A 72,089-nucleotide genomic window follows, 5' to 3' on the forward strand; every position below is an offset into this window, starting at 1 on the left:
ACTAACCTGGATGTCAAGCTTCTTTATTTCATCCTCAAACCTCATCAGTCTACTGTCCATATCGCCGAAGTTATCCTTGTGCCACTGTCTCAAAGGCACCGTCAAAGCCTTCAGTTTACCAATAAATGGAGCATCTCCCAGGTTCCTCCATTCGTCTCTTACCATCCTCAGGAAGCCCTCATGGGTAAACCAGACATCTAAACTCCGGAAAGGTCGCGGGCCCCCTCGTACCCTAGCATCCTCCACAATTAACGGGCAGTGATCTGACAGTCCCCGCGGACCACCTTTTACCCGAATGTCAGGAAACTCCTCAACCCACTCAACAGAAACCAGCACCCTATCAATTCGACTACATGATTGACCCCTAAACCATGTGAACTTCCCATCAGAGAGAGGTAGATCCACCAACTGCATGTCTTGAACCCAACTCTTAAACTCCTCCGCTGATGCCGGCAGAGTCGTCCCCCCTTTCCTTTCCTCCACTTGCAGTATCTCATTGAAATCCCCTAGCAAGCAGAGAGGGACTCAGCACAGTCCCGCAATATAGCTCAATTCTTCCCAAACCACCCGCTTTTCTTCCCTCCCGTGCGCCCCATACACCAAACCGAACGCACAGTGAAAGTTATTCTTTGTTAACACTCCTTCAATGCACAACCACCTTTCTCCTTTATAGCAATGACTAGTCTGAAACATCATGTCATCCCACATCAATAAAAGCCCTCCAGCTGTCCCATCAGATTCCACAAACTCCCAACCTACCGGATTATCTCCCCAAAGTCTTGCAACATCATATTTTGAAATCACCTCCCTTTTCGTTTCAATTAACCCCAGCATATGCAAATTATATTTTTTCTTCAATGATTTCACCATAATTATTTTCCCATCCCCCCTCAACTCCCTAATATTCCAGCAACTCACAATCATTTAATTAAAGTACTGTTCACCTTATTTTTGTTCTTCGGACGACTCCTTCTTGCCTTTTCTTTTTGTTTTGCCAATCTTCTTTTTGCTGCTATTTCGTCATTTTGAGCTTTCAAAATACTCATGATATCCACATCATCATCATACAGCACAGCACCAGATTCAACAGCCAGAGACCAAGTAACTTCATTTTCATGCATCTGATCCTCTTGTGAATTCCTAGCCATATCTTCCTGGTTGGGGTCGCTGTTTCTCCTTATGCCTAATCCTGCGCTACGCCCCTTCACAGGCTCTCCTCCACCGTTCGCCCAACCTTGCTCACAACCCAAAGCTGTTCGGTTAGCCCCCAAAATCGCTTCCTTCCCTCGCCCTTGGTCCACCAGCCCCGGTAAGCACCCTTGATCTCGGCCATCGCCCAAGGTCCCTGCCCAGGCCACCGGAACCGGAACCAGACCCTCATCGACCGCGCCCCACTCTTCCCGGAACCCCTCCTCGACACCAAGCCCTGCAGGAACACCCTTCCCCGCCGATTCCATCGCATCTCCCTGCATATCATCCGGCGCCACCGTACCAGCCACCATCGACGGGATCTCTACCCAGACCACCTGCACCGGCAACAAACCCTCATCGCTTGCGCGCACCCCTTCATGCATCCCCTCCTCGACACCGAGCCCTGACTGACCACCCGTCACTGCCGAGGCCATAGCAGCTCCCTGCAAGCCATCCGGCGTTACAGGCCCCGCACTCGTCGACAGGTCCTCCCCCATCTGCTTTAGACTTCCGCTTCTGCCACCTCCCACTAGGGTTGTCGCCGCCTCAGACCCTTCACCACCCTGCGCTTCGGACCAGCAAGACTGAGAACCTGGTATGACCCCTCTGTCCGAGACCCGACCCGCCTCACCAACACTTGGATCTTCAGATACCCCCTTATCCACCTGCCCGCCCACCTGAGGCCCACCCACCTGAGGCCCACTCTTCCTACCCCTCCCCAACCGCGTTTCAGTCAATTCCTGTGGCCCAGACTCACACTGAATTGGAATTGGACTTCTTGGATCCAATTCCCTACTTACACCCCCCAAGATGTTATCCCCTCGCTGGCCCAATTGATCAGGCCCACCTAGTATTGTACCCCCATCTAATTCAATTCCATCAGGAACCCCTCCACCACCATTACCATACCCCAGTGTACCCGTTTTGTCAGGCACCCCTTCGTCACTCCCCCCAAATCCCTGAGAAATCGCTTCGCCATGATTCTCGGTACAACTCCCTAAAGCAGTTACCAGCCTAGGCGTTTGAACTTTCAAAATCTCAACGATAATGTCATTTAACAGCACTTCCGAATTTACAAATCTGCCCTCCCCCATGTTAACCTGGTTGACCTCACCGGAAATTAGCTCCGCCACCGGATCCGCCTGTACAGCCACCTGCTTCAGCCGATTATCATCATGCCCTTCATCCCCATTCACCGCATAGCCCACATGGCTTTCCAGTAATCTTGTCATTCCCGCTTCCTCCACCCGCACCTCGTTCACAAGGATTGTAAATCCCTCATTCACCACCGCCAGGTGAACCCTTTCCCTAATGACGTCAAACTCCTCGGTATCAACTTGAACTCTTCCAACCCGAAAAGATAGCCCTCCTCCCGTTTGGCCTCCACACTGTATCACATCGCCCCACTGGCCTCCAATTGCCTTGAAGGTTTCCGGAGTCCAGACATGAAGAGGTACACCATAGCACTCCAACCACACCCTACGAGATATACAACGCTCGGAAGCGTCCCATTTCCGAATCCTATGAAAGAATTGGAGCAAAGTATCCAGTTGGAAAGTGAATGCCCCTTCCACATGCTGCACCGTATCAAAAGTAATCAATACTTTAGTCCCACTGAGCTCCCTAATATCCACCACATGCTGCACATTCGTTGGTATAATTCTTTTCAACGACTTTACGTCCACTGGGTTCAACGTAGTCCCTACTAGACTCCTCTCCAACCAAGCCATATTCTCTGCCCCTATCGCTACTTCAACCCTCTTCATACCCTCGTGGCACTGCTGTTCTAGTGGTGACACGCTTAGCGGCAATTCAGGCACCACAAGAGTATTCCTAACCTCTGCATTGTTAATAATTCTCTCGGGGCTCCTATTCATCTGTGCACTACCATCTCCACGCCTCCGTTGGTACTCCGCTTGATATGACCTTCGGAACTTTGCTTCCCCGACCGACATAACTTTTCCCCGCAGTCGGAATTGGTTCATTTCTGCTATAGCCTTCAGAGTACCCCCTTTCGTCGTGTATCGAACAAATGCGAATAAGTAAACCATATCATGTTTCATTTTCCGGCATAGATAAATATCATTAATCCAACCCGTCCAACCAAACAGTTGATACAACTCCTTCCTGGAACTATCCTCCGGCAAGTTGGCCACGAACACTGTAAATGAATCCCTTTCCAAGCGATGATATGCTTCACGATTCCATATCCGGGGATCTTTTCTTTGGATCCGGCAGTCCCGATGTCCACCCCCACTAGTGCTTCCCCTCATGCTTCCCCAGTTATAAGAACCACTATATTAGCAGGGTTAATAGTTTAGCATATATATCTTCCACCTTCCTAATATTAATTCTAAGCATATGCTTCTTGGCTCCGAAAATCTCTACAATTAGCATATTAAAAAACCAATATGGTTTGATTTCAATATATAAGTAAAATTGATCTACTAAGAATCACCAATATAAATTTTTTTTTTAATTTTAGACCGTTGATGATTGATTATTAGGATTTGGGATCTTTCTTTTTTAACAAGAAGGAAATTGAGACGAGAAAGTGTTATAAGAAAGTTTTGGTTATGTTTCTCTAACACACTAAAAAAAATATAATTTAATAATAACGTTATTAACATTAACATCATTTACTCTATTAACTATTTGCGTCAAATTTAATGATAGAATTACATTGAATCCGTTTAAAATTTTTTAAGACAAAAATAAAATATTAAAAATCAAATTAAAATTTAAATCAAACATTATAAATTATCTTTTATTAATAATTCCTTGTTAATGGTCCCTTAGTAATTTCTCAAATTGGCTATCAATAAGTTTTTGTTTGAATAAAATTAATATTTTACCAAAAAATGTTCAATTAGCTCCTAGTTTTATATAATATTTAGTTAGTTCTTATTAAAATAAATAAATTAATTATTCATTTATCTTTTAAATTCGAGACAACTTAATTCAAAGATCATATAAATTTTAGAATGATAAAAAACTAATTATTTAATATTCTAAAATGTTAAAGACATATTTGTAAAAAAATCAAAGTAATTTATCAGTGAAAAAATTTGAAAAATTAATTTGGTGTATCATTCTATTATCCAATACTTATATTCAAGATTTAAGAAATTGGATAAATTTGTATATAATTTAATCAAAATAATATTTATATTTTATTTAGAATATTTAATTTAATATTATCTAAAACTTTTATTATTCACTTTTTAAGTGTCACTTTAGATGTTAAGATTTATATTGTGTCTATATACTAAGTAATAACAGTCTGATATAAAAATTTTTTTCTCTTTCTCTTTCTCTGCTTTCTGCTCTTTACTCTCCTTCTTCTCTTTTCCTCTTCTCTTTCTTATCTTTTTTACCAATTATCATTTTCTTTATTTTTACTGTTATAATTTTGAAAAATTTTCACATGTTCCAACTACTTTATTGGAATACTGCTGTACCAAGTACGGATCAGTTATAAATTAAATTTTTGTCCATTAGTATGTATTACAATGTCAGAAAAATCCCTGAAATAAAAACTAAATAGAAGAAAAAAATAGTGATCTAGCGGCTATATTAGGATGGATACTTTGAATAGAAGTTTTCGAAATTGATTGCGCCATGAAATGGTTAAAAAAATCAAATAAAAAATTAAATAATTTTTTTTATACATAAAAAATTCGAGTCAAATAATTTTTTTAATAATAATAATTTTTAAATTTAATTAAAAATCAATGTCAACATAATTCTTTCTTTTATTTAAAAATAATTTTTATTTTATTCGAGTACTAGAATAAAATTATTTTCTAAAGAATTATATAATTATCAAATAAAATAAGTAAATTTATATAAAATTTGTGAAATTGAAATGAACATTTCTGATAATTTTAATTTACTCGCTATTAGTTTAAATTGCATAAACACAATAAAATAATGTTAGATAAAAATTCAGAATATATATGTTATACCTTATAATTCATCTATAAATTTTTTTTTTAATTATCATATACTATATGCCATGTATTATATATGCACATGACTATTATTATATGATTAAAAAAACATTAATTTAATTTTATAGTATTAGTGATAATAAATTTGGGTAATATTAATTTAGGTATAAAATAGAAAAGAAGGCAATTTAAGATGATTAAATAAAATTTTATTAATTGAGGTGTGACAATAGTCTTTTTCTCTATATAATAATAGATAAATAGTCAAATAAAAATTATACTTGTAGAAGCATAAAAAAAATTACACTTATAAAAAAGATAATTAATCCTTTTATTTTGAATATATTTCATTGCGATTAGTTTTATAAATTATTAATTCTAAATTTTAATACAATCATATCATTTAATTCTATTATTAATGGGTAAATACTATTGTTTAGATAAATACTTATTAAAATTATTTTATTGAAAACTTATATATTTGACTATCAATAAAACATAGTAAACACGATATACCTAGCAACTTCTATTTTTTTTTTTTAAGAACAAAAGAATACCTACATATTTTAATTTTTTAAGGAGAAAAAACAAATATACAAATATAAGAAATAATAGTATTGTGTGTGTTATTTCAGTAATTATTAAAAAAGTTTTTAATCCTAATTGTTTTTAATTTTAAAAATACTAATATAAATTTATTTAACTTTCTAATTTTTATAACATTTTAGAAAAATAATACAGACATAATGCATGAGTAGCTTTGATTTTAGTTAATTCTCAAATTTTTGAATTATTTATTATTTTTAATGTTTATATATTTTTCTCTCTTAGTAAATTGAAATGGCTAAAACTGATTTACATAAATTCTCATATTTTAATAAATTGGCTTCAACTGAACTATATATAATTGTATTATCTATTAAATCGTACTTAGTTAAAATAATTTATCTATATCTATATCTATATCTCTTATTATAGTCTAAGACTATTTATTAATATCTACTACTAAATCGTTCTAGCTCAAAAATATTTGTATAAAACATATTAATAACAAAAAATTAAAAATAAATGGATAATATTAAATGAGATTCATTTAGATAGGTGATTTATTCTTAAATTTATAAAGACTTAAAATCTAATATTGCACACATGACAATAGTATATTACTACAATTCACTTTTTTACTGTTTAAACAAAATTATTTAATTTAAATTATTTTATTTTTTATTATTTTGATAAAAAAAATTAAAAACTCTTTGTTTTTATTTCTAATGTTTCAAAAGTAAAGTATGGTTGGTTTAAAAAAAATTAATTTTTAATAAAAATATTTTTTTACAAGATTTATTTAAACGTGTTTAAATTTAATAAAAGTCCGTACTTTATAATTTTAAAGAAAATATATATTTTTTTAAAATCAATCCAACCAAACACTTATTTTTTTTGTTAGTTATTCAATGTATTAACTGCTAAAAAATATCTTTTCAAACGAAGAGAATTGTAAAATAACAAAAGCAAAAAATTAATCACCATTAAATATATAATTTTTATCACATGTGAATCTCACTATTTTTATTCAAAAATAATTAGACTCTCAAATTTTATTATTAATTTTTTATTTTAAATAATTTTTTATCCTTAATGTTAATATTATTTTTTTATAGTTATAAATAAACTAAAAAAAATCCTACTTATACTATATTTGATCTGATTTAATTTCTTTCTTATATTATAGGACTTAAATATAGTATAATATATCACATTTAAAATATTTTTATAATCTATTATTGAAATTTGTCTCTCTCTAAATTATTTTAAATATGAAAAAGCAAACAGAAATAAAAAAAAAAAAGAAAATAGTCATGAGTGTTAAATAGATCTAATCTTTTTTTTACCTTTTTCTCATTTTTTTAATTTTATCTCTTTTTTAAATAATTTAATAAAAATAGATTAATATTTAAAATAATTAATATTTCAAATTTTGGAAAATAATATGCATTTAGTAAAATAATATGTTTTTAATATAGTGAAAAAAATTGAATTAATAAATAAGTACTATATATGTACTGTTAGGAAATTATTTTAATTTCCTAATTTGTTTGTGGGCAATACATATATTAATTGTAATCACAAATTATGCTATTTCACTATAAATGACTTATATAATGATGATCTCATTTATTGTTTTAAATGCTAATTGAATAAGTCATTATTACTTTTGATTTGGAATTAAATGAGAATAAAACCGGATATTATCTTTTATTCCATAGATAATTATCTTTTTTGGATTTTAGATATATTATCTTTTGGGCTTTAGATACTATTTTATTTGGGTTTAAGGGTTTAATGGGTGCCATGCTCAAATATAAATAGACCTTCAGGGTTTCGGTCCCCAATATACCAAAAGCCGTCTTTGTTGCTCTTTCCCCATCAAAAGAGTTACAGTACAGCCACCTAGGAATACAGAAGGCTTTGGTTGAGGAAGATCGAAAGAACCACAAGATCCAAACTCTTCCAATCCTATGATTCATGTTTATGAATTCAGGTACGCATTCGAGTATGATATATATTTTTGATGATTTAATATGGATGATCTGGGATATTGAAAATTAATTTATTCCAACAAGTGGTATCAGAGCCATCCATAATTTAATCATCAAAATATTCAGTTTTATTTTACTGGATTAATATATATATGTACGTTCCCTATTACAGTATGATATTATAGGAATATACATATATATGTATCGTATACATGCGATTGTGTGCGTTAGTATATATACCTTTTAAGTATCGTTCCACATATATATAATGTGTCGTTGTTTTGGTTGCCTTTGGTATATATATACTATTTGGTTATACATAAAGACGCATGTATATATTCTATATGAGACGGTATGTTATTTTATTTAGTTTGGCAGAATTTTTTTTTAAAATTGATTTATTTTAAAATATTGATAAAGCATTGTTACACTTTGATCTTTTCGAATCTAATTCTATATGCTATTAATTTAATACAAAATTAATAGATTATCCTTTTGGGATATAAGGATTATTATATCCATCTATTTAATAAAGATTTGGTTTTAGAATAAATTGATTGAATATTATGCTGCCAAAGTAGCCCCTTTTGTAAAAATCAATTTATTCAAAACATTAGGAATATGGTGATATGTAATTCATGCGAATATTGGTCGGCCCAAAGGAAGGTCTGTATTTGGCCGAATTACATACACATATTAATGGTAAATACATATTTGGGTAACTAACTAAGAATAAAGTAATACTTATTATTTATGCGAACAATAATCGGCCCAAAGAAAGTTTATTGTTTGGCCAAATAATAAGCATTGCACACTTTTGTTTATTTCCTATTAATTATGCGATCAATAACCGGCCCAAAGGAAGGTTATTGTTTGGCCAATTAATAGAAAATATATGCGGTAATAAATAGGTTGCGAAGTTTAAGTCTCCATGTGTGCATTAAGTCGGTCCAAAGAAAGGCTTGATGTGTGACAGGAATTTTGACAATATTTGATTACTGCAATGAGAGTATCACTTACAGTTAATTTTTCTATCCAAAGATTGAAAATTAATGTTGTACTGGATATCTCAATATGGATTTTTTTTTACCCATTAATTAACTACTATTTACTGCATGTTATTTTGTTCTAATCCAGAAACTATGGCTTTAGCTACCAATGTTTCTACGCAAATTAGCAGTATTCCTATGCTGAATGGTTCAAACTTTAAAGTTTTGAAGGATACCGTGGAGATTGTCCTCGGTTGTATGGATCTAGATATAGCTCTTCGAGAGGAGAAACCCACTTCCACTCTGGAAAACCTCAATGAGGTTAAAATAGAGAAGTGGGAGAGATCCAATCGAATAAGCATTATGATCATGAAACGCTCAATTCCTGAGGCATTTCGGGGCTCAATTACTGAGGATAAAGATGCCAAACAGTTCCTGAAAGATGTTGAAAAATTCTTTACTAAGAATAAAAAGGCGGAGGCAAGTAGCCTTTTGAGCAAACTTGTCTCCATGAGGTATAAAGGTAAAGGGAACATAAGGGAGTACATTATGGAAATGTCTCATCTTGCTTCAAAATTGAAAGTACTAAAGTTAGAGTTGTCTGAAGATTTACTCGTGCATTTCATTTTGATTTCCCTTCCTGCACACTTTGGGCAATTCAAAGTGAGTTATAACACTCTGAAGGACACTTGGTCCTTAAATGAGCTTATATCTCACTGTGTGCAAGAAGAAGAGATGCTGCAGCAAGATAAGACTAAAAGTGCTCACATGACTTCATCTTCTCAGTATAAAAGAAAGCGTGATACTACTGCGGATGTGCCTTCTCAGCAGAAAAAGGTTAAGAAACAAGATCAAGTTTCAACTTGTTTCTTCTGTAAGAAGGTGGGACACATGAAGAAGGATTGTACCAAATATGCCACTTGGCGTGTAAAGAAGGGTATAATTCTTACTTTTGTTTGTTCTGAGGCTAGTTTAAGTTATGCACCTGTTGATACTTGGTGGGTAGATTCTGCTGCTACTACTCATGTAAGTGTCACTATGCAGGGTTGCCTGTGGAGCCGACCGCCAAGTGATGCTGAAAGATACATCTACGTGGCAGACGGCAATATAGTTGCAGTCGAAGCTATAGGAACCTTTAGATTATGTTCCACGAGTGGATTTTACTTGGATTTATTAGAGACATTTTATGTACCGTCATTTAGACGAAATTTGATTTCTGTTTCTCGTTTGGACAAATCAGGTTATTTTTGTTCATTCGGAGACAATAAAGTCAGTCTCTTTTACAATTCGAATAATATTTGCTCTGGTCATTTGGTGGATAATCTATATAGGCTTAACTTAAATTCCTATAATAATGAAATACTGCAAACGGGTACAAAACAAAAACTGAATGAGAATTCGGCATCATTATGGCACAAACGCCTAGGCCACATCTCTAAACAGAGAATTCAGAGGCTCGTGTCGGATGAAATTCTCGGACCCCTAAATTTGGCGGACTTTGAAGTCTGCATTGAGTGCATAAAGGGGAAAAGGACAAACGAAAGGAAATTAGGTGCCGAGAGAGCTAAAGATGTCTTAGAACTAATACATACCGATATATGTGGCCCATTCCCTACTGTCTCTTGGAATGGACAACGGTACTTTATTACGTTCATAGATGATTACTCTCGTTACGGGTATCTATATTTAATTCATGAAAAGTCCCAAGCCTTAGATGTTTTCAAGTCTTTCAAAGCTGAAGTTGAACTTCAACTTGGAAAGAAAATTAAAGCTGTCAAATCTGATCGTGGTGGTGAATACTACGGAAGATATGACGGTTCAGGTGAGCAACGTCCTGGGCCTTTTGCTCTTTTCCTAGAGGAGTGTGGTATTATTCCGCAATACACTATGCCAGGCAAACCTAGCATGAATGGTGTTGCAGAGCGAAGGAACCGAACTCTTAAGGACATGGTGAGAAGTATGATTAGTCATTCTTCCTTGCCTGAATCACTCTGGAGAGAAGCCTTAAAGACCGCAGTATACATCCTTAATAGGGTGCCAAACAAAGCAATTAACAAAACCCCATATGAAATTTGGATTGGGAAAAGGCCTAGTATAAAGCATATGCATATTTGGGGATGTCCAGCTGAGGCGCGACCTTATAGGCCGCATGAAAGAAAATTGGACTCAAGGATAATTAGTTGCTACTTTGTTGGTTACGCTGAGCGTTCACGGGGATACAAGTTTTACAATCTTGCATCAAGGTCTATTTTGAGACGGGAAATGCGAGATTTCTTAAGGATGTTGAGTTTGGGGGGAAGGAAATATTAGGAATGTTGCTTTTGATGAGGATTCTATAACTGACAATGATCAGGACCTTGTGCCTATTATTGTTCAAGATACAGTTATAGTACAAAAGCACAATGAGAATCCTGTTGTAAATCCAGCTACATTACAAGAGAACAATGAGAATATTGTTGTTGCTCAAGATACTGCTACAGTACAGGAAAATAATGAGAATCCTCCTCAAACCCAACCCATACAGCAAGCTCAACAACCTCAAGAAGTGTCATTAAGGAGATCCAATAGAGAAAGGAGAAAATCCATCTATGGTCTCAAGCAAGCTTTCCGTCAATGGTATCACAAGTTCATCAAGTCATTACCTCATGGTTTTGAGGTAAATATCATAGATGAGTGTGTATACCGCAAGTTCAGTGGGAGTAAATACATCCTTTTGGTCTTACATGTTGATGACATTCTACTTGCCAGTAACGATATAGGCTTGTTGCATGAAACTAAGAAATTTCTATCGAACAAATTCGAAATGAAAGATCTTGGTGATGCCTCTTTTGTATTAGGAATCGAGATACTAAGAGATTACTCTCAAGGTATTCTTGGATTGTCACAAAAGAACTATATCGAAAAAATTTTAAGTAGATATGCCATAGAAAGTTATAGACCAATGGACACACCCGTAGTTAAAGGAGACAAATTTAGTCTCAAGCAATGCCCCAAAATGATCTAAGAAGACAACAATGCATGATAAACTTTATGCATCAGCACTAGAGAATTTAATGTATGCTCAAGTCTACATACATCCCGATATATCATTTATAGTGGGAGTGTTGAGTAGATACTTGAGCAATCCGGATATGGATCATTGGATAGCTGTTAAACGCGTAATGCGTTGTTTAAAGAGAACAAAGGATTACATGCTTATTTATCGGAGATCAGAAAATTTGGAGATCATTAGGTACTCTGATTCCGATTTCATGGCATATGGTTGCGAAACTTTGTCACTAAGCTTCATATAGTAGATGACATTGAAAGGCCATGAAAGATATTTTGTGACAATAAGTCAGCAGTACTATACTCCAATAACAATAAGAGCTTGACAAAATCGAAGCATATAGACATTAAACTCTTAGTTGTCAAGGAGAAAGGTTAAGAAAAACAGATTTCCATAGAACATATAGAAACATAGTATATGCTAGCAGACTCACTAACCAAGGGATTGATCCCTAAAGTATTTCATGAGCACACTGCTCGGATGGGTATCAATATTTGTGATGCTTTGGTTTAGTGGGAGTTTATTTATACTATATGTTCTATGACAGATAATTGAATTATTTTTTCTGCAGAATTAAGTTGATGGTTTATTTCATGTTATGTGAAATGTTCATTTTGCAATATTTGTATTGTGTTTGATCTCAATAAAGTTGGACCAGCTGGAAATAGACATGCATGAGATCATTTGGCATGTAATTTTCATATTACTCAGATTATCCATATTGAATCACCAAAAATATATATATCATAATGCGGAAGCGTACCTGAATTCATAAACATGAATCATACGATTGGAAGAGTTTGGATCTTGTGGTTCTTTCAATCTTCCTCAACCAAAGCCTTCTGTATTCCTAGGTGGCTGTACTGTAACTCTTTTGATGGGGAAAGAGCAACAAAGACGGCTTTTGGTATATTGGGGACCGAAACCCTGAAGGTCTATTTATATTTGAGCATGGCACCCATTAAACCCTTAAACCCAAATAAAATAGTATCTAAAGCCCAAAAGATAATATATCTAAAATCCAAAAAGATAATTATCTATGGAATAAAAGATAATATCCGGTTTTATTCTCATTTAATTCCAAATCAAAAGTAATAATGACTTATTCAATAGCATTTAAAATAATAAATGAGATCACCATTATATAAGTCATTTAATTTGAAATAGCATAATTTGTGATTATAATTAATATATGTATTGCCCACAAATAAGTTAGGAAATCAAATAATTTCCTAACAATCTCCCACTTGGGCTATACATATATTATTTCTTGACATAATCACATCTTTATAAACTTTATGCGCGCATCTGAATGCTATTTCTCTCATTACTTTAACAATCTGGTCCGTCTCATACATTAGATATGGAACTACCGCAGCTTTTATCACATTAAATGCCGTGACTAAACCACGCCAATCACCATCCTAATATACTCAACGACATAGATCAAATTTGGATGAGTAATATGGAAATTACATGCCAAGTGATCTCATGCATGTCTATTTCCAGCTGGTCCAACTTTATTGAGATCAAACACAATACAAAATATTGCAAAATGAACATTTCACATAATATGAAATAAACCATCAACTTAATTCTGTAGAAAAATAATTCAATTATCTGTCATAGGACATATAGCATAAACTCCCACTAAACCAAGGCATCACAAATATTGACACCCATCCGAGCAGTGTGCTCATGAAAAACTTTAGAGGTCAATCCTTGGTAATGAGTCTGCTAGCATATACTCTGTTCCTATATGTCCTATGGAAATCTGTTTTTCTTAAACTTTCTCCTTGACAACTAAGAACTTGATGTCTGTATGCTTCGATTTTGTCAAGCTCTTATTGTTATTGGAGTATAGTACTGCTGACTTATTGTCACAAAATATCTTTAATGGCCTTTCAATGTCATCTACTATATGAAGCTTAGTGACAAAGTTTCGCAACCATATGCCATGAAATCGGAAACAGAGTACCCAATGATCTCCAAATTTTTCTGATCTCCGATAAATAAGCATGTAATCCTTTGTTCTCTTTAAACAACGCATTACGCGTTTAACAGCTATCCAATGATCCATATCCGGATTGCTCAAGTATCTACCCAATACTCCCACTATAAATGATATATCGGGATGTATGTAGACTTGAGCATACATTAAATTCCCTAGTGCTTATGCATAAGGCTTATCATGCATTGATGTCCTCTCAAGATCATTTTTAGGGCATTGCTTGAGACTGAACTTGTCTCCTTTAACTACGGGTGTGTCCATTGGTCTACAACCTTCTATGACATATCTACTTAAAATCTTTTCGATATAGTTCTTTTGTGACAATCCAAGAATACCTTGAGAGTAATCTCTTAGTATCTCGATTCCTAATACAAAAGAGGCATCACCAAGATCTTTCATTTCGAATTTGTCCGATAGAAATTTCTTAGTTTCATGCAACAAGCCTATATTGTTGCTGGCAAATAGAATGTATACAAGACCAAAAAAAAGTATTTACTCCCACTGAACTTACGGTATACACATTCATCTATAATATTTACCTCAAAACTGTATGAGGTAATGACTTGATGAAACTTGTGATACCATTGACGAGAAGCTTGTTTGAGACCATAGATGGATTTTCTCCTTTTTCTGTTGGATCTCCTTAATGACACTTCTTGAGGTTGTTGAGCTTGCTGTATGGGTTGGGTTTGATGAGGATTCTCATCATTTTCTTGTACTGTAGCAGTATCTCGAGCAACAACAATATTCTCATTGTTCTCTTATACTGTAACTGGATCTACAGTAGGATTCTCATTTTGCTCTTGTACTATAACTGTATCTTGAACAACAATAGGCACAAGGACTTGATCATTGTCAGTTACAGAATCCTCATCAAAAGCAACATTCCTAATATTTTCTTCCCCCCCAAACTCAACATCCTCAAGAAATCTCGCATTTTCCGTCTCAAAAATAGACCTTGATGCAGGATTGTAAAACTTGTACCCCCGTGAACACTCAGCGTAGCCAACAAAGTAGCAACTAATTGTCCTTGAGTCCAATTTTCTTTCATGCGGCCTATAAGGTCGCGCCTCAGCTGGACATCCCCAAATATGCAAATGCTTTATACTAGGCCTTTTCCCAGTCCAAATTTCATATGGGGTTTTGTTAATTGCTTTGCTTGGCACCCTATTAAGGATGTACACTGCGGTCTTTAAGGCTTCTCCCCAGAGTGATTTAGGCAAGGAAGAATGACTAATCATACTTCTCACCATGTCCTTAAGAGTTCGGTTCCTTCGCTCTGCAACACAATTCATGCTAGGTTTGCCTGGCATAGTGTATTGCGGAACAATACCACACTCCTCTAGGAAAAGAGCAAAAGGCCCAGGACGTTGCTCACCTGAACCGTCATATCTTCCGTAGTATTCACCACCACGATCAGATTTGACAGCTTTAATTTTCTTTCCAAGTTGAAGTTCAACTTCAGCTTTGAAAGACTTGAAAACATCCAAGGCTTGGGACTTTTCATGAATTAAATATAGATACCTGTAACGAGAGTAATCATCTATGAATGTAATAAAGTACCGTTGTCCATTCCAAGAGACAGTAGGGAATTGGCCACATATATCGGTATGTATTAGTTCTAAGACATCTTTAGCTCTCTCGGCATCTAATTTCCTTTCGTTTGTCCTTTTCCCCTTTATGCACTCAATGCAGACTTCAAAGTCTGCCAAATTTAGGGGTCCGAGAATTCCATCCGACACGAGCCTCTGAATTCTCTGTTTAGAGATGTGACCTAGGCGTTTGTGCCATAATGATGCCGAATTCTCATTTAGTTTTCGTTTTGTACCTATTTGCAGTATTTTATTATTATAGGAATTTAAGTCAAGCCTATATAGATTATCCACCAAATGACCAGAGCAAATATTATTCGAATTATAGAAGAGATTGACTTTATTTTCTCCGAACGAACAAAAATAACCTGATTTGTCCAAACGAGAAACAAAAACCAAATTCCGTCTAAATGACGGTACATAAAATGTCTCTAATAAATCCAAGTAAAATCCACTCGTGGAACATAATCTAAAGATTCCTATAGCTTCGACTGCAACTATATTGCCGTCTGCCACATAGATGTATCTTTCAGCATCACTTGGCGGTCGGCTCCACAGGCAATCCCTTCTTTTCACGCCATGTGGCATATTTGGTACAATCTTTCTTCATGTGTCCCACCTTCTTACAAAAGAAACAAGTTGAAACTTGATCTTGTTTCTTAGCCTTTTTCTGCTGAGAAGGCACATCCGCAGTAGTATCACGCTTTCTTTTACACTGAGAAGATGAAGCCATGTGAGCACTTTCAATCTTATCTTGCTGCAGCCTCTCTTCTTCTTGCACACAGTGAGATATAAGCTCCTTTAAGGACCAAGTGTCCTTCAGAGTGTTATAACTCACTTTGAATTGCCCAAAGTGTGCAGGAAGGGAAATCAAAATGAAATGCACGAGTAAATCTTCAGACAACTCTAACTTTAGTGCTTTCAATTTTGAAGCAAGATGAGACATTTCCATAATGTACTCCCTTATGTTCCCTTTACCTTTATACCTCATGGAGACAAGTTTGCTCAAAAGGCTACTTGCCTCCGCCTTTTCATTCTTAGTAAAGAATTTTTCAACATCCTTTAGGAACTGTTTGGCATCTTTATCCTCAGTAATTGAGCCCCGAAACGCCTCAGGAATTGAGCGTTTCATGATCATAATGCTCATTCGATTGGATCTCTCCCACTTCTCTATTTTAACCTCATTGAGGTTTTCCGGAGTGGAAGTGGGTTTCTCCTCTCGAAGAGCTATATCTAGGTCCATACAACCGAGGACAATCTCCACGGTATCCTTCCAAACTTTAAAGTTTGAACCATTCAGCATAGGAATACTGCTAATTTGTGCAGAAACATTGGTAGCTAAAGCCATAGTTTCTGGATTAGAATAAAAGAACATGCAGTAAATATTAGTTAATTAATGGGTAAAAAATCCATATTGAGATATCTAGCACAACATTAATTTTCAATCTTTGGATAGAAAAATTAACTGTAAGTGATACTCTCATTGCAGTAATCAAATATTGTCAAAATTCCTGTCACACATTAAGCCTTTCTTTGGACCGACTTAATGCGCACATGAAAACTTAAACTTCGCAACCTATTTATTACCGCATATATTTTCTATTAATTGGCCAAACAATAAACTTCCTTTGGGCCGATTATTGACCGCATAATTAATAGAAAATAAACAAAAGTGTGCAATGCTTATTATTTGGCCAAACAATAAACTTCCTTTGGGCCGGTTATTGTTTGCATAAATAATAAGTATTACTTTATTCTTATTTACCCAAATATTTATTTACCATTAATATGTGTATGTAATTCGGCCAAATATAGGCCTTCCTTTGGGCCGACCAATATTCGCATGAATTACATGTCACCATATTCCTTATGTTTTGAATAAATCAATTTTCACAAAAGAGGCTACTTTGGCAGCATAATGTTCAATCAATTTATTCCAAAACCAAATCTTTATAAAATAGATGGGTATACTAATCCAAATTGTTACCAATTTCCTTTATGTAACAACAAAAAAAATACTTAAATCTCAAAAGAAAGTAAATCTTAATGATGTCTTTTGAGATCTTAAAGAAAAAATATGATTATAATTCATATGCCAAGAATTCTTGATCTGTTAAAATTAGAATCAACCTTTATAAAATTAGTAGATATAATAATTCTTATATCTCAAAAGGATAATCCATTAATTTTATACTAAATTAATGGCACACATAAAAAAAAACCCAAGACCATTATAATAATATTTTTGTGCTAATGTTTCAGAATAAATCAATTACTATATCAAATAAAAAAAAATTCGATACGGTAAATATATATATATAAGCACCTGAAAGTATATATATTTACCGTATCGAATTTTTTTTTCATGTACAAGAAAAATAAAACTAAATTACAAAATAGTTTTATTTTATATAATAATAGATTAATAATAAATTATTAATAATATCCCTATAAAATAAATAGACAAATAAAGTACTACATCGTGTCAAAGGATGTCATCTATTTTGGTGAAACGAAAAGAAAGGAAAAAAACAATAACAAAAAGAGATAAAATGATCAATGAAAATTGGTTAATATTAAGAAAAAAAAAAAGAAGTAAAAGTGTAACAAATAAAACAACACAACACAGAAGTATAAGATTGTAATTTCCTTTCATTTTTCCTGTGGGCTAAGGGAACAACTTGTTTTTTTTACGGTGTAAAACCACTCAATATATTTCTATTCAATTTTATCCTTCTAATTATTTTATTATATATTTTAATGGCAAAAAAGAATGAAATATTACGTAGTGTTTGGTTGATGTCTATGGACACGGTGACACATGTCTACTGTTTAATTTGGTGAAATACAAATTTTTGATGGACACGGGAGGACACGGATAGATACGGAGACATTAAATTTGTGTACTTTCAATTTGATGAGACACTGAGACACAACTTGTGAGACACTAATTTTTTACTCTTTTACCCTTATTCAATTTTCAAAATTTATCATCTTATCTCTTCAAATATTTTTTTTTTTACTTTCTCTTTTAGATTTTACAACCAAATTTGTTCTCCCATTTTTTTCAAAAAAAAAATTATACATTTAACTTTTATTTATTTAAATTTTAATTAATCTTTGATAAATTTTAGGCTTTGGTTTTCTATTTTTTTTAAAGAAAAAACTGTATATTTAATATTTGAATGATAATTTGAGATGATATTAGAAAGAAAAAAATACGAAAAGAAATAAAAATTTAATTGTAATGACATATGTAGCGTTTGAGGTGATGGGTGTGTAGTGGTGTTGATAAAATTGTGGTTAAATGAAGAGTAATTCAGTCTTTTTCAAATATTTATGTCTTGTTCATTATTTTTACCAAACACAATACATAGACACAAATATTTTATGTCTATGTCTTTAATGTCTGTGTCTTTGTGTCTATGTCTCATCCTATCCATCAACCAAAAAAATACTGTGATACATGTAAAAACCTTCCTATAGTTTTACTTTCACTATTTTCTTATAAGTCTGTAACATTATCCACCACGTCACTCTCACCTTCGCCGCCGCCCCTTCCTTCCCTTCTCTCGCGTATCTCCTTTCTCTGGTTGTGATTTTTTTTTTTTCATCTTTTCTTTTAAAGATCTAAATTTATAATAGCCCATCTTATAGTTGTTCTTTTTATTTTATGGTATATTAATTCTCTTTATAAACGTTTGAAAATGATATTAAAGGTATCGAATGAAGATACAATGAAAAAAATTTTTTGTTCACAAAAATATTTTTAGATTTAGAAAGCTTTTGGATCTACTCAGAAAAAAAAATAATATTTTTCTATGTTGTAGCACTTCTTATATAGTTTTAGAATTAATAAAAATTGTAATATACTTCTGTTTCTCTCTAATAAAATTTTTTATAATCAAATTTTGTGTCTCCTCTTATATCATAGTTTAATAAAAGGCTTATCAATTTTCTTTCTTAATTTTAGATCTTATGTATTTTTTGCGATTTGTTAATTGTTGACTATTTCTTCGAATAAAATTTTTTTTTTCAGTAAAAAAAAAGATCACTTTGATATAGCTAGAAAGTTTTTCCTTGCTTTTTTTTTTCCCCTTCAAAATAAGAATTACTCCAAATTTTACAATAGAAACTTACCAAAAAATACGGTAGATAAAACGTTCTTTCCTGTGATATATATATATATATATATATAGGAGATCACTTTAATAAAGATACTAAAAATATTCTTTTTTAAAAAAGTTTATATGTGTCATGTTATTATTGGACATCTTTATTAAATCGGTTAATAATTTATTTTTTAATAAACCACAACAAAATCGATTTATTATAGTAACAATAATAAACCCAATTGTTTGTATTATAATTATTAGACCCGATTTGATCTTATCGAATTATACCATCTAAATCGAATATCTTTAAATTTTTCATAAAAAGACAAATATATTCCTAGCTTTTTGTTTTCGAACATTTAAATCCCTAAAATTTTAAAAATACAATTAAATTTTAAAAAAATAGATTTATTGTTATTGTTATAAAAAAATCGATTTTATTCTAATTTGTTAAGAAATTAAAAAATAATTGATTTATTAATACGTCCAATAATAATATAAGAAATAAATATCTTTACAAAAAGACGTTTTACATATCTTTACGAGAATATCCCATATATATATATATCTATATATTCGAATGTGCATAAACAGAATTAAATTTAAGATTTGATGCAGATTATTACATTCCTTTTACCACTAAAATATTCATAATACCTAACTGTATTTACTGGGAAAAAAAATGAGGGAGCTAATTAAAAGTCATAAAAATAATGTTCCGGTAAAAAAAAACATAAAAACTCTTTTGTTTTAGAATTGATTATTATTATTGGATAAATAGTCAAATTAATTATTGAAAGATTATTTGTTTTTTAAATTAGTTATTAATTTTTTTTTTAATTAAATTCGTCACTCACAGATTTTAAATTAGTCATATTAGTCTTTACATTACTTCTATTACTAATAACATCATAACATATACACACCTAATAATCTTAATTAATGGCTAACATGATAAGTTTATGAAATCAGATCAAATTAACTTTAAATTGTGGGATTCTAATGTCTTAAGTTTTCCTGTCAATTAAATTTTAATTTGATCTAATTTCAAAAATTTATTATGTTAATAGTCAATTAATATTTTTAGATGTGTATTGTGGTGTCATTTAATATGATACATTAGTAAATTTTGACACTATCAATAAAAAAAGTGACGAAAGGAGTAATGTGATTAACTTAAAATTTTTGAAGGATAAATTTAACTAAAAAAATATTTCGATGATTAATTTAAAAAATGAGTAATCTTTTAGAGACAAATTTAACTATTTATCTATTATTATTATTTTAAAACAAAAAGAAAATGAAATTGAAATTGAAATGGTTGCTTATTTATTCTGAAAAGAATTTTGAAAAGGGAAGGTAGTGGTAGAGTACGCATGGTTGGTAGTGCGCAGGGTCGAAGGGAAGAAGCTGACCTGATAGCTACATTTGAACTGACGTACAAGTTGTGCCTCAAGTTCTAAGTTCTAACTATAAAGTGAAAGTGCAACCAGTTAAAGGGTTAAAAAGGTAAAATTTTACCAGTAAAAGTATATTTTTTTGTCTTTAATATTTATAATTTTTTAATTTTATTTAATTTTATTTATAATATTTTTAATTTATTTAATTTTATCTAATATTTTTTATTTATATCAAAATTATTATCAAACGTTTTTAATTTTATCTCTAAATTTTAGATGAAATTAATATTTAGGAATAATCTTAAAAACATCATAGATAAAATTGAGTAAAATCAAAAGTTACAGATACTTTTAAAAGAAATCATAAACGTTCAAAACAACAAATATAAAAAGGTTAAATAATGAACTAACAAGTTAAGTACGTGAATCAAATAATCTATAAGAACAATAATGGGTAGTTCTAAGTTATTCTCTTAATTATTTTCTTAATATTTAAAGAAGTAAATATTCAAATAAATATGTTACTTATTAAAAATTTAAAAAATTCATCAAATTTTTATTTAGAAGTTAGGAAAATAATTAGAAAGATGAATTAGAATTTTCAATTATTTTTCATTTTATAAATCCAACAATTTTCTGTTTTTAGTTTGAGTAAAGTAGGATTTTTATCTTTAATGATTCGGATAAATTTTAAAGTTGTTCCTAATATTTAAATCGTGCAATTTAAATTTCTAATATTTTAAAATTATCTTAATGTTATCCTGTCATTAATGATCTGTTAACAGAGTTGACAGTAGAAAAATAGTGAGACAATATTAAAACATTAGGGACTTAAATAGGACAAAAATATTAAGGATAAAAATAATACACTACTCTTAAAAGAATTACCAAATCAAGTAAAATAAAAATAAATTTTAATGCAAATAAAAAAAGTAGGGGAGGAGAAATTACATGATTCAACCAAAGCCAAAAATGTAACATGGATCAACTAGAAGCATGTTTCTATGTAATTTGAATCAAGCAAATTCGAACTACAAACCAGAAGTAATTCGAAGTTGATCAATTTGAAATATGCAAAAACAAAATTCGTAGGTAATTCGAACCTAACTAATTCGAATTATGCATGCAACTTGACCCAAGGTAGTTCGAGTGCAATTCAAATGTAGTTCAAATGGAACTGATTCGAATTATGTATATATAATTCGAAACTGGTTGCTTCGAATTATGAAGCCCCAGACGTGTATAAATATGGTGTGAACGTGAATTCTTCTCATTAGAGTGACAAAATGGCTAGTGAGGAGAGTTTTGTAGTGTTGGTGCATTATAGAGGGTCCATTAAGAGAAAAATACGCTCTGGTGTGTGATGAATGGGATTCTTGACGGTTTAGAATTCACAAATGAATTCTCGTTGCAAGTATAGTTTCTAAACCAATCAATAATCCTTTCATACAAAAGATTGTTTGTCACAAGTAACAAACCCCTAAATTTATAAACCGAAGTATTGAACCTCGGGTCGTTCTCCCTAGGAATTACAATAAAGTGTTCTTGTTATTGGTTATGAGTTGTATTTTGAGATTTTGGGGATAATAGGCAAGAAATATAAATGGCAAAGGAAATAAACTAACAACTAACAAAGCTATTGGCAAGATATCAGAACTAGAAGTCCTATCCTAGTTATCCTCCTCAATTGTGACCAAAATTGTCCATTGCTACTACTTAGTTAACCTCTAATCATGGAGGAAAGTCAAGTGGATGAATTAACTTGATTCCACAAGTTCTAGCCAACTCCCAAGGGAAAGACTAGCTTTAGTGGTATCCAAATCAATTAGCAACTTCTAGTTATCAATCAACAAAGGAATTAGATAACTCAAACGTTACTAATCACTCCACCTAGGCCAAGAGAAACAAAATCTACACTAAAATCCAACCAAACATTTTATCAAACACTTGGAAGGCATAAAAAAAAAGCAAAGTAAATTGATAACAAAAATAGAATCTAACAACAATTATTGCAAGGAATTAATAACAACAATCAAAAGAAACACAATTATTATGAATTACCTCAAATTGAATTGGAAGAAAATAGAAGAAGAAAGAATGCATCAACAACAAAGTAAGCAATTACAAGAATGAAATACAAAATTAGAGAGAGGAAGAGTAGAGGAACAAAGAATTGTAAAGGAAAAGTAAATCAAAGCATGAATTAAACCTAGATCTAAGAAATTCTAATCTAGATCTAAAACCTAATCCTAATCCTAGAGAGAAGTGAGAGCTTCTCTCTCTAAAAACTAACTCTAACTACTTCCAAAACTTAAACTATGACTAATGATCAAAAGTATATAAAGTATGTTAATTCCTCTTCAATCCTTGGCTTAAATAGCATCAGAAATGAGTTGGATTGGGCCCACAAGGCTTCTAAAATCGTTGGCCACGAGTTGTATTTAAGTGAGTCATGTGCACCCATCGGTGCGTACGCGTACCGTGCGCGTGCGTGCCCCTATGCGCAGTGCAAATATGGCAAATCTTATATCATTTCGAAGCCCCAGATGTTAGCTTTCCAACGCAACTGGAACCGCATCATTTAGATCTCTGTAGCTTAAGTTATGGTCGATTAAGTGCGAAGAGATCGGCTTGACAACTTTTGCGATTCCTTCATTTCTTCATGAGTTCTCCATTTTTACATGCTTTTCCTTCATTCCCTTGATCCAATCTTTGCTTCCTAAATCTGAAATTACTTAAAAAACATATCAAGGCATCTAATGGAATCAAGGTGAATTAGATTTAGCTATTTTAAGACCTAAAAAGCATGTTTTCACTTTTAAGCACAATTAAAGGAGAATTTACAAAACCATGCTATTTCGTTGAATAACTGTAGGAAAAGATGATAAAACCCTCTAAATTCAATACAAGATAAACCCTACAAATGAGGTTTATCAGTGTGAAGTTCACTGATAAAGATCCTCTCAGTATTTTTATGAGACCTACGACGAGGTTCGATGACTTCTTGAATTCTATACTACAGAAACTTGGGCTGCAAGGCATGAAATAGGTTCAGAAGTTATTCTATCGTATTCCTATCTCAGTGCTGCGAAATGATGTGAAGTACGATTGTTTCATCATAGGGAGTGACGAGGATTTTCAGGTCCTGTTCCATTGTCATCGGCAGTTTCCCGAGGTCAGAACACTTGAGCTGTTGGCAAAGTTGGTTGATGTGGTATCTAGTTCGGGAGGTTCGAACCGGAATACCCAAACTTTAGGTTCGAACTGTAGTCGAACCGGTTTCGTTAAATATAAAATAAAATTATTAAAAATATAATATAAATCTTTTTAAAATTTAAGTTCAATCATTCATATAATAATAAGATTTAAATTTTCATAACCCACCCACTAACTAAACTATATCTCATCTCATCATTAAAATTCTACATTCAAATTCAAACATCAAAATTTAGAACAGAAAAAATCATGGCATAAAATACTATATCCAGTTATCCACATTCAATAAAAAATTATCAACAATGTCAATAATTACTTAACTAGACAAAATTCGCTCAATTAATGTCAAATTACTAATTAAAAATAGCTATGAACCAATCTCAGCAGCAATATTTTTTCAAGATGTGCAAAACAAACCATCCTCTGCCCCTGAAAATCCTAAAAGAAAAGAGATTTACCAATAATTGACTAACTTCTATTTTAACATTCAACCCTTCCAAACAGTTCTCCTAAAAAATTGGTACAACCTCAAAAAAGAAAATTCTAAAACCCAACTTCATGCTTCAGTTGTAGTTACAACTTACAATATAGCATACCTTCAACGAGCAACAAAGGGACAAAACAGAAACGCAATATTTGAAATAAAATCATCCTTCACTCGCTCCAGAAACGCAATAGAAACCTGCCTTCCAACAAATTCATCCGCAACAACACAGTAAGCTGAAAACGACAATGTAGCATTTCAAATCACTCAAACACAATGAGAATTTCACCCTAACAATCATCTAAGCAAAAATACATACATATATACACAAAATTGAATTAGAGAAAAACAGATCTAGAGAGAAAAAGAGAGGAATCGACTAAGCCATTATTGACGAGGAAATTGAAGGTGTGGTTGTCGCAGTTGTAGGTGAACTTGTTGTTGGAGGAAGGAAGCAACATAATTAAATTCAGCAATTCATTATATTGCTCTGTTAACTAGATGAATTCTCCAGCAATCCAGAATCCAGACCAGTATATCAATTCATAGTTCATACAATTCATATGGCATTCAACATAATGAAATTCAGCAATTCATCTAGTTAATTCAATAAAGCAGAATTAAAAAAATAAAAAATTGAACCTATATCAACAGAGCAGAATTCTAAAATTGAACGTACATCAAATTTATTCAATATTACAGAATAATTAATCATATAATAAAAAAATAAAAAAAATTAAAAAACAGAACAAGAGAGCAGAAGAACTCTGCATCTGAAGAACATGAACCTACTTTAAATCTTCCCTAAATTCTTCACTGAATAAAAATTTAATTGAAAAAAAGTCAAAAACCACAGTACTCAAAACAAAAACTCAAAAAGATTGAAAAAATGAAGGAACTTTCTATTCCTCTGTTAGCACTACTGATACATCTTTGCATACTACAGGTGAAAACCACATGGCAGAGCCACGTAGGATTACCTTGCATGAACAAGGAGCACCGGATCTCATTCTTCAACCGTTGCAAGCTAGGTATCCGAATCTTGATCCTAATTTTGAGCTGAAGAATAGTCTAATTAACTTGCTTCCTAAGTACCATGGACTACCGGGCCAAGACCCCGTTAGGCATTTGAGAGACTTTAAAGTAGCGTGTTCTACGGCTCGAAGGCATGGTGCCGATGAGATTTCTATCATGGTTTTTGCTTTCCCCTTCTCTCTTGAGGGGCAAGCAAAAGAATGGTTCTACTCCCAACCTGATGAAGTGGTGACTGAATGGGACCTATTGAGAAGAGAGTTCTTAGATAAGTTCTTTCCTCTGGAGAAGACCGACTACATCTGGAAGGAAATTTCTGGTATAATGCAAAGAGACCAAGAGACACTCTATGAATATTGGACTCAATTTAAGAGGTTGTTAGAATCTTGTCCACATCATGGGTTAGACACTCATTGCTTATTAGCTATTTCACTGGAGGTCTTTGTGCACCAGATAAGAGATTGTTCACCGCCTCTAGTGGTGGTTCCCTTTCTAAGAACAAGACGGCGGCGGAAGCAAGGAGTTTGATTAATGATGTCGCCGAAGCTACCCAACATGTGAAAGTAAGGAACAATCCTTCCAAGAGTGTGGTGGAAGCACCTTCTTCTGACTTGGCTTTGACTAAAGTGCTTGGAGAAATGACCACTCTCCTCAAGGAGATTCACCAAAGACAAAAGGCATCTCACTCAATCCAAACCATCCAAGCTCCACCACAAATTCTCCAACTTGAAGGACCTCCAAGAGTGTGTGGGGTATGCTCTTGTACCTCACACTATACCGACCAATGCCCTCAAGTCTAAGAGGATTACACTCTTGCGTTAGCCAACAACTACAACAACCGTCCACCCTATCAAGTTCAAGGTCAAAGAAATTACTCCCATGGTAATAGCTCTAATCAAGGGTGGAGGGACAATGCTCAAGGAAACAACCACAATCAAAGATGGAACCAAGGCAACTCACCTTCTCAACACCACAACAATACCTACCAAGCCAACCAAAACCACCATAACCAACCATACCAACACTCACAATAAAACCAAGCCAACAACCATAGATACTAAATGCCTCACCAAAGACAACAAACCAATCAACCTTCTTCTTCTTCTTCCACAAACCAAGGTGATGACTCTCACCGTACACTCTGCCAAGAACAAGAGAGACTTAGGGCTATGATAGAGAAAAATGAAGAGAACACTAGGAATCTCAATGCACAAGTTGGCACTATAAGTGCTCAAATGTCTTTCATAGCCGAGATTCTCTCAAAGTTGGCCCTACCTCCTACCAAAAATACCAACACCAACCAAGCCTCTAGCTCATCTAGCCTTCCTTCTCAGCCTATCCCAAAACCCAAGGGATAGCATCAATACAATTACCTTGAGGAGTGGTATAACGCTTGAGGAAGTTGAACAAAAGCCTATCAAGTTGGCGGAGGATGTTCCTAATGTAGAAGTTGGTGAAACAATGGAGACAGATGAAGATGAAAAGGAGGGAGAAGTTACAAAGGAAGAAGAAGAACAATTGAGGGCCAAGGAATCGAAGAGGAAGAATAACTTAGAGGAACAAATTCCTATACCTTTTCCTACGATAGCTAAGAAGCCCAAGAAGCATGAGGAGCTTGATCCCAACATAGTACAAATCTTCAAGAATGTGGAGGTAACTATTCCACTTTTTGATGCCATACATCAAGTCCCAAAATATTCGAAGTTCCTTAAGGATGTGTGCACTCACAAAGAGAAGATTGATGGATTAGGGATGAATCCATTATGTAATTCTTTTTCTTCTGTGATGGATGATTTTCCTGAAAAATATAGTGATCCCGGTCCTTGTTTGGTATCTTGTATGATTGGTGAGATTCAACTTAAGGATTGCATGTGCGACCTAGGGTCGTGTGTGAGCATTATGCCACTCTCGATTTATGAGAAATCGAACCTTGCACAGCTGAGGCGATCCGGGGCTAGGTTTGTGCTTGTGGACAACAGTATAATTTTAGTTGTGGGTATTGCCGAGAATGTGTTGGTGAGAATTCAGAACTTAATCTTTTCGGTGGATTTCCATATTCTAGAGACACCTCCCATTGATTTGGATAGACCATCCTCCATCTTACTTGGGAGGCCATTCTTGAAAACATCCCAGTTTAAACTAGATACATTTTCGGGGAATTACTTATTTGAAGCCAAAGGGAAGGTGGTGAAGTTTAAATTGGAGAAAATCATGAGGTAACCTCTAGAGGTCCACTCAATTTTTGGTTGTGACATTGTTGAAGATAATGTAATTGAAGAACACTTTGGGAGTGATAGTGAGATAAGTGTCAATAGAGACTTCGAGCTAAGAGGACTTAGCAAGGAAAACAGAAAGGATCCACAACTTCCACATTCTCAAGTAAGCAAGGCACCCAATCATGGTTCAATTGACAAGTGGAAGCATCTCCCCTTGAAGAACACTCTTACCAAGGCTAACAAGAAGGACAAGATGGATGTCCTTGAGGATGTTCCAAAGAGGTGATAGCAAGCTCATGACCATCCAACTTAAGGACGTTAAAGAAAAGTGCTAGGTGGGAAACACCCCACCATGGTATGATCCTCCTTGTACATAATTTCTTGCATGTAGTTTTAGAGTCTTTGTTTAATTTTGTGATTGTTTAATTTTGTGAGTTGGTCTAAGTGTGCTTGATTTTGTTTGATTTTGTTGAGCTTGTTAGAGTCTTCATGAGGATTTCATTGATCTTGGTTTGGTTAAATTGGCAATTTTGAAGAAAAATGCTTGATTTTGAGTATTGCCTGAAATTTTAAGTGTTTTTGAAGTATCTAGCTTGAATGAATGCCAAGATTGGTCTATAATTGTCTTCCCTCATGTTTTTGTTTTAAAAAAAAAAATCGTTCTACGCGTATGTGTGGACGACGCGTACGCGCCGATTTCAATGCCACCACCCCTAGTACAAAAACCAGAGAGTTGCGATGGAATTGTGCAGGAGGGGCGCCAGAAGCACAAACCCCCTCCACGCGTGCACGTCAGCTGATGCCTACGCGTCCCTGTGTTTTTCGCGCATCCACGGATGAGCGTGGACGATGCACACGCGTCGCTGGATGATCTTGGAACTCCTGGTACAAAAATCAGAGAGTTGCACCGGTACTGTGCAAATTTCATGCGTGGAGCACAATTGCTCCCCACGCGTAAGCGTGGACGACGCGCACGCGTCAGTCGTTCTTTTCACCATCCACGCGTGAGCATGGGCGACGCGCACGCGTCACATTGATGACGTAGCTAAAGTGCAGCGCGCCCTGTTTTCTTTCTTTCTTCATTTTCTTTCTTCTATTTCTTCTTCCTTTCTTTTTCCTCCTCCTTACCACATCTTCTCTCTCCTCTTTTCTTCTCCTTCTTTTTCTCCTTTTCTCACTTACACTCAACCTAACTTTCTCCCTCTTTCAAGGTGGCATTTCCCTTCTTCCTCTTTTGTTTCTTTTTCAAATTTTTCTTTACTATTGCATTTAATTACTCTACTCTCTCTGTTCTTGGTTGCATTTTAACTTTGTTGTTTATTTTTTTGTGTGCTCACTCTTGTTTCTTTTCTTCCCTTTTATTTTCTTGTATGGGTGTTGAATCTTATTTACTTTTTGAATTGGTGGATTCTTTCATACCTCTTGGATTGTTTGTGCTATGGTAGATGACACTCTATTTTGGGGCATATTCCCCTTAGACTCATCAAATTTGCTTGTTATTTACACTTTGTACACCAAGTGTTTGTGAAAAAGAGCCAATGATATCTTTATTCATTGTTGACCTTTATCTTTCAACTTAGTGTCTCTCTCTCACAACACTTGCGCTACATGAGCATCAAGCGTCATTTTCATGATTTTTCGTCATCAAATGCTCATTATTTGTGGTTTGCTGTGCTTGTAGCGTCATGAAAGAATGAGTGGTTCAATGCTCTCTAACCCCACATTTTTCAATTTCTAGACCTCATTGTCTTGGAGTTAGTTGAGCCAACAGTTTTTCTATGACTTCTACCATTCTTGCATGTGTTACCATTGCTATTATTGATACTTGAGTTTATTCTTCTCATGCTTTATACTTGCATGCTTCTTTCACTCTTGCATCTCATGCTAGTGATATGCCTCATTGCTCATTTTGTCGTCTTACTTGCATGTAGTAGCTACCATGTTTTTAAGACGCTTCACTCCTTTGCGGCATTAATTTTCACTTGCACTTTAATAATTCCAGTCTTTGTCTCTCTAAGCTTAATGCTTCTTCTTTTTCTTCCTTTTCAGGATGGCCACCAAGAATGGGAAGGAAAGGGTTCTAAAGAGACACATACAAAAAGGCCAACTCAAAGAGCGACCACTTAGGCGCCAACTTCCTCAAAGGCCAAGCCACTTGCTAAGCGGTTGAAGAACTCTAGCCGCACTGATGAGGTAGAAAAGAAAGTTCCTGCAAGATTCACCAACCCACCTACGGTGGAAACCGACAATCCGGAGTCCACCTCGGATCATGGCAAAGAAGTAATCAAGAGGTGAACAAGGAGACGTCCTTGTTTCACCATCCTATGGCCATTGCGAGTGACACTCCCAGACCCACTCTGTTCATCATTGATAGCACAGAGGACCGTACAAATTTCTAAGTGTGGGAAAGTCGTTTACCGACTTCCGTAGGTAACAACCATTCTTTTCAACACCCAAATTTAAATTTTCTTTTGTTAATTAGGATAATTTGCAATGCATGGCTAATTTTTGCATTTAAACATTTTTTTACATGGTAGTTGTTTGTACATATATCTAGAGTTATGCTTGTTAAGTGATTGCTTGGTTGTGCTTGAACTAGATGAATTACTTTTTCCATCCAATCACTTCTTGTTAGGACTACTTAGTTAGAATGATGATTTCTTTTCAAAGTAACTGTTTTTAGGGCACCCTACCAATTCGAAAAAAATTTGTGTTAAACTTGCTTGAAGGAATTAATTTTGGAGAAAGGTTTTTGAGCTAAGAACACACAAGCATGTGAGTTTTGAGCTTAATTGCACGGTTACATCATATAACCACTTATTTCCATTCTTGTGTGCATTGTTCTCTTTCTATGATTGCAATCCTTGATTTGTTTGATTCTATATGTCCATTATTTTGTGTATAAATGCATTTATATGATTGAAGTCGTTTGATGAGCGGATAATTTATACGCTTTTTGGCATTGTTTTTAGTATATTTTCAGTATGATTTAGTTAGTTTTTAGTAAATTTTTATTAGTTTTTAATTAAAAATTATATTTCTGGACTTTACTATGAGTTTGTGTGTTTTTCTGTGATTTCAGGTATTTTCTAGCTGAAATTGAGGGACCTGAGCAAAAATCAGATTCAGAGGTTGAAAAAGGACTGCAGATGCTGTTGGATTCTGACCTCCTTGCACTCAAAGTGGATTTTCTGGAGCTACAAAACTTCAAATGGCGCGCTTCCAATTGCGTTAGAAAGTAGATATCCAGGGCTTTCCAGCAATATATAATAGTCCATACTTTGAATAAGGATTGATGACGTAAACTGGCGTTCAACGCCAGTTCCATGCTGCATTCTGGAGTCAAACGCCAGAAATAAGTTGCAAAGTGGAGTTCAACGCCAGAAACACGTTACAAACTGGCGTTCAACTCCAAGAATGACCTCTCCACGTGTAAACTTCAAGCTCAGCCCAAGCACACACCAAGTGGGCCCCGGAAGTGGATTTCTACATCATTTACTCAATTCTGTAAACCCTAGTAACTAGTTTAGTATAAATAGGACTTTTTACTATTGTATTAGACATCTTGGGACGTTTAGTTCTTAGATCATGGGGCTGGCCATTCGGCCATGCCTGAACCTTTCACTTATGTATTTTTCAACGGTAGAGTTTCTACACACCATAGATTAAGGTGTGGAGCTCTGCTGTTCCTCAAAGATTAATGCAAAGTACTACTGTTTTTCTATTCAATTCAACTTATTCCGCTTCTAAGATATTCATTCGCACTTCAACATGGATGTGATGATCGTGACAAAGTCATCATCATTCCCCTATGAACGCGTGCCTGACAACCACTTCCGTTCTACCTTCAATTGAATGGATATCTCTTGGATATTTAATACAGGGGACCGAGTCCGAGTTATTAGCGTCTTCGTGGTATAAATTAGAACCCATGGATGGCCATTCCTGAGATCTGGAAAGTCTAAACCTTGTCTGTGGTATTCCGAGTAGGATCTGGGAAGGGATGGCTGTGACGAGCTTCAAACTCGCGAGTGCTGGGCGTAGTGACAGACGCAAAAGGATAGTAAATCCTATTCCAGTATGATCGAGAACCGACAGATGATTAGCCATGCAGTGACAGTGCATTGGACCATTTTCACAGGAGGATGGGATGTAGCCATTGACAATGGTGATGCTCTACATAAAGCTTGCCATGGAAAGGAGTAGGATTGATTGGATGAAGATAGCAGGAAAGCAGAGATCAGAGGAACGAAAGCATCTCTATACGTTTATCTGAAATTCTCACCAATGAATTACATAAGTACCACTATCCTATTTTATATTTTATTTATTTTCATCCACTATAATTTCTTAATACTATTTAATCCACCTGACTGAGATTTACAAGGTGACCATAGCTTGCTTCAAGCCGACAATCTCCGTGGGATCGACCCTTACTCACGTAAGGTTTATTACTTGGACAACCCAGTGCACTTGCTGGTTAGTTGTACGAAGTTGTGAAACAGATATAAGATCATGAACGTGCGTATTGAGTTTTTAGCGCCATTACCATGGAATGGAATGATCACGATTTCGCACACCAAGTTTTTGGCGCCGTTGCCGGAGATTGTTCGAGTTTGGACAACTGACGGTTTATCTTGTTGCTCAAATTAGGTAACTTTATTTTAATTTTAACCTTTTTGTTTTTATTATTCTTATTTTCGAAAAAAATAAAAAAAAATTTCTTTTTTCGTTTTTCCCAATTAATTTTCGAAAAATACAAAAAATTTACAAATTCATAAAATCAAAAATATTTTTGTGTTTCTTGTTTGAGTCTAGAGTCAATTTCTTTTAGTTTGGTGTCTTGCATGTGTTTTTTTTTTCTCAAGAATTTTCAAAAATTCATCATATGTTCTTCATGATCTTCAAGTTGTTTCTGGCCAGTCTTCTTATTTGATCTTCATATTTCCTTGTTTTGTGTCTTTTCTTGTTTTTCATATGCATTTTTAATTTGTTAGTTTCTAAAGTTTGAAAATTTCTAAGTTTAGTGTCTTGCATATTTTTCTTTTCTTAAAAATTTTCAAAAATAAAGTCTTGATGTTCATCTTGATCTTCAAAGTGTTCTTGGTGTTCATCTTGACATTCATAGTGTTCTTGCATGCATTGTGTGTTTTGATTCATAATTTTTATGTTATGAGTCTTTTTCATGTTTTTCTCTTTCTTCATTAAAAATTCAAAAATAAAAAATATCTTTTCCTTATTTCACTCAAAACTTTCGAAAATATGATTTGATTTAGTCAAAAAGTTTTTAAATTTAATTGTTTCTTATGAATCAAATCAAATTTTCATTTTAAAAATCCTATCTTTTCAAAATCTTTTTCAAAAATCAAATCTTTTTCATTTTTCCTTCATATTTTCGAAAACTTTTTAAATTTGATTTTCAAAATCTTTCTCTTACTTTATTTCTTAATTTTCAAAGATTTTATTAGCATTTAATGTGATTGATTGAAAAATTTCAAGTTGTTACTTGCTTATTAAGAAAGATTCAATCTTTAAACTCTAGAATCATATCTTTTTAGTTTCTTGTTAGTCAAGTAATCAACTTTAGTTTTCAAAATCAAATCTTTTTAATTTTCTTTTCAAATCTTTTTCAAATTAAAATTTCAATCATATCTTTTTCAAATTCAATTTCAAAATCTTTTCTAACTTCTTATCTTTTTAAAATTGATTTTCAAATCTTATCTTTTTTTTCAATCATATCTTTTTAAATTTCAATCATATCTTTTTCAAAAACAAATTTCAAAACTTTTTCAATCAATCTTATCTTTTTGTTTCAATCATATCTTTTTCAAAACTACCTAACTAATCCTCTCTCTCTTACTTTCGAAAATTCCCTCTCTCCTTTTTCAAAATTCTTTTTTTTAATTAACTAATTGTTTTAATTTTAATTTAATTTCAACTTTAATTTTCGAAATCTAACTTTCAATTTTAATTTTTATTTTAATTAAATTTCGAAATTCTCTCTCTCATCTCCTTCTATTTATTTATTCATCTACTAATACTTCTCTTTCACCCAAAAATTCGAACACCACCTCCCTCTCTGTGTTCGAGTTTTTCCTCTTCTCTTCTTTACATTACATTCTTTTCTTCTTCTACTCACACAAATGAATCTCTATACTGTGACATAGAGGATTCCATATTTTCTTTGTTATTCCCTTCTTTGTCATATGAGCAGGAGCAAGGACAAGAACATTCTTGTTGAAGCAGATCCTGAAACCGAAAGGACTCTAAAAAGGAAACTAAGAGAAGCTAAAATACAACAATCCAGAGACAACCTTACAGGAATTTTCGAACAGGAAGAGGAGATGGCAGTCAAAAATAATAATAATGCAAGGAGGATGCTTGGTGACTTTACTGCATCTAATTCTAATTTACATGGAAGAAGCATCTCCATCCCTGCCATTGAAGCAAACAACTTTGAGCTGAAACCTCAATTAGTTTCTCTGATGCAGCAGAACTGCAAGTTTCATGGACTTCCATCTGAAGATCCTTTTCAGTTCTTAACTTAATTTTTGCAGATCTGTGATACTGTTAAGACCAATGGGGTTGATCTCGAGGTCTACAGGCTTATGATTTTCCCGTTTGCTGTAAGAGACAGAGCTAGAGTGTGGTTGGACTCTAAACCCAAAGATAGCCTGAACTCTTGGGATAAGCTGGTCACGGCTTTCTTAGCCAAGTTCTTTCCTCCTTAAAAGCTCAGTAAGCTTAGAGTGGATGTTCAAACCTTCAGACAGAAAGAAGGTAAATAGGTTATGAAGCTTGGGAGAGATATAAGTAACTGACCAAAAAGTGTCCTTCTGACATGCTTTCAGAATGGACCATCCTGGATATATTCTATAATGGTCTGTCTGAATTAGATAAGATGTCATTGGATACTTCTGCAGGTGGATCCATTCACCTAAATAAAATGCCTGCAGAAGTTCAAGAACTCATTGACATGGTTGCTAACAACCAGTTCATGTACACTTCTGAAAGGAATCCTGTGAATAATGGGACGCCTATGAAGAAGGGAGTTCTTGAAATTGATACTCTGAATGCCATACTGGCTCAGAACAAAATATTGACTCAGCAAGTCTCAGAGTCTGAATGGAATGCAAGCTGCATCCAACAGTACTCAAGAGGCATCTTCTGAGGAAGAAGCGTATGATCCTGAGAACCCTGCAATAGCAGAGGTGAATTACATGGGTGAACCCTATGGAAACACATATAACCCCTCATGGAGAAATCACCCAAATCTCTCATGGAAGGATCAACAAAAACCTCAACAAGGCTTTAATAATGGTGGAAGAAACAGGTTTAGCAATAGCAAGCCTTTTCCATCATCCACTCAGCAAAAGACAGAGAGTTCTGAGCAGAATCCATCTAGCTTGGCAAATATAGTCTCTGATCTATCTAAGCCCACTCTAAGTTTCATGAATGAAACAAGGTCATCCATTAGAAATTTAGAAGCACAAGTGGGTCAGCTGAGTAAAAGGGTCACTGAAATCCCTCCTAGTACTCTCCCAAGCAATATAGAAGAAAATCCAAAAGGAGAGTGCAAGGCCATTGAATTGACCATCATGGCCGAAACCACAAAAGAGGAGGAGGACGTGAATCCCAGTGAGGAAGACCTCCTGGGACGTCTAGTGATCAATAAGGAGTTTCCCTCTGAGGAACCAAAGGACTCTGAGGCTCATCTAGAGGCCATAGAGATTCCATTAAACCTCCTTATGCCATTCATGAGCTCTGATGAGTATTCTTCTTCTGAAGAGAATGAAGATGTTACTGAAGAGCAAGTTGTCAAGTACCTTGGTGCTATCATGAAGCTGAATTCCAAATTATTTGGTAATGAGACTTGGGAAGATGAACCTCCCTTGCTCACCAATGAACTGAGTGATCTGGATCAACTGACATTGCCTCAGAAGAGACAGGACCCTGGAAAGTTCTTAATACCTTGTACCATAGGCACCATGACTTTTGAGAAGGCTCTATGTGACCTTGGGTCAGGGATAAACCTCATGTCACTCTCTATAATGGAGAAACTGGGAATCTTTGAGGTACAAGCTGCCAGAATCTCACTAGAGATGGCAGACAACTCAAGAAAGCAGGCTTATGGACTAGTAGAGGACATGTTAGTAAAGGTTGAAGACCTTTACATCCCTGCTGATTTCATAATCCTAGACACTGGGAAGGAAGAGGATGAATCTATCATCCTTGGAAGACCCTTCCTAGCCACAGCAAGAGCTGTGATTGATGTGGACAGAGGAGAATTGATCCTTCAACTGAATGAGGACTCCCTTGTGTTTAAAACTCAAGGATCTCCTTCTGTAACCATGGAGAGGAAGCATGAAAAGCTTCTCTCACTGCAGAGTCAACCAAAGCCCTCACAGTCAAACTCTAAGTTTGATGTTGGGAGGCCTCAACCAAACTCTAAGTTTGGTGTTGAACTCCCATATCCAAACTCTAAGTTTGGTGTTGGGAGTCTATAAAATTGACCTGATCACCTGTGTGGCTCTATGAGAGCCCACTGTCAAGCTATTGACATTAAAGAAGCGCTTGTTGGGAGGCAACCCAATGTTATTTAATCATTTTTATTTTATTTTCTCTTTGTTATTTCATGTTTTATTAGGTTGATGATCATGTGGTGTCACAAAAACTACTGAAAAATAAAAAACAGAATGAAAAACAGCATTGAAAACAGAACACCCTGGAGGAAGGGCTTACTGGCGTTTAAACACCAGTAAGGAGCATCTGGCTGGCGTTTAACGCCAGAACAGAGCATGAAACTGGCGTTAAACACCAGAAACAAGCAGCAATCTGGCGTTTAAGCGCCAGGATTGCACTCAGAGGAAAGCTGGCGTTAAACGCCAGAAACAAGCATCAGACTGGCGTTTAACGCCAGAAACATGCACCATACTGGCGTTCAATGCCAGAAATATGCTGTAGACTGGCGTTGAACGCCCAAAGCAAGCATGGAAGTGGCATTTAACGCCAGAAACATGCTGCAGTCTGGCGTTAAACGCCAGGATTGCATATATAGGGCGTTTCACACGCCTCAAAGGTGAAGGGATGAGAAATCCTCAAACACCTCAAGATCTGTAGACCCCACAGGATCCCCACTTACCTTTCTTTTCTCCTCTTCACACCTTTTCATATCACTTTTCCCCAAATACCCCTCACCAATCAACTCAATCACTCTTTCCCATCCTCTCTTCCCCAAAAACCCCACCTACCTTTAAATTCAAAATAATTTCCCTCCCAAACCCAACCCCAAATGGCCGAACCCTAACCCTTCCCCACTCCTATATAAACCCCTCATTCCTTCTTCATTTTCACACAACACAACCCTCTCTTCTTCCCCTTGGCCGAATCCACCTTCTCCCTCCATCTCCTCCATTTTTCTTCTTCTTCTACTTCTTTCTCTTTTCTTTTGCTCGAGGACGAGCAACCATTTTAAGTTTGGTGTGGTAAAAGCATTGCTTTTTATTTTTCCATAACCATTTATGGCACCTAAGGCCAGAGAAACCTCTAGGAAGAGGAAAGGGAAGGCAATCGCTTCCACCTCTGAGTCATGGGAGATGGAGAGATTCATCTCTAAGGTTCATCAAGACCACTTCTATGAAGTTGTGGCCAAGAAGAAAGTGATCCCTGAGGTTCCTTTCAAACTAAAAAAGAATGAGTATCCAGAGATCCGACTTGAAATCCAAAGAAGAGGTTGGGAAGTTCTAACCAACCCCATTCAACAAGTCAGGATCTTAATAGTTCAAGAGTTCTATGCAAACGCATGGGTTACCAGAAACCATGATCAAAGTGTGAACCTGAACCCAAAGAATTGGCTCACCATGGTTCGGGGGAAATACTTAGATTTCAGTCCGGAGAATGTGAGGCTGGCATTCAACTTGCCAATGATGGAAGAGAACGCACGCCCCTACACTAGAAGAGTCAACTTTGATCAAAGGTTGGACCAAGTCCTCATGGACATATGTGTGGAAGGAGCTCAATGGAAAATTGACTCAAAAGGCAAGCCGGTTCAACTAAGAAGGCTTGACCTCAAACCAGTAGCTAGAGGATGGTTGGAATTCATTCAACGCTCAATCATTTCTACTAGCAACCGGTCTGAAGTTACTATAGACCGGGCCATCATGATCCATAGCATCATGATTGGGGAGGAAGTGGATGTTCATGAGATTATACCTCAAGAACTCTACAAGGTGGCTAACAAGTCCTCCAACTTGGAAAGGTTAGCCTTTCCTCACCTCATTTGCCACCTCTGCAATTCGGCTGGGATTGACATAGAGGGAGACATCCTCATTGAAGAGGACAAGCCCATCACTAAGAAAAGGATGAAGCAAACAAGAGAGCATGGACCTCAACATTAGCATGAGGAAATTCCTCACCATGAAATTCCTGAGATGCCTCAAGGGATGCACTTTCCTCCACAAAACTATTGGGAACAAATCAACACTTCCCTAGGTGAATTAAGTTCCAACATGGGATAATTAAGGGTGGAACATCAAGAGCACTCCATCATCCTCCATGAAATTAGAGAAGATCAAAGAGCTATGAGGGAGGAGCAAGAAAGACAAGGAAGAGACATAGAGGAGCTCAAAAGCACCATTGGTTCTTCAAGAAGAGGAAGACGCCACCCTCACTAAGGTGGACTCATTCCTTAATCTCCTTGTTTATTTATTTTCCTGTTTTTCGATTTTTATGCTTTATGTTTGTTTATGTTTTTGTCTTCATGATCACTAGTATTTAAGTGTCTATGCCTTAAAGTTATGAATGTCCTATGAATCCATCACCTCTCTTGAATGAAAAAAATATTTTAATTACAAAAGAACAAGGAGTACATGGTTTCGAATTCATCCTTGAAACTAGTTTAATTATTTTGATGTGGTGACAATACTTTTTATTTTCTGAATGAATGCTTGAACAGTGCATATGTCTTTTGAAGTTGTTGTTTAAGAATGTTAAATATGTTGGCTCTTGAAAGAATGATGATAAGGAGAAATGTTATTTGATAATCTAAAAAATCATAAAAATGATTCTTGAAGCAAGAAAAAGCAGTGAATACAAAGCTTGCAGAAAAAAAATAGCGAAAAAAAAAATAATAGAAAGAAAAAGGAAAAAGCAAGCAGAAAAAGCCAAAAGCTCTTAAAACCAAAAGGCAAGAGCAAAAAGCCAATAACCCTTAAAACCAAAAGGCAAGGGTAAATAAAAAGGATCCCAAGGCTTTAAGCATCAGTGGATAGGAGGGCCTAAAGGAATAAAATCCTGGCCTAAGCGACTAAACCAAGCTGTCCCTAACCATGTGCTTGTGGCGTGAAGGTGTCAAGTGAAAACTTGATACTGAGCGGTTAAAGTCAAGGTCCAAAGCAAAAGAAGAGTGTGCTTAAGAACCCTGGACACCTCTAATTGGGGACTTTAGCAAAGCTGAGTCACAATCTGAAAAGGTTCACCCAATTATGTGTCTATGGTATTTATGTATCCGGTGGTAATACTGGAAAACAAAGTGCTTAGGGCCACGGCCAAGACTCATAAAGTAGCTGTGTTCAAGAATCAACATACTGAACTAGGAGACTCAATAACACTATCTGAACTCTGAGTTCCTATAGATGCCAATCATTCTGAACTTCAATGGATAAAGTGAGATGCCAAAACTATTCAAGAGGCAAAAAGCTATAAGTCCCGCTCATCTGATTGGAGCTATGTTTCATTGATATTTTGGAATTTATAGAATATTCTCTTCTTTTTATCCTATTTGATTTTCAGTTTCTTGGGGACAAGCAACAATTTAAGTTTGGTGTTGTGATGAGCGGATAATTTATACGCTTTTTTGCATTGTTTTTAGTATGTTTTCAGTATGATGTAGTTAGTTTTTAGTATATTTTTATTAGTTTTTAATTAAAAATCACATTTATGGACTTTACTATGAGTTTGTGTGTTTTTCTATGATTTCAGGTATTTTCTGGCTGAAATTGAGGCACCTGAGCAAAAATCAGATTCAGAGGTTGAAGAAGGACTGCAGATGCTGTTGGATTCTGACCTCCCTGCACTCAAAGTAGATTTTCTGGAGCTAAAGAACTCTAAATGGCTCGCTTCCAATTACGTTGGAAAGTAGACATCTAGGGCTTTCCAGCAATATATAATAGTCCATACTTTGAATAAGGATTGACGACGTAAACTGGCGTTCAACGCCAGTTCCATGCTGCATTCTGGAGTCAAATGCCAGAAACAAGTTGCAAAGTGGAGTTCAACGCCAGAAACACGTTACAAACTTGCGTTCAACTCCAAGAATGACCTCTCCACGTGTAAACTTCAAGCTCAGCCCAAGCACACACCAAGTGGGCCCCAGAAGTGGATTTCTACATCATTTACTCAATTCTGTAAACCCTAGTAACTAGTTTAGTATAAATAGGACTTTTTACTATTGTATTAGACATCTTGGGACATTTAGTTCTTAGATCATGGGGGCTGGCCATTCGGCCATGCCTGAACCTTTCACTTATGTATTTTTTAACGGTAGAGTTTCTACACACCATAGATTAAGGTGTGGAGCTCTATTGTTCCTCAAAGATTAATGCAAAGTACTATTGTTTTTCTATTCAATTCAACTTATTCCGCTTCTAAGATATTCATTCGCACTTCAACATGGATGTGATGATCGTGACAAAGTCATCATCATTCCCCTATGAACGCGTGCCTGACAACCACTTCCGTTCTACCTTCGATTGAATGGATATCTCTTGGATATCTAATACAGGGGACTGAGTCCGAGTTATTAGCGTCTTCGTGGTATAAATTAGAACCCATGGATGGCCATTCCTGAGATACGGAAAGTCTAAACCTTGTCTGTGGTATTTCGAGTAGGATCTGGGAAGGGATGGCTGTGACGAGCTTCAAACTCGTGAGTGCTGGGCATAGTGACAGACGCAAAAGGATAGTAAATCCTATTCCAGTATGATCGAGAACCGATAGATGATTAGCCATGCAGTGATAACGCATTGGACCATTTTCACAGGAGGATGGGATGTAGCCATTGACAACGGTGATGGCCTACATAAAGCTTGCCATGGAAAGGAGTAGGATTGATTGGATGAAGACAGCAGGAAAGCAGAGATCAGAGGAACGAAAGCATCTTTATGCGCTTATTTGAAATTCTCACCAATGAATTACATAAGTACCACTATCCTATTTTATATTTTATTTATTTTCATCCACTATAATTTCTTAATACTATTTAATCCGCCTGACTGAGATTTACAAGGTGACCATAGCTTGCTTCAAGCCAACAATCTCCGTGGGATCGACCCTTACTCACGTAAGGTTTATTACTTGGACGACCCAGTGCACTTGCTGGTTAGTTGTACGAAGTTGTGAAACAGATATAAGATCATGAACGTGCGTATTGAGTTTTTCACGCCGTTACCAAGGAATGGAATGATCACGATTTCGCACACCATCGTTATTTCAATAGCTCACTTACCCAAATAGCCTTAACCCTCTTATCCACCTTTGTTAACCAATTTTGAGCCTATGATAAACTCCCTTTGTTCTTTAATTTAGCACATCAATACCCCTAAGTGAAAAACAATAAATGTCCTCTGATTTAGATCTTTGATTAGCTTAGGCGAGTGAGGGTGTGTATCATTTAAGCGGGAGGGAAGCTTGGGAAAATTGGTAGAGATAAAAGTGTGTTTTTTGTATTTTTATTGAAAACATTGGAAATTGGGTATACACTTATGTATTGAAGTTTAGACCATATGCATTAATACCATTGTATATAATTCATCAAAAGAAAAAAAAAGAAAAAAATATGTAGAAAAAGAAATAGAAAAATAAAAGAAAGAAAAATATATAGAAAAAGAAAGCAATAAAAAAAGGGGGACAAAATGCCCCAAGGCGAAGCCAATAATAACTAATGCATATGTGTTGTGAATTGAAAAAGAATGCATGAGTGTGTGAAAAGTGAATAAATGGGTAGTTAGGTTGTGTATTAGAATTGTATAGGTTGTTATTTGTGTTAGGTGAGAGCTTAGGTTAATCAAGGATTCAAATTTTAAGCTCACTCGGCCATATATGCATCCTTACCTTTACCCTAGCCCCATTACAACCTAAATATAAGCCCTCATGATAAATGTATGCATGCACCGAATAACTGTTGATTGTTAGATGAAAAATAAATCTTGGAAAGCATGATTAGAAGAGAATTGAGCGAATTAACCTTATACACTTGAGCGAATAGACCGGATACACTTCCGGTGAGGGTTCGATGCTCAACTCCTTGTTCCCTGCTTTCACAAGATTTCTTCTTGCAAGTTGTTTGCACTCCATTTTGATATTTGAATTGGTAGAGTTCATGAATCATCTTATTACCTTGGCCCTATGCATTCATATATGTTCTTGGAAGTTGATTCACTTTTGACCAAGTAGATAGAAGCATTTGCATTAGTTGCATCCATGTAGGTAAATTGTATTTCATAAACCTCGTTCTCCTATGTTCTTTGGTCTTTTAATTTTTAGCATGAGGACATGCTTGGTTTAAGTATGGGGAGGTTTGATAAACCCCAATTTTAGGGTTTATCTTGTGTAGAATTTAGGGAGTTTTATCAATATTTTTCGCATTTATTCATATAAATTGCATGGTTTTCTATTTCCTTCCTAATTTTGCTTCATGGTTTAAAACATGCTTCTTTAACCCTAAAAATGCCAACTTTTAATTCTCTTCTATTACCATTCGATGTCGTGATGTGTTTGTTAAGTGGATTCAGGATCTATAGGGCAAGAATGGCCTAGAAGATGGAAAGGAAGCATGCACAAGTGGAAGGGCATGAAGAATGAAGCTTTGGAGAATTGGCGGCGACGCGCACGCGTGGCTGACGCGCATAAGCGGGCACATTCGCGTGGTGATGCGAAATCCCACCGACGCGTACACATGACCGATGCGTACATGTGGCTTGAGGAGTTCATATGACGCGCACGTGTGGCCGACGCACACGCGTGATGCCCAGCACGTGACATCATTAATGAAATCGTGGCTGGCGATTTTTGAGAGGCTCCAGGCTCAAATCCAACTTGATTCTGCATGGAAAAGACCCAAGAAACTAAGGGGGATTGGAGGACTCACTCATTCACACCAAACATATAATTTTAGCTAGTTTTTGGTTCTTGTTTTCTAGAGAGAGAAACTCTTACTTCTCTCTAGATTTAGTTTGTTTTGATCTTCCTTTATTGAATTTCTGAATTGGGTCTTGTTAATTCTAGTTTCAATTACTTAATTTGAGTTCTCTAGTTATAATTTTGTTTAGATCTTGTGTTGGAATTGTGTTCTCTTGTCATTTTTCCTTTTCTTCTCATTTTATGAACTTTCTTGATTTTGAATTTCTCTTAGTGCATTGATCTTTTCTATGATTGATAGTGTTATTTTAGTTGTTCTCTATTGATAATTGTTAGTGGGTACTTGTAATTTCTAGTTAGTTTTGCAATTTAAATATGTCTTTAGTTAGTGTATACCATGTGTTTGATGAAATGTTTCCTTTGATTATGGAGTAGTTTTCTATACTCTTGGTCTAGGCTAAGGGAATTGGGTGACCTTGAGTCATTGGGTCTAATTGAATTGGTGATTTGAGAACCCCTAGTGGTCAAGTTGATACCCATTGACACTAATCTACTACTAAGCTAATTAGTAGGTAGATTAGGACTTATGAGTTGAAATTGACCAAGCCATTTGACATACTTCACTTGTAGAAGTAGACTTAATGGGCTTGGTTCCTCATAATTGTCAAGATATGGTTATTAGATAAGGATGGTAATCCCAATTCCTATGCCTAGCCAAGAGTTCCTTTTATTATTCATATTTGAAACCCAAAAATCCCAATTACTTGATTCTTGTTACAGTTAGTTTAGTTGTTCACTTAGTCTTAGAATAGAAGTAGCTTTATATGTTATCTTATTAGATTGCATTTACTTATACCTTGCTTTAATTGCTTTGATTTAGTTTCTTGCCCCTTTAAGATTTCTTGCATGTTAAGTTTAGTAGTTTAAATTTTTGTTTATGACTCCCAACCCCGGAATTCTAACCAATATTGATGCACATGTTTGCTCATTCTCTTGAGGACGACCCAAGACCAATACTCTCGGTTACTTTTTATTGGGGTTGACTTTGTGACAACTATATCAAAATTTGATCAAGAGGATTACACGTCGGTCTAGGACTATACTATGACAATGATTTGATTTTCTTATTGATGAAATTCTAGATCGACCATAATCTTCTCATCAGTTAGCTACCAAGACATGTCGGGTTCGCTATATAACCGACAGATGAGACTCATCAGTCATAGGATAGGCATGCATCATATGCATTTGTATGTTTTGATTGAGTGTGCATTTATTCTGATTTGCTTAATTGCTTAACTATGTTTACTACTACTTATTTTACTTGCTGTACTTAAATCCTACCTGTTATTTCTTTATTTGTCTTGTATGTGTATGTTTATCTGAGAGACCCTCTTTGGTAGAGGCGTGATGAGGGTGGTTTCTGGTATGTGGTAATGAAGGTTGAGGCATGATGGACTAGGTGTTGCCTTATTATTCTAATTTATGTATTGGTTGAATAGAGGTTAGCGATGTAAGTTGGGTAGGAGGTCCTTAGGCACATCTTTAGTCATTTTTATTTCTTTAAAATATTCATTTTATTGATTTGTAAATTAAAGAAATTTCTTTACAACCTTTCAAAGTAAGTTTTTCACAAAGCTTTTCCAAAAGGTTATTTCAGGAATAAACAGTTTTAATAATGAATTTTCTTCTATTTGCAAGTATTTCTTTACTTTGATGATATTCATTTCCCTACTGAGAACCTGCAAGAATGGTGTTCTCACCCCCTAAACACTTTCTTTTTCAATGACAGGTTCAAGAAGCTTTGGCGCAAAGTCGTGATTGATTCACAAGTTTTATATAAATATTGTATTTTCTGTTTATTGGTTTAGTTGAGATTTTACCCCTCATCAATTGTCATTTTGAGTTTTTAGAGGGGCATGACTTGTATTTGAGAAGTTTTAAATAAGTTTATGTATCTATTATTATGTGGATATAATTATATGAGTAAGTGAATTAAAGTAAAGACTTTTCTAATTCATAACTAAAGATTCGGTTTATATTCGCAAAGGTTTAATATTAAATAATTATAATATTAAATTAAAGGATTAGAGGTAAGTAACGTCTGAACTTTTTCTACAATCATGAGGTGTTAAAAGTAAGGATGTTACACTGTGTGATCGTCTTCATATTGATTGTCTGCCATACTCGGATGTAGACTTTCAGGTCCCCGACAACAGCGCCAATGTTCTGGGGGTTACCTGAAATGGTAATTTGGGCTTGAACGTGAGGTCCAGACTCCTTCTAAGGCAGCGTCCAACTTGTGCCGGTGTCGAGGTGCTGTTGTCCAAGTTCCTCGTGAGGAGGTGGAGGGTGATACCTGCAAGAGACTTGATAAACTCCAATTTTGTGGTTTATCTTGTGTTTAATTTGGGGGATTTTATCAAATTTTCTCACATTTATTCAATGAAATAGCATGGTTTTGTAATTCCCCCTAAATTTGTGCTTAAGTATGAAAACATGTTTTTTAGGCCTTAAAATAGCTAAATTTAACTCACTCTAATTCCATTCAATGCCTTGATATATTTGTTAAGTGATTTCAGGTTTAGAAGGCAAAGATTGGGTTGAAGGAATGAAGAAAAGCATGCAAAGTAGGAGAACTCATGAGGAAATGAAGGAATCGCAAAGCTGTCAAGCCTAACCTCTTCCTACTCAATCGATCATAACTTGAGTTACAGAGGTCTAAATGAGGTGGTTCTAGTTGCGTTGGAAAGCTAACATCTGGGGCTTCAAAATAATATAAAATTTGCCATAGTTGCCTGGCATCTAGGGACGTGGGTGGATTAGCGTGACTCACTAAAGGAAAATTGTGGCCAGCGATTTCTAGCTCATTTTGGGCCCAATCCAACTCATTTCTGATGCTATTGAACCCAAGGATTGAAGAGGGAATGAACCAAGTAGTCATAGTTTAGTTATCAGGATGTTTTAGGGTAGAATTCTAGAGAGAGAGGCTCTCTCATCTCTCTAGATTTAGGATGAAAATGAGGGTAAAGTTATGTTAATCTCTCTCAAATTTATCTTTCAATTCTTGTTTTGACTTAGTTTTCCTTCTTAATTTCTTGTATTACATCTTTGCTCTTCTAGTTTTACTTGTTCATTTCCTTTATTTTGTTACTTTTATGTTTATGAACCCTTGTTGGATTTTCATTTTCTTTCAATGCAATTTTATGTTTCCATGCTCTTTTATGTTTATCTTAGTTGTTATTATTGAATTATTGCTTATGTTAGTCATGGGTTTCTTTAATTCTTGCATTTTATGATGTTTACTTTTGTTGCACACTAGGTGTTTGATAAAATATTTCTTTTAGTTTTTGAGTAGTTTTCTTGACTCTTGGCCTAGGCTAAGGGAATTGAGTGACCTTGAGTCATTGGGTCTCATTGAATTAGTGATTTGAGAACCCTTGATGGTCAATTTGATAACCATTGACACTAACCTACTACTAAGTTAATTGGTAGTTAGGTTAGGGCTTATGGATTGATGTTGATCAAGCCATTTGATATACTTCAAGTATAGAAGTACACTTAATGAGCTTGGTTCCTCATAATTGTCAATATATGGTTTGTTGACAAGGATGGTGATCTCAATTTCTTATGTCTTAGCCTAGAGTTCTTTCCATTTCTTTTATTAGTTCTTGTTATTTTACTTTCTTGTCATTTATACTTTCCTGTCAATTTCCAAATCAAACCCTCCCTTGCATCTTTATAGCCAATAATTGAGCACTTCATTGCAATTCTTTGTGAGACGACCCGAGGTTTAAATACTTCGGTTAATTCTTATTGGGGTTTGTACTTGTGACAACCAAAATTTTTTATGTGAGAATTGTTTGTTGGTTTGGAGCTATGCTTACAACGAAGTTCTTATTTCTATAAGAGAAATTCTAGACCGACACAATAATTTTTACTATCAAGACTCCGATGCTTAAGTTAGCAAAGAATTTAAGCAGATTTTTAGTGAACCGGGACTTGAATATACCTAAAGAGTGTCATTGTATTTATAGTAGAATAGATAACCACCTTTTGGAGTAGTTTCACCTTTGTTGGTGGATAACCGTTCCCTTTATCTTGGGAGTTTGTTGAGGTAGAGATGGTAGGAGAGATTTAGGAGAGGTAGTCAAGTAAGGCTGGACCTCCTTATCACGTCCAACCTCTCAAGAAGTTGGATAAGTGGAAGAGGCCACCTTTGATGGCCTTTATCCTTAATGGACATGGCTTTTTTTTAGACTAAGATATGAACCTATGACAACTCTTTTCAGAATTTTGTACATGTTATTATTCAATATCGTCAGGCTAAACTACATGTTAATGATTATTCAATTTTTTTTGTTACATCTAAATAAATTATTCTTAATTATATTATTTTCATTTTAAGTAAATTTATTATTTTTTTAATTTTACTCTTAATCACATTACTTTTATTCTAAATAGAATTATTTTTTACTAATAGTAAAATTAAAAAATTAAATTGAATAATTATCTATTATAAAAAAATTAATATTATTAAAGGATAAAATTAAAAATAAAATTTGATTAAATTAAATATTAAAAAATTCAATATATTTGAGATAAAAATACATAATTTATACTTTATTATATATGTATCATGTTTTTTTTCTCCTTTCTATTAAAAGTATTCATTTTTATTTTATTTGATTTGGTAATTTTTCTAAGAGTAATTTTTTATTTAAGTTTCTAACGTTTTAAAATCGTATCAATATTATCATATCGTCAACTTTGTTAAAAGGATGACTAACGGTAGGATAACATTAAAATAATTTTAAAATATTAAATTTTAAATAAGACGATTCAAATGTTAGGATAATTTTAAAATTTATCTCAAGCATTAAAGACAAAAATGATACTTTATTGTTTTAGTTTTCTATTAAAGGTTTTCAGTTTTGCTTACGTTGAACTAATATTCAAAAATTACTTATATACCATTCATGTTAACTGATTTTTGTTATTTTTCATATTTATCCTTTGTCAAATTAGAAAACAACTTCCTGACCAATTTGATTTTGATTTGGGGTTGTAATGTAAATGTTAAATGCCACCAAACAGGGCCTTCATTGTTTTAATCACAATGTTGTTAATGCATTTATTATATACTAGATTTAAATATGCGATTTTTATATGTATTTTAAAAATAAATATTAAATCTAAATAAAATTAGATAAAATATATTTTTATTTTTAAAATTTGTTAAAAATTTTAAAATATCTCTAAATTTTATTTTATTTTAATTTTATCTTAAAAAATTTTTATTTGTATCAAATTTACTCTTAACGACTAATTTTTCAAAAATATTCTGACCAATAATTTAAGAATAACTTCACAATAACAACTTTAATATAAGCAAATCAAATATATTTATCATACATTATTATTAGATTAGTCCTAAATCTTTATAAAATTTTGTTGTTAGAGTATTCTGATACAAATAAAAAACTTTGAAGACAAAATTAAAAAAAAATAAAACTTAAGAGTATTTTAAAATTTTTGACAAATTTTAAGAACAAAAATATATTTTACCCATAAAATTATAAGGACAGACATTTTAATGTTTGAAGAAATTTATCTCCTAATATATATAGGTTTAACAAACTTAAATACTATAGCGCAATAATAAATGTAATACAAATATAAATATAATATTTTAATAATTAAAAATAACATCTATCTTTTCTTGAATCATGATATCATGCATGTATTTTCAATATTATTATTATAATTAAATAATATTAAAATATAAATTATTGAAAAAAAAATGATATATAAATGACAAAAATAATATATATATAATCGATAAACACAATTAGATAAAAAAAAACTTAAAAATATTATAAGAACATTATACTTTATAGTATTTTAGGAGTTTATCACCCAATATATAATGAATAAATTATTTAGCAAACTAAAATAAAAAACTGTGGTAATCAATTAAATTTTTAAATAATTGTACAAAATATTAGCAAAGACAAAAAAGAAAGAGTGAGAAATATAAAACTATGTGAGAGAAGATAAACAAATGTGTGAAATAAATATTAATTTATATAATAGATATGAATAGAATTGAGAATAAAAGAGAGAATAAATTAAGTTTTATTAAATTAAATAATTTATATCTATTAAGAAAAAATCACATTACTACTAAAAGTATAGAATAACATAAATAAAAATCAAGATAGAGTAAAAAGAGATTATTATAAGATAAGATTCAACACTATATAAGAAGAATGAAAAGTGATGTAATGATAAAAAGAAAAAATATAAAATGACAATTTTACTAAAATATTTATATGACAATATTAAAAATTATCTAATATGTCAAGAGTTTATTGTGTTATTATTTAATTTTATTTTTTATATATTATAATAAATTAATAGATAGATAGATAGATAAATACATAAATAAATTTTTATAAAATATTTTTTTAAATAAGATATCTAATATTAAAATTTAAACTATTAAAAAAATTAATAGGTTTTTATACTATATTTTTTTTGTAAAATTAAATAGTTTAATATGTGAAATTATGAAATTAATAATGTTAGATTATTTATATAAATACTATCTTTATAATAGTATAAATATAATTTTAAAATAAATATTTTTTATATTATTATAACAAATGATATAATAATTTTATATAAAATTTAAAATTTTATATATTATTTATTTATCATAACACTATTTTAAATTTTTTTAATATATTATAATAGATTAGATAATATATACCACAATTACAATATATATCTATTGATGTTGGGTTACGATAGCAATAGTTATTATTGAAGATAATAATTACATATGGGTAACGACTAACGAGTCTTGACTAATTATTAGTTATGAAAGCAACAATCAGCACACAACGGTCGGAAACAGTTAAATTCAATTAATAATTACTGTTACCAAGTTATTGCTCACTTAAATTCATTAATAAAAGGACTCTAAGGCTGCATTTGGTTATATCTTAGACATAAATATAGATATCGAAACATATAGTATATTTTGTGTTTAGTAAAATAAATATACAAGACACACAAGATATTAAAAAATTTATAATATTCTCATTTTTTATTTTTATCATCATCACCACACAAATTTTGATTCTATTATTATTTTTTTTTTACCATCATTCATATAACCAAAAATAAATTATTCAAATATAAAAAAATTTAATAATTTTATCAACAAATTCAATAATATAAAAAATATAGATGAATAATAAAAAAATTAAACTTTTTTTGGAAAAAAATAGAAAAAAGAAAAAAGAGGCAGGAAGAAACAAGAATGAATAGAAAGTAAAATTAAGAGAGCAACAATAATGGACTGAAGAGGAAGAGGGGAGAGAGGATGGTGCGAGCCGTGAAGAGAAAAAGAAAGAGAGGTAACGGTGAGGAGAAAAAAGAGACAGTAGAAAATTTGGATCAAATAAGGAGGAAGTGTGACGGATCTGGACCAAAGGAGCAAGGATATCTTCTTTTTTGTGTAAACGGTTCGTCTCTAGCCTCTGGATACGTCGGAACAGCATGAGTTTATCAGGGTGGAGCACAACGACAGCGATGGATCTAGATTTGAACAAGTGGTGGAGAAAGAAAGATGAAAAGAGAAGGGCACGGTGGCGATGGCGATGACAGTAGCAGTGACGGAGAACAAAAGAAGTGACAGAGGAAATAAAAAAAAAAAAAGAGAGAAGAGGAAGAGGATAGAGCATCTTTGAACAAAAATGAAGAAGGAAAATATGAAAAAAAAAGGTTAAGATTAAAGAATAAGAATGATATTTTAAAAAATAAATATAGATAAAAGAGTAAAAATTTGTGTCTCATTTAATGTGTCTTAATATTTTATTTTTTTTTAAAAAAATAAAATACATCTATTTTATATATATTTATGTATGACCGTACCTTTAAAAAATTAATATATTAACAACTAAACATTATATATGTGTATCCGTATTTATATCTTCTATAGACACACATAAAACAAATGCACTCTAAAGTCTAAACTCATGGATTTTTCTTATTACTGGCCAAGGATAACATTAATAAGGAATTGATATTTTATAATATTTTTAGAGTATTATTTTTAATATTTTTAAAAATTAAATTGATTTAAAATTAAAATTTATATTAAAATTAATTGATGAAATAAAATTGATATATTTTAAAAATATAATATTATTTTGATAGAAAATTAATAAAATTTTATCATTGTATAATTATATTAATAAAATAATTAAAAATAATATAAATTTTAATTAAATTAAAAATATATATAAAATGAATAAATTTTATTTTTAATTTTAAATTATTATTTATAATAAATAATCCTACAAATGTTTATGTATTATCTTATAGAATTCAAAATGAAAGTAAAATTAAAACTAGATGCATCTTTCATTGCCTTGTTGCATACTTGCATTATAAAATCAGTGTCTGGATTTAATTGCCTACTTAAATTCTGTACCTTGGGTAGCAGTGTAGGCCCTAACGCCTATTCGCCAAAATGAACCTTCCATTTTAAGTCAAATGGGTGTTACTAATGTACATTTTTCTTTCTCCTTTTTTGACTATTATTTGAATTTTGTTATTAAAAATTTGATTGACCCAATTTCAAAAAATTTAAATATTTCATTAATAGCAAAAATTAAAGTATTCGTGTCATATTGTTTTATATTTTTTATAAAATAATCAAATTTTTATATTAATATGGAACATGATGCGATAGTAATTATTACTAATTAATAATGGGTGGCTAGAAAAAAATAAAAAGAGGATGATGAAGGAAAAAATCTGAAAAAAAAAAATTTTGATTGAACGATTAAAATGTTTAGAATAATAATAAAAATATTTCTTAAAGGTAAAATTAATATTTAGCCAAAATGTTTTAGAACAGTAATTTATCTTAGATTGAAGTGCATACATCATTTAACTTTAAGTTTTGTGCTTTTTCAAACTTTTCCCTCGTAAAAAATGTTAAAAGTAAGAAGAAAGGAAAAGGTCACGTGATTATTTTGACTGTTATGGTCTCATAATTCAACAGCTATCACTACAACAAATCCGGCAGACGGCGGCGGTTGGAATCACGGATGGCGGCGGTTTTTTGACCGCCGCTAGACATTTTGCAACGGTTGGCTGACCGCTGCTAGTAAGGGCGCCGGTAAACCTTTAGCGGCGGTTTTTAACAACCGCCGGAATAACCGCTGCAAATCTGTTTTTAGCTGGAATGAGATGGAATATAATGGAATGAAGCTGATCAATTGAATTAACAATGACGAAGGGACTAGGGAAGTTGGACTAACCATAATAAACATTAAGTTATTGACCTCAACAATAACATTTATTGTTCATCAATTTCACTGCATACGATTCTCAATTATCTGCAATATTTCTTGCTCTTTTTTCTTAGGTATATATATATAATTTGGTGGAGAACTTTGATGATTTGATGGATTTAAAAGACCTCCAACTTTATTAACTGGTGATACCCATATTTGTGGTGGACAATGGAGAAAAATAATGAGTCCCCCCCACTTTCAAAGGTAATGAACATAAATATGATTGGAATGGTTTAAAGCTAAAGAAGACAAATTATTCTTGCATTCTGAAGTGTACAAGCCCCCCAAGGGTTCATTGCAATTGCAAATCAAAAAGTGCCACACTTAGAAAGCGTACCTTTTGTGGGGTTGCAAAAACTGAAAGCTACTTCAAATGCATTTTGTAGCTAAATTACTAAATAACACCTCCCAGTCACATTTTTGTGTATTTGTAAATGGCTAATAAATAAATAAGTAAATATCAGCTTGAAATTTTGATGCCTTAGATAAGTTTGGTTCTTATAAAATAATTTGGATTACATCTAAAAGATTTTGATTTCAGTTCTTATCTGTTAATTTATTTTGTTCTAATATAATACATCTTATTATATTTATATAGGTATTTAATTTTAACTTGTCATATCAGTATTTAATGTAATAAACTAATGACTGAGACGGGGTACCTTTAAGATTAATTGTGATGCTAGCTATCCTGGCAGTGGTGTTCGAGTTGGTTTTGCTTGTGTTAGCAGAGATTGGAAGGGAAGGTGGCAACGAGGTTGTCTGGGAACAATTGAGAGTCGTAGCATTTTGCAAGGAGAGTTGTTTGCTATTTGGAGAGGCTTTCTTTTAGCATGGGACTCGGGACAAAGAGACATTATATGTGAGACAGACTGTGTGGAGGCTTTTACTATTGTCAATAATTTACAAGATTACTCTGGGTTTATTGATCCTTTGGTGTTAAAAATCCGAGATATCATGTCTTGGAAATGGCGTGCTGATCTTCGGTTGATCTTGAGAGATGCAAATACAGTAGCAGACATCATGGCAAAGACTGCAATGAGGACTATTTCTCCCCAAGTCGAGCTTCCATTGCCTTAGAAGGAGTTTGAGAGTAGTATTCAGCGGGACTGCCTTTCTTAAGCAGTTTCTTGTTTTTTTTTTCTTTCTTAATTTTTGTTTATTTTCTTTTAAGTCACCCAAAAAAAAAACTAATGACTGATACTAAAACCAAAATTTTAAACCTTTTAGACTTAAATAAAATACAGATATTTTATAGAGAATAAAAACTTATTTAAGCCAACTTTATGAATCATCTCTCTTTTAATTTTTATTCGTAATAATTCTTAAGTTTAATGATTACGTTAGTTTTTATACTTTTATTAAATTTTTAATTAATTTTTATAATTTCAAAGTTTATAATTAGATTAATTTTTTTTTATTTAAATCCTAATTAATACTTATCTTTCAGAAAAGAAAAAAATTAAAAATCTAGAATATTCATTTTTAATTAGAAGATTACACAATTTATGATACATCAAACTCAAAAATAGATAATATCAAAAATAATTTTTATTTTTTATAAAATAAAATAATTAGTAAGACCATAATTAAATAATTTTAAATTATAAAAACCTAGATAAAAATTTAATAAAATTATAAATACCGACAAAATAGTTCAACCTAATTCTTATATACAACTACATTAATAAACTACATCAACAAGTATATTTAAAGAAAAGTCAGAAATTGAGACATAAATTTCTCTTATTTATGAAAATGAATTTTTTATCTTACTTTAAATGTAGTTGTTTTTAAAAATTATTGATATAATATTTTTCTACTTTAATGGAAATTTCATCTTTCTTCCTTATAATAAGTAGAACTGGAGAGAAGTTAGCTATTCATACTAATATTTCAAGCTTCAATGAATATGAACATAAGGAGGAGTGAATTGAGTTTTTCTTTTTCTTCTTCATCTCTCCTAGTTTCTTGTACAACTTATTTTTTAGTAGATTATCCAAATTACTATTAGATAGGAAAGGTCTAGAAGTGGATGAAAAAGTGTGTACATGAATGCAAGTAAATGATATGTTAAACCTTTAATTTTACTTGTATTCTCTGCCAAAAAATAGAAAAACCAATAATAATTTTAATTAGATTTATTTTAGTTTTTTTAAAAAAATTAATTAATTCAATAATAAATTATTTTTTAGTTGCCCATTCTAGCAATCCAAGTCTTATAAAAACCAATTATTCTCGTTAACTAGCCCTTGTTGTCATCCCCCTTTATCCTCTGCCATTTAATAATCTGTTTTTTATGGTTAGGTCCATGACGTATGTAACTAACCTTGCCGACTGATGAAAGTGTTAATTATAATCATCCAAATTAATTTATGAAAAATATTATATAATTATTAGAATTTATTATTTTTAGTCATTATTTTTAATTATTAATTTAATTTTTTTTAGTTATAATATATTTTAACTTATATTATAAATATTAATAACTAATTAATAATAAAAAATAATAAATTTTGATGAACTTTTAACTAACGTTATTCTAATTAATTTATATATATATATATATATATATATATATATATATATATATATATATATATATAAAAGAACATCACAGTCACTAAGTAGGTACTCTAGGTGAACACTATAATTTTGTCTCGATCTGAAGAATGAACCAACCAACCAATGCTTAAAGTTATGATCAAGTTGTTTGAGATGCTTATAAAATAGGGACAAAAAGGCATGGAATCTTAACTAAGTAGGTGCGATCGCATTTATTTGAGATGAAATTAACTATTCTGATCACAAATTTTAAGAATATTGAGAGAATTGATCATGAAAAATTGAAAGTTAATTTTTATTTATAAAATTTGTTTTTCTATTTTATAAATTTAACCGATTACAATATAAAAATTGACGTTATCAATGAATAATTTTACGTATATTGTTATTGTCCAAGGTGATAATATGATTGTTTGACGTTGAATTTATTATTTCTTTTGTATTGAATTAACTAATTTTTTTTTAAAATAAAAAATGAAAAGGCAAAAGAGGGGACAGCATTTCACAGGTTCAACTTCGAGCATTTACCAATATCCACAACCATACCCTAATCAAGAGAAGACAAATCCACCATAGCCAGAACATATTGGTGTTGTGGTGCATTGTCACACTGTCATAAGTCGTTGTCGCAAGGAGAAGGTGTATCTGGGAAGTTTGCTCTCTCACAAGTATATTCTGCTAAGTTGGTGACTCTAAATAGGTAATCCCTCGCAACTTTGAAGAAAGACATTACTTTAGATCATTAGGGCTAACAAGTGTGGTGTACCTCCTAATTATAAGAGTTTTTTTTTTTTTTGATAAGTGACGGGCCAAGGCCCAAAAGAAAGGAAACCTACTTTATTACAATTCTGCTGAACTTCATCCCGCTTGCATCAGCAAGAAGATGATGGAATAAATATGGAGGTGGTTGTTCCCAAAATTTAATTCTCGATTCATGTTCCTGTCCGAGTTTAGCAAGAGCATCAGCACAGAAATTCGCCTCTCTATAGATGTGTCTAACTTTAACATCTTCCATCTTCATCAAAAGCTCATTGATGGTACGAATGAGGGAGGAGTTACCATGCATCTTTGGTGACATCTTCTGAGTCAGTATTATAGCGCACTTTGAGTCTGATTCCACCACCAACTTCTTAATCCCTAGCTCAGATGCTCGTTTAACCCCAACATACATGCCCCAAATCTCAGCCATGGTAATGGTACAAACTCCAATGTTCATCGAAAAGCTGGCAATAGTGCGATCCGTCCAATCCCTAATGAGACCTCCACAAGCGCCTTTATTGTCAGGTTGGGTAACCGACCCATCCACATTCAGTTTGTTCCAACTCCGATTTGGCGCCTCCCAACCAATAAACTCCTCTCTGGTAAGGCTTAGTAAGGTATTGCTCTTTTCCATAATTTTCATAGTGCCATTGTAATTCTCTGCCAATCTTTTAATCATTTGGAGAAGCTGATTGTTTAGCAGAGTCTCGTTCCTGAAGATGAGGTCATTCTTGTACTTCCAGGTTATGTTGCAAGCTGTGACAAAAGTTATGGGCCAAGGGGTTTCATAGTGCTTTCGAGAGACTAAGGAAAGGTTAGTACTGAGTCAATCTTGGAAAGATTGAGAGAAAAAAAATATCCTGTGCGTCTCTGTTTACTATGCTAATCCATGCTGTACGGATGTAGGGGCAATCACGTAGAACATGGAGCAAAGTCTCCTCCTCTCCACAGCATATTGGACAGTCGCCATCTTCCGTGAGATTTCTGAGTTTCCTCTTACTGTTGGTCAACAGAGCTTCATGTGTGAGGAGCCAGCTGAAGGTTTTTAAACGCTGAGGTAATTTGATTTTCCAAAGTAATTTGTGTAAGTTGTTGTTATTTTCTATTTTTGTGAAATATACTTCAAAAGCTGATTTAATAGAAAATTTGCCATCTGCTGCTGGTACCCATCCCACTGTATCTGCACCAATGTTTGGGTTGGGGGCTTTTAAAATTTTTATATGTTCTAGGATGTCCTCAGACAATACCTGACTAAGTTTAGCCCAATTCCAATTGCCCTGGGTATTAACATAGTCACTCACCTTTTTTCCGAGCTTTGCCTCGTCAAAGTTACACGTGGCTAGATCTCTAAGCTTCTAAACTCCTGGGATCCAGTGATCGTCCCAAAAGGATATGCTCTTCCCATCGCCTATCCTCCAAATAAGGTTGTTTTGGAATTCCTTCCAGACCTTAGTTATTCCAATCCAGGCATTTGAGTTGCTAGCCTTCTTGCGGACTTTCGGAATGGTGTTGTCTCATCCCCCATATTTTGCTCTCATCACCTGAACCCATAGGGCATCCCTTTTATGGATTAACCCCAGGCTAACTTCATAAGAAATAACTGATTTCTCTCCTGCGCCCTTCGTATACCTAGACCACCCTCTTCTTTCGGTTTGTAGATTTTCTCCCAATTTAGGAGGTGGACTTTTCTTTCTTCATCGCTGCTTCCCCAAAGAAAATCCATACAGATTTTGTCCATGTTTGCACAAACTGCCATAGGAATCTTCATAGTTTGCATGCAATAGCTAGGTATGGTTGATAACACCGATTGGATAAGGGTGCATCTTCCCGCAAAGGATAGAGATTTCTTATTCTAACTAGAAAGCTTGGCTTGCATACGGTCAAGGATGAACTGAAAATGTTGTTGATTGCACTTCTCATGTATTAAGGGCACTCCTAAATACTTTCCTAAATTTGCCGTGAGGGTCACCCCAAGCTCTTAGCTTAAATGTTGCTTGACATTGTGATTGACATTTTTTGAGAAGAAAACACAAGACTTGTTGAAACTAATTCTTTGTCCTGAGCTTTCGCAAAACGTATGTAAGGTATTTTCGATCATTTGCACTTGTTCATTAGTAGCTCTAGCAAAAAGAACTAGATCATCTGCAAAACAAAGATGAACTATTTTAGGCCCATTTCTAGAAATAGTTATTGGTTCCCATTTCTTATCAGCAACAAGTTTATTAATAAGGTGAGATAAACGCTCGATACAAAGGATGAAGAGATAAGGTGAGAGAGGATCTTCCTGTCTTATTCCCCTTGTAGGAGAGAAGGCCTCAGACGGTGAACCATTCCAAAAGAGATTCATAGTAGGGGTGGATATGCAGTAGGTAATGAAATTAATGATCTCTTCTGGAATACCAACATATTTCAAGGTCTCCACCTCGAAATTTCAATTTAATCTGTCGTAGGATTGCGCTAGGTCAATCTTAATAGCCATGATCCCTTTTTCCTTGATTCTTATTACGCACGGTATGAACAACCTCTTGTGCAACCAGGATATTATCCGCGCTAACTTTGCTAAGGACAAAACTAGCTTGAGTGATAGAAATAAGCACAGGCATATATTTTTTAAGTCTAGAGGCAATAATTTTAGTAACCACTTTGTAGCAAACATTACAGAGACTGATTGGTCTAAAGTGGCTAAAATTCTCTGGGGCAGAAATTTTGGAGATGATCGCAATGAGCGTTTTGTTCACTTCATTAATGTTTGTGGGTTGTTGAAAAATGGACTTCACCCAGGTCGTGAAGGAATCAGCAATAATACTCCAGGATTGTTGGAAAAATTTGCTGGAATGCCATCACTGCCTGGGGCCTTCTAACTTTCCATATCAAAAATGGCAGCTCTAATCCCTTCTTGAGAAATCTCTCTGGAGATATTCATGTAATCCCCTCTAAAGAGTTTCGGGAAGCAGCTAGACAACAGAAAAGTATTATAGGAACGAAAACTACTCTTTTTTTATGGGTAACAGTTCATTATGCATCAAAGTCTATCATTTTTGTCACAAAAAAAGAGAAGATTTTTATTTTTTATTTAAAGATGAATTAATAACTTAAAAGAATAAAATGACATGTACCTGCAAAGTTTTGAATGTAAATAAATTTGATCAATAATAAAATTTGCAAAAAAGATGAAATAAAATAAAAACAAATTCTGAATGTAACAGTCACTAAACTAAAATTTGCTCAAAAAATAAACTGCATAAAATATAAAGTGCAGAATTAAAAAAAAGTATGAAACATGAAAGGAAACCTATAGAAACTATAACTCAAAAATTGACTTAAAAAATTTTTGGGGATGTAAGTGTGTATGAGTATATTTTTGAAGAGATTTCTCTCACTCCTAATCCCTTGTTTGCAATTCTATTTATAAACATCTTCCATCAATCTTCTGATGACACTTGTCAATTTGCCAATAGCTCAAGGAAATAACCATTTCCACCTAAATATGCCCTGTAACTGCTCCCTTAATCACGTTCATCACTCTGTTGAAATTGCTCTGCCATCAAGTTGATCTTAATCCCAAATCGAACTTCATCATAAAATCAATCCAAGTCTTTTTCACTGTCGAGTTATCACAACAAACGTATATATTTTCCAAATCTAACAATTGAATCCCCTTCTCAATCTTAATAAATATCGAAAACTCGATTCATCGATTCGATGTTTTTTATCAAGTAATAGTATGTGTCTTAGTTGGTACTAGTTAATTACTCTGTCTACTTGATTTTATCTTTTAGATTTTGAAATAATTTTTTATTTACTAAAATATCATATTAGAATTTTGTATATATAATTTGATTCTACTCATATTTGTTATTTCATAGAAGTAGAATTTAATTAATTTGATTTTTAATATATTTTTATTTAAATATGAAAATTTTAGAATATTGAAAGTGTATATATAATAGAAATTCTTCAAATCGAGGGAGATTAAGATAAGAATTTGTTAATGGTATTTAGGATTTCATCAATATAACGATGAAACAACTTTAATTTATACTTGATGATGGTGTACTTAGATATCCTTACAACAAGTATAAAATAAAATTTTCTCAACTCCTAAAGAGATTTCACTATATTTATACAAACATGTTTTCAAGATAAGATATTATTGTTGGGATTCGCATAAGAAAAGTCCAATGCATTTAAATGCAGGTCATGATAATCAAGAAGGTACTTTTTTTTGCAGGCTAGTGTATTGGTAAGGAATTCATATGAATCTATGATGGTTGATGTTGTTGGGCTATAATAATTGATAGGTTAATTTGATGAATACATAGATGAATATCCAAATCCAAAAGCCAAAAGAAAATTATGATTTATTGCTGTATGCTCAGTAGCCATTATTTAGTGGATGTGTTAATCTTTTATAATTATCAATGGTAGTTAAAATGTTGAGTATACACTACAAGAAAAATATTGAATATTGTCAAAATTTTCGTCTATAAAACAAAAAAAATTTGACGATAATTTAATTATCGCTAGAAAGAATTAGACGGTATAAGCCATGCCAGTAAATGTTTACTAACGGAATTTTTCCTTCTGACGGTAATTATCATCGGATTCTGTGACGGATTACCTGTTTGAAAAATCATTTAGTTACTGGCAAATTTTTTCGATGATAATGTTGGCGCTAAGATATGTTGTTTCCCGCACTATTACTGTCGGATTATTCCCTCAGTAAATCCGACAGTAACGTCAATTTTATTTTTAATTTTTTTTGAAATAAATGGTCAATTCTAATTTTTTTATTTAAATTTATTTTTCACACAATTAATGGTCAATTCTTAAATAATAAAAATCTAGTATTTAAAATAAATAATACTATGTTCAAATAAATTAAAAGTCAAGTACACCAAATAAATATAATAAAATAATAAAAAATAAAACGAAAGACTAATAACTAAATATCCAAGTAGTCCTCGTCGTCGGTTCCGTGGCCCTAAAGAGATAGCGCAGAAGGCGGTGATGTATGTGTGCTACCAACAGGACCGCTGCCATCAGCAAGGATGTTGCCAACGGTGTGCATCTGAGCCTGTTATACTTCCATCTGAGTCTCCATCTGCTGAAATCGCTCCAACTGCTCCCTCCACTCCAGTCTGAGGTCATCGTTGTCTGTCACGCGTGTGAGGATCTCCTGATACCTTTTTCGATAATCGTTCAACTCCTGAGCCTGCTAGTGAAGGTTACGTTGGAGTTCCTACACCACGACTTCCTCAGTCTCGACGGCTCGATGGGTAGCAAAGCCTGACGATGGCCTCAACGTGGAGGTTCAGAGGCTGCTGGAAAATAATGATCCCATCCGATATACGCAGTTCTTATATGGTGCTGAGGCGGCCTCACGCCAAACCGCATCGAGATTGACGACTAAAGCAGCAGAGCCATTGGCGGCATCCTCCCAACTTTGTTGAGATTGCTGAGTCGCAGCCTCTAATTTCTGCATGTAGGACTCCTGTGTAACACAGTACGATAGCTATACAGTTAATCTCTAATCATTTTATACCAGAATACTATATGTATGTTTACTCACATAATGGTCCTGAGACCGCTGATTAGCAAATCTCTCTTTGTTCTCCTTCAGCGTGTGGGTGTATTTGAACGTCTCCGTCAATGTCGCCTCGCAATCCAACGACTTCTACTACACATGTTGCATTGAAACAATATCATTAGGATGCCTAGTAGAAGATATGTAAAAGAATATAACTAAGTTATTAACAATATTAAAAACACTACATACCATCTTGACCTTAGTTTTCATGAAGGTCGCTGAGCTGCCGGTATACTTGGACGACTTGGCCGATACCCTGTTAGCTCTGTTCATGAGACGCTGATGTCTGAACCCCTCATTGATCTCCCATTAAACTCACAGAGCCTTCTTTATTTTCGATTGGAGCCAGGTTGTTAGGTGGTCCCGCCCCTCACGAACATCCTCTAGCATTTCCTGATGGTAAGATCGTGCTTAGCGTCCCAAATAAACTGCAAGTGCAGAAAGAAACTTTAAAATTAGTTAATCAAAATAGAAGATATAAACTAACTAGAAAGATTTGAAACTAAAAGAAATTAATTACCGCTCATTTCTGAAACCATCGCTCTCTGGTCTCAAAGGGGATCTTCTTGTAGCTGGGCTAGGGATGGTCGTATATCAGTTTGATGATGTAGGTCATCTCGTGAGTACATGCATTGTTGTTTGGCACAAACCTATCAACGATCCACAAACAAAATAATATGGCAATTCCATAAACAAGAATAAATAAATAGACACTTTCAGCAATTCTATAATCAGGAAATAGGAAACACTTTCAGGAAATCAAACCTAAATCCACTAAATAAGAATCAATAACCAAACACTTTCAACAATTCTATAATTAGGAAATAGGAAATACTTTCAGGAAATCAAACCTAAATCCACTAAATAAAAATTAATAACCAGATACTTTCAGCAATTCTATAATCAGGAAACAAAAAACACTTTCAGCTAATCAAACCTAAATCTACTAGACTAGAATTAATTTTCAGACACTTTCAGCAATAACAATAATTAGAAAATAAGAAACGCTTTCAGAAAATCAAACCTAAATCAAATAAATAAGAATCAATGACCAGACACTTTCAGTAATTCTATAATCAGGAAACAGGAAACACTCTCAGGCAATCAAACCTAAATCCACTAAACAAGAATCAATAACCAGACACTTTCAGCAATTTCATAATCCAAAAATAGAAAACACTTTCAGGCAATCAAACTTAAATCCACTAAACAAGAATCAATAACCAGACACTTTCAATAATTCCATAATCAGGAAACAGAAAATACTTTCAGCCAAAAACCTAAATCCACTAAACTAGAATTAATTTTCAGGTACTTTTAGCAATAACAACAATCAGGAAATATAAAAGACTCAAAGTGATACTTATCCCGTGCTGCCATCGTGCCAAATGGTCAACCATATGATCGGAGTTGGTGGAGGGGTATCAGCTACCTCACTTCCGTGAGTGGATTTCAAGGCCGCGACTTATATCGCTAGAGGTGGTGTTGCCGTGGCGGCAAGCTACTGAGCAGTAGGAAGTAGTATCATCACTGTAGACGGAGGAACGTAGTTGGGGTTAGGGACCATGAGAATGGCTAGTCTCCTAAACCCGCAATCTGTGACGTCATTGGGGTAGTCGGAGTAGAGGGAGAGGATCCAGAATTCCTGGGGGTACCGGAAGAAACCCTCCCTCTACCTCGACCACAACTACGACCATGACCATCAGCTTAATTCGGCAGATCTCTACCCGTCGTCATGCCTAAAAAGAGCATAACCAGCAGTAACACAATGAATCACCATAATTCAGACAATTTTCAACAAGTCCAACAACAATATTCAGTAATTCAGTTCAATAATTGAAACATTTTTCAAAGTTCAAGCTCAACTCAATTAGTTCGCCTAAGATGATTTCAAAATATTTGTGAGTTAGAAATAAGAAAACAATCAACAAGAGACTCAATAATGTACATAACACATATAATAGTGTATATAACACATATACTCAAAATAATATTTCTTCCTAAAATGTCACATTTTCAAAATAAGAAAAATTTCATTAGATAATTAGAATAATGTCAATTTTTTCTTTATATTATGAATTCATATGAAACAAAATTCAACAATCAACAAAACCTCAGCATATTCATAATAAGCAAAATCACTGCATATTGATATTCATAACTAAATTCATAAACTAATTCAATGTTTCAACCACTACCATATTCTAATTAACATCATAAACCAATCAACAATAAAAATAACAACACTAACATCAATGAATCAACTACTTAAAATTAATATAGCATTTGAAATATTAGAATAAATGGGAAAAATTAATATGGTTACCTGTTGTTGCAGAGGTAGAGACGTTTCCAGAAGGTGGACGACGCACGGCAATATGCAGGCAACACAACCATGGAGGCACAGACAACGAGGGACGAGCAGCAACAACCACCCACGGAGACGGAGTAGAGGCGGAGGGAGGCCTGGCGGCACGTGAGGAGGGAGAGAGGCGAAGCCCAGCAGTGGCAGTGATGGGTCTGTGGTGCGGCGTGGCAGTTCTAAGAACGAAGAAGGTGAATGGTGAAGTGGCAAGGAGAAAAGAGGGAGAAGAAGAAGAAGGGAGGGGTGTCGGTGGTGGGTGGTTTGACGGTGATGGAGAGGGTGGTGTTGGGGATCGGAAAGGGAAATGGTGGTTGAGTGAGAGAGAGGGTGAATCTTAAATGAGGGGGAAGAAGGTTCACGATTTGAATTTACAACCTGTTACCATCGAATTTTTCCGACAGTAAACAATTGTGGGTCACCAAAATGCAACATTTTACTAATTGGTGTTACCGTCGAATTTATACGATGATAAATCCGACGGTAACAGACGTGCCGATTTAATTGTTTTTTCTCCAAATATTATCGACAGATTTACTGTCAAAAATCAAAATCCGCCGGTAATTACTTAACTTTACGAATTCAACGTCCTTACGGCCACTAAATCTGTCGGTAAATCTGTCGCAACTCCATAATGTTAAATCTGACGGTACTCAGCGTTTTTTTTGTTGTGATAAAAGTTAAAGGGAACATATCTCAATAAATCTTTAATGATTTTGTTAAATTTATAAAGAAAGTAATGCCTAAGGATAACTTGTTTGTCTCTAATTTTTACGAAACAAAGAGGTTAGTATCGAAACTTGACATTGAAAGCAAAAAAATAATTGTTGCATTAATAGTTGTATGTTGTATTATAATGAGAATGACAGACCAAAAAAGAATGTAAATTTTATTATTTTCCATAATATAGGATAGATAAAATGGATAAATAAGTATCTTTGAAATGAATGTACTAATACCACTTATATATCGTCTAAAAAAATGTATACTTTACTTCACTTAACACTTCATATGAGACTTGTTTAAAGGTGTACTTGAGCATCCATCTGATTCACGAGGATTGAAGTATTTTGATAAAAAAAAAGCATATAATATTTTCTCAAGAACCACCAATATCAGACTAGGATTATATGTTAGTGGATTCACCCTCTTTGGTCAATCAGATAAATAATATTCTTGTTGGCCAGTAATTGTCAATTCTTATAAACCGCCTCTCTTTATATATAAACTCTTTACATATTTTTGTCTATGATTATCCCTAGTCCTTTAATCTCAAAACTAGAGTCTCTCTCTCTCTCTCTCTCTCTCTCTCTCTCTCTATATATATATATATATATATATATATATATATGAAACCTTTATTTGATGAGCTAAAACTATTATAAAGAGATGACATCTCAACTTATGATATTTATTATAAGTAAAATTTTGTAATAAGAGTTGCATTGTTATAGACTATTAATAGTTTTTCAACTTATAGAATATTGTCTAGATAGATGTCGGCAAAAATGCTAGCATATTCATATTGTATAAGATGAACGAATGCATTCCAATTAAAATACGAGGGAAAGCTATAATGGTTTGGTTACCACAGATAAATCTTACTAAATAATCACATATTTAAAAGAAATAAAGATGCATTTTACAAGAATAGAGTTGAGAAATCAAAACATCCGCCAAGATTAAGTAGAGAACAAATATAGAATATTATTCAAAATTATAATAAGATAAGTGATGTTAAGAAACTTGAGATAGCAAGGTACAAGAATACACATAATTGGATAAAACAAAACATATTTTGACATTTAAAGGGAAGATTATTTATTATTATACTGCAAATGGAAGAGTTTAAAATTATCTGAACAAAGTGAAGATAAAATTATAAACTCAAGGCAAATTACACATTTATTCTCAAGCAAAAGATAACAATATATGTGAATGAGTGAAGAGATTAAGGCTGCCTTGATAGATAAGTTTTAAATTTAGAAAAATATGATAACATGAAGGAAGAAAAATTTTATAAAATAAAAAATCATACACTACAAGAAAATCTTGGATACCATCAGTTTAGAGGAGGAATAATAAGTTCGACGGTATAAACTTTGTCGGTAACTGTTTACCAGCGGATTTTTTCGTCCACTACTAATTACCAGCAGATTTTGAGGTGGATATAAATTTTAATTGACGAAATTTTGGACCTTGTTACCGTCAGATTTTTCTCTGGTAAATCCAACGGTGAACTTAAATTTTAATTTTTTTAAATTTGTTTGAATTTAATATATATATTTAAAAATTTTTGAATTTAATAATTCCTAAACTAACAATATTCAAAGTTCTACAATTTCTTATAATAATTTATCTATAATTTTTAGTTAAAAATTCACAAACAAGTTCAAATATCAAAGCGTATTATTAAAACAAAAAAATATAAAAGAATTCAATTAAGCAGGAAAATTAGATTTGAAATGCACCAAATCCTCAATTACAAAAAAATGAGCAAAATTAAATCAGAAATTAAAAGAGAAATATTGACGAGCATTAGAAATTAGGCTGCGCTATACTAATACTACTACATTACATAAAGAATCAACCATTACGAAACTATTTATGATACTTGCAAGTTGCAAGACTACCCAAAAACTAAATCCTCAAGAATCGCCAGCACAATATTTCAGCATTGAGAATTGATAAAACAAAAAGACACTTACTGTAGCTATATAACATTTGTCATTCCCTCTGAATTTCATTGTAATAGTATCATATGATTCCAAATCAATAAAGTTGCTAAACTCTATATTTACAATGAACCAGGGGTAAATGATTTACTTAACATTTAAAAAACACAAATTTAGGCAGCCAATCTAAGATTTGAATCCATGACCTTTAAGTTCAGGTCACAATGCTACATATTAGTACATCAAATAAATTTCATCGAATAGGTTTTGTTGCCAGTAAAATTAAAATAAATTTTAAAGAAAACAAAATTTAAAACTTCCAACAAAACAATCTACCACATAATTTAAAGCTTCCAACTAATCTACCACATAATAAAAAATTAAAAATTACAAACAACATTATCATTTCTAAATTATATAATAAAAAAAAAGAAAAAAAATAATCCTCCATCATAATACAAAAATAATCCATAATATAAAATTAATAGCAGAATACCAGATTAATTTCAATATTTTTTATAATTAAATACTCTAATAACACGTAAACAATAAGAGGATTAAATACTTACATCAAAAGCAAGAAACACGACATAAAATAGATCAATCAAAACAAAAATAATAACAAATGTATCATCATCCTATTCAATTCATTAAGCAAAGAAGGAAAGCAGCAATATATATGTATATCTGACAATTAAATAAAAATTAAACAAACCATAAATTCTCAAACAAAAAATTTAGCAATAATTACACAAACAATTGAACAAAAAAGAGATACAAACTCAGAAAATTAACAATTTCAAAAAATTTCAAACAACTGAACAAACCCTAAATCCCCAAATGTAGAAAAAAATTAAAATAAACTAATCAGAGAAAGGGACTTAGTACAGAAGGTGGTGACGACAGAAGAATACTGTGATGAGGCGGCGATGATGAAGCTGCGTGAGGCGGCAATGATGAGCAGCGAAGATGCTGTTGGAGGCGGCGATAACACTGCTAGTGGTGTTGATAATTTTGTTGGACGCGGGGACAATGAGGGAAGATCGATTGGAGGAGGCCGTGAGAATGATGAAGAAGCGTGGAGTAAGAGGCGCCGACGCTGTTGAAAGAGCGCGGTGCTGGACACAGCAACGTTGAGGCAACAACAGTGACTGAGTGACAGTGACCAGCGTTGAGAGTGAGTGAGGGTGGTGGTTATCGGCAAAATAGCAGCGAATGGTGGCAATGGGAGGGTTGACCGCGAGAGAGAGAGAGAGAGAAAGGGGGAGAGAAGTGAGGTTGGTGATGTTGCAGAAATGGAGGGGAATGGTTTGCAAATTCGAATTTAGGGTCAATTTTACCGGCAAATTTACCGTCAAAAAAATCCGCTGGTAATGCATAGCTTGTGACCAAAATGGCGGGTTTCATTTAGTTACCTTATCATCGGATCTTTTGCCTCTAAATCCGACGGTAATGATCGCGCCAATTTTGTTCTCCAATTATTACTAGCAAATTTACCATCAGAAAATGGAATCCGACGGTAATTTTTTATTGGACGAATTTATTGCCAAATCCATTAGTAAATCCGCTAGTTAATTTTTGCCACTAACTTCTGACGCTAAATCTGATGATATTCAGCATTTTTCTTGTTGTGATAATTGTCATAATATTTTTCTCGTTCTTCCTTTTTGAACTTGATGGTAATGCTAGAACTTGGGAATGGGAATTGAATTAAGTTGATTTTAGAAAAGAAGTTCTTTTAGCATTTTTTGCGCAAGCATATTATGCAGGAGATTTTTTGCGTTTTGTCTTTAAAACCAGAACAGGACAGATTAGGGAAGAAGAGAATCAGGCAAGCATGTATCCTAGTTCGGTTTTCTTGTGCCATGAAACTTACATCCAGTCTCCATCACAACCATGGTAGAATTTGTACTATAATCAAGCTAATCATATACACTTAATACTAATGAATTACAACCTAATTCATCTAGTATCAACTACTAAGCTTTTAATCAAGCTTAGTCACCACGAAGTACTATCCCAACTTGGCAAAGGAGATTCCTAACTGGTTCAATAGCCACCAAGGGCTATCCCAACATGGCAAGGAGAACCCAACTAGTTCAATGACCACCAAGTGTTATCCCAATTTGGTAAGGAGAACTAATTCTAGTTCAACAATAACCAAATACACAGAAATTTTCTTTTGACTTTTTCAATGTATCTCTCTTGCCTCTTTTTTCTCATGGCTTTTTCAATTTTTTTTACCTCACTATGATTTGCCTTTTTCTCAACTACAGAAAGATAAACGTCAGATAGCCATAACAATGAAATCAAAAATAAAGCTCAAAGAGAAGGAAAATAATTCTGTATGTATAAGATGATGCTTTGATTTTTCACTCTATTTTTCTTGTCTTCAAATGTTGTTGAGAGTTCAGATTTATAATATGAAGCTTGTTCTTCAAATTCCATCACTGCCTCTTTAATTTTCTTGTTGATTCTACCAGTTGTAACTGTCTTTCTTGGCATGCAATGCTTTTTCATTTTGCTCCACTACTTTTGCTGTCTTTGGAGCTGCTCTACTACCTCTGCTGTTCTTGCGTGTTATATTTGCTCTACCAACCTCTGAATTTTGATCCTCTACTATTATTAGTGTAGTGTGGTTGTCCTTGTGTCCTTATTATCATTCATTCTCCATACTGATGCCAAATGTCCTATTTTCTTTTTCTTTTCTTTCTCTTAGCAAATGCAGAACCTTCTTTCTTTGTGTTTTGGTTATGATTTGTCTTCATAAGTATTGGACTCATGCTTGGATTTATGTATTATGGAAGTTTGCTGAGACAACATGAGTTGGGCCGATAGATGAAGTATTGGGCCTACATTACTAATATACACATTAAACCACATTTGGAATTTTAACCCAATATATATATATATATATCTACATCTAAAATCATTTCTAACTCAACAATCTCTCTCTTGATGACAAACATGATAAAAGAGGATAAATAAAATTGAAATTTAATTAAAGACGGAGTAAGAATACTTACCTTTGATGACCATTTGATCTGAGTAAGGATGTGAAGTACTCCCCTTTAATGTCAGCATTTCTCCCCCTTAATCATGACTTTCTCTTGAAATAGAGAATGCTCAAAACAGCCAAAAACCAGCACTAAAGCAAAATGAAATAGCAATAATAGTACAGAGCAAATAATCAACTATCAGAAGAGCTATAAAAAATATGTAGTAGCAAATTTACAATGAACAATAAGGCAAAAGATAGCATAGCACATGCATTAAACATCAAAAGTCTAAGCCTCTTTTTTCTTTCTCCCCCTTTTGTCATCAAGGAGAAAAAGTAAAGAACCTGCAAAAAAAAATTGTTACATGCACAATAGAAGCAGTCATAAGTAGCAGTCAAGATAAAGTTTTAAAGTGTATACAATTATCCAACATAAGCAAAATAAAGAAATTATCAAAAATAAAAATCTCTAAAAAAAATTAGAGAAAGTTTGAAATTGCTAGATCAGAGATGAGATAATCTAGGCATCAGAGTTGGAGTCATCCAAGGCATCATCATCCTCAATTTTAGTGGTAATGAAACCAGCTTCAATGTCTTGAACAAAGTTCCGAAGAATGCGAATGCAGCCTTTGGTCTTCTTGAGAGAAGATTTAGCCATTCCTTCAGCTCTCTTTCTTTTATCCCCAATGTTAATAAAAAGATCAGACAGATTCACAAACTCTTAAAGCACATCCTTCACAATCCTAGTTAAAATTTATATCTTGGCAAAATTAGATTAGGGACCAAAATAATGAAGTAAAGTAATTTTTCAATGAACACATTTATACATATGCCTTATCAGAATATAAGCAAATAAAATGAAAATTTTAGAACTAATATGTCACAAAATGAAAGACATTGAAAAAAGTAATACTTATAGAACACTGGTCAGTTTCAGAAAGTGAAGAGTGAGGTGTGTAAGTGCAAAGGTATTAGCTTAAAAATGTTAAAAAAATTTAAAAAGAAATAGTTTTACAGTTGTGACTCAAGGTACATGTAATACACCATGTATTAAAAAAATACATTTAATTAGAAAATATTGTGAAAATATTTATTTTAAATGCAAGTTCAAAGTTGGCCCAACAAAATCAGAAACACATGGTCTATATTCGAATTCAGAAACAAATACAAAGGGTTTACACGATTTGATAATTCTTCAATGTTCCAATTAATCAACTTATATGATAAAGCCCACTCATCATTTATCCAAAATTATCTCATGATGACGTGCGAGACAAAACCACTAAACTAGAGCATTAGAATGATAAAAAAAAAACATAGAAGAGTCAATAGTACCCAAAGTAGTACGCAGTTTGTAGAATCTATTTTCAATCAATGGTTTGGAAAAAATATCAGCCAACTAATCTTTAAATTTAACAAAATTGAATGTCTAAATTTTTAATTTGTACATATTTTCTAATAGAGTAAAACCTAACTTCAATGTGCTTAGTTCTAGAGTGCAAAACAAGATTTTTTAAAATGTTTATAGCACTCATATTGTCATAAAATAATGGAATATTAGATGCATTCAACTTGTAATCAACCAACTGTGTTTTCAACCATAATAATTGAGAGCAACATGAAGAGACTGCAATATACTCAGCTTCGGCAGTGGACAAGGCAACAGTTGCTTGTATCTTGCTTGACCAAGAAAGCAAAAAATGCACTTGTGCTTCTTCTATCAACTCGATGCCCAACAAAATCTGCATCACAATAACCCACTAATTGAACGGAATCAGTTTTCGAATACCATAAACCATAATTAGTGGTACCAAGTACATATCATATAATTCTCTTTACGGCTGAGAGATGAGATTCTTTGGGTTTTGATTGGAATCTTGAGCACACTCCAACACTTTGAATGATATCAGGCCTTGTGGATGTAAGATACATTAAGGAACCAATCTTATTTCATCAACATCTCTAGCATGTTCATCTTTGTATAGCTTGATGTTTGGAAGCATAAGAGTTCCTATCGGTTTAGCTCAGTCCAGCCCAACCTTCTTGACAAGTTTCTTGGCATACTTCTCTTAATGAACAAATATGTCCTCTACAGTTTACTTAATTTGCAATAGAAAAAAAGTTATCTCTTCCATCACGCTCATATCAAATTCACTAGTCATAAACTTAGCAAAATCTGCACACAAATCTTCATTGACAGAACCAAAAATGATATCATCAACATAAACTTGCAAAAAATAAAATTATCATTAAAATTTTTAATAAATAGAGCGGTGTCAGTGGCTCCTCTTTGAAAATAATTTTTCGACAAAAATGAACTAAGCTTCTCATACCAAGCTTTAGAAGCTTGTCTCAAACCATACAAGACTTTAGCAAGTTTGAAAACATAATTTGAAAAAGCTTTGTTTTCAAATCCAAGAGATTGAGCCACATAAACCTCTCTATCTATTATTCCATTTAAAAATATACACTTTACATCCATTTAAAATAGCTTGAAGCCACAATGAGCCGCATAGGCTAAGAGCAATCTGATGGTCTCCATTCAAGCTATAGGTGCAAATGATTTATCAAAATCAATTCCCTCTTCTTGATCATAACTTTGAGCAACTAGTCTTGCTTTGTTTTTGATAATGGTTCCGTATTTACCTAGTTTATTTCTAAAATCTATTTTGTACCCGTGACTTTCTTTCCATTTGAATCAGGTACAAAGGTCCAAACTTGATTCTTTTCAAACTGCTGTAATTCCTCCTCTATAGCCAATACCCAAGATGGATCAGCAAGTACTTTTTGGATATTTTGAGGTTCAATTGAGATGAGAACTACATTGTTTGAATTAGCTC

The 72,089-nt window shown here is 33.5% G+C and overlaps 1 protein-coding gene across 1 annotated transcript; it reads left to right on the forward strand.

Moving 5' to 3' along the window:
* The first annotated feature begins 23,763 nt into the window (after positions 1 to 23,763).
* Positions 23,764 to 28,074, forward strand: LOC148563722 (uncharacterized). The gene is made up of 6 exons (XM_088486914.1): positions 23,764 to 23,806; positions 23,924 to 24,070; positions 25,487 to 25,891; positions 26,026 to 26,324; positions 26,821 to 27,788; positions 27,870 to 28,074. Exons 1-6 carry the CDS (start codon positions 23,764 to 23,766, stop codon positions 28,072 to 28,074), a joined length of 2,067 nt encoding a protein of 688 aa, XP_088343040.1.
* Positions 28,075 to 72,089: the final 44,015 nt, after the last annotated feature.

Source organism: Arachis ipaensis, chromosome B5, assembly GCF_059453495.1.
Source record: "Arachis ipaensis isolate K30076 ecotype BB chromosome B5, ASM5945349v1, whole genome shotgun sequence".
Taxonomy (NCBI): domain Eukaryota; kingdom Viridiplantae; phylum Streptophyta; class Magnoliopsida; order Fabales; family Fabaceae; genus Arachis; species Arachis ipaensis.

What these genes read in the sequence shown, in the direction of transcription:
- LOC148563722 (XM_088486914.1), top strand. Translation starts at nt 23,764, where the DNA reads ATGAGGTTTATCAGTGTGAAGTTCACTGATAAAGATCCTCTCA. An exon ending in TGTGGTATCTAGTTCGGGAG is followed by an intron (nt 24,071 to 25,486) that starts GTTCGAACCGGA and finishes TGCATACTACAG; the next exon opens with GTGAAAACCACATGGCAGAG. An exon ending in GACCTCCAAGAGTGTGTGGG is followed by an intron (nt 26,325 to 26,820) that starts GTATGCTCTTGT and finishes TGTCTTTCATAG; the next exon opens with CCGAGATTCTCTCAAAGTTG.